The sequence below is a fragment of the Strongylocentrotus purpuratus genome, unplaced genomic scaffold (assembly GCF_000002235.5).
Source record: "Strongylocentrotus purpuratus isolate Spur 01 unplaced genomic scaffold, Spur_5.0 spur5_scaffold_5, whole genome shotgun sequence".
NCBI classification, from domain to species: Eukaryota; Metazoa; Echinodermata; class Echinoidea; order Camarodonta; family Strongylocentrotidae; genus Strongylocentrotus; species Strongylocentrotus purpuratus.
This window is the reverse complement of record NW_022145611.1, coordinates 28308829-28361873: the sequence shown is the minus strand read 5'-3', so window position 1 is coordinate 28361873 and position 53045 is coordinate 28308829. Positions and strand designations below refer to the sequence as shown.

At 36.4% G+C, this 53045-nt stretch overlaps 2 protein-coding genes and 1 long non-coding RNA gene across 4 annotated transcripts; 2 read left to right on the top strand and 1 right to left on the bottom strand.

Moving 5' to 3' along the window:
* Positions 1–401: 401 nt before the first annotated feature.
* On the bottom strand, positions 402–16318 carry LOC575435 (REST corepressor 1). Its single transcript, XM_775837.5, has 12 exons — positions 16001–16318; positions 15840–15896; positions 10317–10400; positions 9356–9570; positions 8798–8931; positions 7838–7919; positions 7045–7160; positions 6350–6551; positions 5274–5406; positions 4663–4829; positions 3890–4056; positions 402–3305 (listed from the first exon to the last, which is right to left on the bottom strand). Exons 1-12 carry the CDS (start codon positions 16137–16139, stop codon positions 3140–3142), a joined length of 1662 nt encoding a protein of 553 aa, XP_780930.3. The 5' UTR covers positions 16140–16318; the 3' UTR covers positions 402–3139.
* An 8638-nt stretch (positions 16319–24956) lies between these two features.
* LOC115929453 lies at positions 24957–45345 on the top strand. The gene is made up of 2 exons (XR_004066503.1): positions 24957–24992; positions 43609–45345. It is a non-coding gene; the product is annotated as an uncharacterized LOC115929453 (long non-coding RNA).
* Positions 26486–44701, top strand: LOC575373 (CLK4-associating serine/arginine rich protein). 2 transcript variants are annotated; one of them, XM_775777.5, is made up of 15 exons: positions 26509–26713; positions 30827–30924; positions 31935–32107; positions 32971–33055; positions 33432–33586; positions 34340–34436; positions 34832–34910; positions 35413–35495; positions 35944–36222; positions 36850–37269; positions 37972–38035; positions 39222–39282; positions 41075–41133; positions 41484–41634; positions 42782–44701. In XM_775777.5, exons 1-15 carry the CDS (start codon positions 26615–26617, stop codon positions 42871–42873), a joined length of 1995 nt encoding a protein of 664 aa, XP_780870.4. In that variant the 5' UTR covers positions 26509–26614; the 3' UTR covers positions 42874–44701. The 2 variants fall into 2 exon arrangements, with proteins under 2 accessions (XP_011666173.2, XP_780870.4); XM_011667871.2 differs by lacking the exon at positions 42782–44701 and having other exon boundaries at positions 26486–26713; positions 41484–42766.
* Positions 45346–53045: the final 7700 nt, after the last annotated feature.

Genomic DNA, 53045 nt, shown 5'->3' with positions numbered 1-53045 from the left:
ACTCGTTTCTGTGTTGATATGAAAGGGTTTACTTGTGTTAACTTAATGTTTAATTGAAGATGGACGAATGAAAATGTGTATGCAGTGTGTTCATGACGTGTGCATTTACAAGACTTGACTTTACAAGAAATTACCGCTGTATTGTGTCCTAAGAAACTTTCTTTCCACCTTCTCTGAATACTGTATTAATGAAATTATCACTTGCTGAGTTACTGAAATAGCAGATGACTTTTGAACTACATTTGCATAAGATGGAATATAAAATTCATTTCACACCCCCCCCCCCCCTCTCTCTCTCTCTCTTTCTCTCCCCCTAAACTGTTCATATCTCTTTATCTCTTTCCATCTTACTCTGCTCTTGAAATCAACCACTACTGAACATAAACACAACAAGGGAAAAGTTTTACAATAACAATAATATATATATAATTACAAAAGACTTGCAAATAGAAACTTCAATTCTTTCACATCAGATATGTAAATGAAATCTGATTTGATTACACCATTTTCATATCAATGCATCTCTCTACAAAATCAAAAGTGAATATCGAAAGGACTGCCTAGACAGCCCCATGCTTTTAAAGATATTTGTACATAGAAAATCCATGTTGTCAAAATACTGGCAAGAGGAATGTGTTTCCACTCACACTTAATGCCTTCATAGTAATGTTTACAAATCAAGACTATGACTAGTCAATAAATTACTACAGTACAGCTATTTCATGGTATAGTTATGTACTTGTCTAATCTCAAATAACATTTCTTCGTCAATGATACAAAAACTTGTTCTGTAAGAAAAGGCTGCAAAATTTACTGAGTCTAGAAAATTACCATCATGTACAGAAGTATGAAAAACAGTAAATATGCACAATTTCGGCCTCAAACCTACATATGCATTTGTAAATCATGTACAGGCAAACAGAACTGATTTATACCCCAAAATGTAGTACGGGCAGCAGAAATTCATTGCAGCAGTTCTGTACCTATACATTTTGAAAATTGTGCTTTCTAAAAAAATTCTACTGACAAGTGTGGGTGTTAGCATGTGTATGCATGCTTCATGCCTGTAGAGTGAATACAAAGGAAATTTTAAAAAAAGCACCAACTCATGCTTTAACATGTAAAGGATTGATATCTACGAAGTGAAGCTACTTAATAAATACCCTCTCCTGAATCTCCAATCTTTATGTAAAAAAATACAGAATTCCATCCTAGCAAAAAGAACCATTATCATAGATATCTTCAGTAGCTTCTGTTTGTCAATTACCACAATGTTATCAAGAATGACATCTATATGTGATGAATTCACTGTTGCCAAATTAAGTTATATAATATAAATTATATAACTTAAATTATATAATATAAATTATATAACTTAAATTATATAATATAAATTATATAACTTAATTATATAACTTTATATGTCAGAATATGGTGCGCTTAGAGACACCAGTATTAAGCGCCTAATAAATATTATGTATTATTATTATTGTAAATTAGAAATGAGATTTGTTTGTCATAAATTGAACTGTGTTAAAAGTGGAGTACACATATGTCTGCAAATCAACCTTTGCTGTCATCTTCCACTCAACCATAAATATATCCTGAATATTGAAGTCTTTTTGACAGAACTAACCTGGTAAGAACGCATAAGGCTGTATGTAACAAACAACTCTCATAATTTATATATTTACAAATATAATCAGAAACACAAAAATCACTCATATCTTTATAGACTAGTACACAATAATGGAGAAACAATTTCTCCCAACTTATCTACACTTCACCCTCTTCTCCATAAACTTCCTCTGTCCACATGTTTACATCTATTGTATCAAATCAAATTTCTTCTCATACAAAAATATCAAATGATTGTTCACAAAGTAATTATATTGAGGGAATCAGAGTTAATATTTCCTTTCAAAATCAGCAAATGAATTAGGCACCAACAAAGAACTGGTTTTTAATACATGAAACCCCTTTCCAAACAAGCACACACTACCTGTATTTTGAAACACATTTTCAACAAGGGTTTCCTCCAGTGTAATTATAAAAGGCATTCATATGAAAAGTTTCTAAAAAAGTGGTAAGTCTACAAATATGAGTTTAAAAAAGGGTCTATTCTAGACTCGGTTGATCTGCAGCTGTTCCATTATGTTCTCAAAGAAATTGTCAGTAAGGATTCAAACCTGAATCATCATCTTGTTTCAACAGCTCTAATTCACTTATATTTCAGCATTTGATAAATTAAGGTAATATAACTATATACAATCTTAGATTTACCCTAATACTTGTGACTCTATATAAGTAATCATTTATAATCATTCTCTCTTCCAAAATCACTTAATTCAAGTAGAAGTAATCAAAAATGATCCATTACATTGTCCTCATTATCTATCAACTAATTCGAAGGAAAATATTCAAAATTGAGTATAACTCAAAGTGAAAATACAAAATCCTCTCCATATAGAGGTTGAATAGTGTGTAAACATGTACTACAAAGAGTGTGATCCTAATATACATATATATATATATATATATATCACAGAATTAGAAAAAGAGCAAAGTTAATCGGACAGGGCATCATAATTTTGATAATGTGTGTTTGAGCTACACAAACAGCTCAGATAATCACCCAGTTCAAAACTGACCATTCCAAAAAAATATACATGACCTAACATGAAAAACAAAATGCATTAACTCTGAATACTATGCCTGAGATAACTTGAGCTGGGGTCTACAGAAAATAAAATTGAACAAAATGGTGAAATTGTAACTTAAGCCATAAACTTTTTCATCTTGTAATCTTTCAATACAGAAGATTCATTCCTCTGAAGTACAGAAAGTACCAAAGTGTAAAATAGCACAATTTGCATTGAAAAAAACACTACTCTACAAAAATAATCTTCATTCTTAAAGATGAAGTTCATCAACTGGTGATGGATCATAAAGAAATAAATTGAGATTGGAGCAAAGTGGCTGTAATGCAAATGATACAGCAAATAGGGAGGCTACAGCCTTTTTTGCAAAAAGAAGGGGCAAATAAATAGTATGGTAGATGAATGGAGGATATCACCTAAATTCTAGAAAATTACGGTTGCAGCCCTAAGGGGGTGTGGTCCTAGTGCATGAGGCAGATCTATTGTGGTGATGGCTCCCTCTGTGTAGCAGCTCCCAGGGTGGGAGGGTGACCCGACAGGGGGCCCATGATGGGAGGTCTGGAGCGGGCAAGGGGGCCGGAGATTGCTGTGATGCTGGGTCTCAGGGGTGGAGGCTGCTGGAGGGCACTTCGAGGGTGCAGGAATCTGTCAGAAGGAAAGAAAGGGATTTCTTGAATTATTCCACTAATAATACAACATCAAGGATATTTGATTATTGATTGCCTACAATTTTAGGAATTGTACAAAAGGGAACAAAAAATATATTACAAAATTTATGCTACAATTTAAATACTGCAAGCTGTCTTTACTGTTTATCTATGATTTCAAAGTAAATCAACTTCTAATATTTGACCTAAATATACATGCAACAACTCAGTAATTTTCAATAGCTATACAATTTAACTGAATGCTAGGTATCATTATGCACACTATTTATTTATGCTTTTAAATCATATTGATGTGCACAGGTGGTTTATGATGAAACAGTTTTGCATGATAATGCAATGCAGTAAGCAAATAGTGAGTAGCTACCAGCACATTCCCTACATGAATAATGAAGTATAGAATCAACATAATTCAATCTAGTTGTGGTAGAAAACATTGATTATCTGTACATAAATGGCCCCACCCCCACTTGCAATACATCATACTAAGTATATAATCCACAATCGTGAAAGTCTTTGTTAGTTTGTGGGGGAAGGGGAAGGGGAAGGGGAAGAGAAATTTACCTTGGTTGTGTTTGCAGAGGTGGGGGCTTCTGTGACGCGGGTGCTTGAGCTACAACGGGGGCCGGTGCTGCCGTGGGTCTATGCAGAGGGGGTGGGGCACTGGAGATGACGGGTACAGCCAGGGGGGCAACGACTGATGGCTGAGTGATAGCGCTACTTACAGGCGACTGCAAAGGATATATCAGGGATTAAAACAGATGAAGAAAGTTAAAAGCAAACATTGATTTGTGATACATAGCTACAGTGAGTAGACACTACCTAGAAGACTCTATGATGAAGAGAATTTTGGTGTCACAAAGTTACAGAGAGTTCTTGGGCATTTCCAAGTTTTCCCTACGTCTCAACTTCTCCTTTAATTTTGTATTTAAGACTACAATAAATAAAAAAAATAAAACAAACAAATGAATACTGAAATAAATTAGATAAACTGGAGATAACTACATATTTTTTCACTCAATTCATCAGCAGTCAATTTTATATACATGTCTATGAACTTTCTCCACAAGTACCATTACATTTAAATTGCACAAATGCTCTAGTATTAATAATTCATCCTTCATCACCTTCCTTGAAATTCAACCAAATGAAAGTCCTACATAATGGCATTTGCGTGATAAATACCAATACATCCAAGGAATAATGCAAGAACAGACTACTGCTAATCAACAAAGCCTACACATTTGGTCTTGGTGTGCAGAAAATCAATTCCTTATGAAATCTCTACCTTAAAAGTTCCTAACATCTTTAACCTTGTCATCCTAAGAATGCCCTACCTCAGTGGTATCTCCTCGAGCTTTCCTCTCTGCGTCATACTCCTCCAGGACCTTGTCAAGGTTAAACCGTCTTCTGAAGGTCACCATGAAGGCACGACACTGTGCAGCATTCTTGTTCCCAATCACGTCGGCTACCGCCTCAAAGTCCTGGCCATACTTCCTAATGGCTGTACCAAGGAACACAAGAAGCAATCACAGTTAGTGATGTATTGTATTTACTAGATTATCATCAAGGCTAGTGGCATTAGGGCGGTCACTGCTAAAGACAATGCATGGCACTAACAGCTGTATCAAGTAACACACACTGCTTTTCCAGTTAACAATTGGTACAGATAGATTATATGTTTACAAGATTACAAAGGCTGCCTGCAATAAGACAGTTAATGAAATTACATGGCAATAGTTGCAGGAAGGTAAAGATTATACAACATAAAATCAAAGCTCTGATTTACAATTTTTCTGAGTGGACAGAAAATCTGGCAAAGAAAGGGAGGTATAACAGATATCTAATGTTTTCCTTCTACCCTTGGCATTTGAGTTGAATAAAAGCAGATGGTCATCAAACTCCATTACATGTGTAGATAAAAACAACAGGACATATCTTTGTTTACCTTGTACAGCTAGCAGTTGTTCATCATTGGTCCAGCTTGATTTGTTACGCTGGGCAGGTTCAGGGGGACGGAGGGTATCAATGTCTATCATCTTCTCCTTCTGCTGACCTACCATTTGTTTGTTGCCCTGGAGCTATTATTGGATTAAACAAAGAAAAAGTATGTTATGTCAAATACTGAGATTTACAAAAAGTATCATTAACTGAACTCCTTTACAGTTTCCTTTTTTTTATATGGTAAGAGAAGCGGGATTGAACATACATTTTCAGAGCTCCAGAAAGTCACATTTTTTAGGATGGTTGGGAATCTTGACAAACGCTTTCTCATATAATTGGGTTTGATTCATTTTATAGATGAAATGAAGATCATATTTGTTGCAGATAAATGCATAGATTTGCAAAACAAGAACTACGTGAAAACTGGTGTTGACAGATGCAGAGATCATGAATTAAGCAGCAGGGAATCTTGCAACAGACTTAAAAGAACCAAAAATAATTTTGGTCAATATCACCAAGCTTACGCGGCAAAGATAATATTATCAATGCTTTAATGTTTGTCCCTCTGATGAGATGCATTAAAATATGACATTTTGAGACATCACATTCATGTTTTGATATTTCACTACACACAAATAACATTTAGATTGTTGTTCAATAGGTGTCAGTCATTTATATATAAGACAGCTAGACTTGACAGTTTTGCATAGCTCCTCATTACCATTACCTACAAAATATCAATAGAAGAACACATATAAAAAATTTGCATGGCAGAAAGCATGTCTGCCAATAATAATATTTACTATGCATCATGATAATCTGTCTTGGATGAATAATCATAAAAAGGAAATTACTGATGCAAAACGTGGTTAATTAGTGAGACACGGAACAAATTTGAAAACAGGAAATGAAAGTGTGTAGTTGAGGTTGTTGTTCTGGTTAGCACACAATGCTACATGTATATCCTCATAAATGTAACCAGTTTTATGGCTTCCTGTCTGCACGAGCATACTTTCCTTTCTCCCTTTCTCTCTCTCTCTCTCTCTCTCTCTCTCTCTCTCTCTCTCTCTCTCTCTCTACCTGGCGTTTTAGATTAACAATGTCTGCATCCAGGCCCTTGAAGATGGCATCGGCCTGTGTGGTTGCCATGGCAAGGAGGTCATCACGATCCACGTACATCCCTCGTGGAGGCTTCTTCTTCATCCTCATGGGGTGATGGCGATGGTGGGTCTGGATCTCGTTTCTCACCGGGCCCACGTGGGTCCGCATCACGCCTGTGCGTCTGCAAGTAATGAATATGTATAGATTGTACAAGGTGAAGGGAAAACTGATAAAATAAAGAGTAGCACACAATTCTCGCATCCTGAGTTAGATCATTGTGATTGAATCTAGTACAAAGTATGAGAATGATTCTCTGCAATGTAGAACACTGAAAGAAAAGTGAGACTATGAAAAATAAAGGAATTGAAAATTCATGAACACTGTACAGTTACTGATTCTTGTGTCATAATATGTTATAAGGTAATTTTCATTAAAAACGAAATTCTGCTCCACTTTGTGTGATCTACAAGATATACAAGCATCATTAGAAATATATCTATATCATAATGCTAAACACAAGTTTAGTTTGTAATAATTAGGGCTATATTTTTTTTTAAATATGGCACATGAGATCTTGAAGTACTTAAAACAAAGTAAGCCTGAATGTGGAACGAAAGGCTCATGATATTTTGTATGCAGTATTGATTTACAAAAATTAATGAAAGTCTACATACCTCCAGTAGCTGTAGCAGGCATTACATAACTGTCCTTTAGGTGTAGTATGCAGCTGAGTGACTGAACTAGCACAGTTACCACACACACTCTTACTTGAAGTCCCTCCTGCTGCATCCTAAAACCGAAATGAGAAAGAACATTCATTGCATGAGCCATTATCTTGAATATTTAATCTAGAATTGATTAGTTGACTAAAGGATAGACTTTTAGCACTGCAACATCTTCAATTTACATATAGTTGCAGATCTTCCCTCATTGTGATTGATCGACTTGCAACTGTTTATTACACAAGGCCCTGTCCTGAACACCCAGTCGCCCATAATCCGTAGAGACGCACATCCATAGATTACACAGATCTTTTGAGTTTAGATAGATCTAAAGAAGACCAATTTCCAAAACTGACTTGAATAAATTATTCAAATAAACACTATTGATACTTTCGATACATGTCGACAGGGAAAAAACCTGGAAATGAGCGATATATTATAACTATTTTTGTTAAGGCACAGGAGAAAACTACACTTCGCAGGCATTCCCTTTCAGTCCTGTTCCATATTACAAACATCTGACTTTATGGTGAACTAAAATTAGAGTCCACTCGTACAAGAAGTAAAGAGATCCAATTTTGTGCATGAAGGGAAGACAACCTTTGTCAACAAAGCCCTGGTCAACGAAATTGCCTGAAGGCAAGGTTCAATCAAACACAACCCATGTTAGAGAGTGACTCTGTGAAACAGCTACCTACAGTCCTACCCTCTAGAGCTACATCTCATGTATTACATGGATGCTTACCTTGACAGCTTCAGCAGGTTTATCAGTCTCCATACTCTCTGCTGGTTCCGCTTCTTTAGGAGGCTCTTCGTCTCCTCCTCCACTGCAGAGAGATAAGACAAAACTTACAAATATAACAAAGGTCTAGGGATGAACATAGCAACACAGATTCCAAAGTAATCATTCCATGGTAAATCAATGACGATGCATAGACCCTCACTACTGATCTTTACTTTTCCTACCATGTGAGAAATCCCTTCCTCCGTCTATCATTGTAGACAACTCTTTCAAGAGCAAAGTCATAAAGGAACATGAGTCTGGAAGCTAACACAAGGTCTACACAACGTACTTGACTTTCAAAACATGCTGGTATTGAACATAAGTGCTCCATGATACTCCTGCACTCACAAACGTAGAACACAAGTTTACCAAGACTTAAAGATAAAGACCAGTTCTGGTCATGCGATTGCATTGTGATAGAAATGTTATGGAATCGATCAGAAAAGGTTGATCATCTAGCATACAAGTATTGGTGTGTACTGCAAGGTTCTGGAATCATCAAAATGAAAAGAAATTTGGCCCAGTCTTGGTAAAGTTACAAGCACCATACACAGAAAGATGTATATGGGACTACGCACACGTGCGCGACACGTGCGTTATATCTATCACATCCCAATAGTTAAACTAATTTACCAAATATATCAATTACTAGGGAGTTTCCCGACAAAATTTTTATCATCATGTATTAGTCAAAGCATATTCTTTCACATGATTGGTAATAAGAGCTTCCATTTCACTTTTTGAGAGGGGGGCGTTTCCAAAACTGGTCTTTACCTTTAACCTACTCTATTAGCAGTCTCAATGACATTCTACACCTAATAAAAAACATGGATGATTACTTTGCTATCCACCATAAAAATCCTTTTAAAAGCTGGTAAAGAAAGGGTTCTCATATGATGTAGTGTCTTTCTGCTAACTTACGTTCCTCCTTCTTTCAGAGTAGTGGGGGCTGCTGAAGATTTGCCAATCTTCTTGTCCATGAGACTGGTGCGTGTTCGTGTCTTCTTCCATTGGTAATAATACCTGACCAGGCTGCTAATGGACTTGTCAGGCAGCTAAATGAGGAAAAATGCATCACCATTAATTACATGTACCATGAGAATTATACTATTTTAGGACAAAAAATACAGGCAATGCCAAACTAGGATTAGTCTATTTAATAAAAATGATAGCATGTATACATCATTTACATGTTTGTCAGTAAAGGCCGAGGGAGAGGAGGGAAATTCAAATAAATCAATCATATATTATGAATTTAAAAAGTAGTGAGAATTTTTTTTACTAGAAAATATCTGATGCTTATCATTCAGAAAATCTGACACATTATCGATGACAGCATTTATATGGTGCAATACTTGTGTTTTTTAAACAAAGCAGGTTATTGCAAAATCAAATAGTTCAACCACTTGTCTTTCTTTACCAAAATTGTGAATAAATAAACTTCTGAACAAGCTCTATGTTAAGAGGACTAACACTCACCATTTGCCTGATACGATGGAAACTCTTGCCATGGAAGCTGAAAGCCTGCTCAAAGAGGACCCTGTCTTCCACTGTCCATTCATCAGGGAACGGTGTGAAGTTGGGCAGGTCTGCTAGAGACTTCTCAACACTGTGCTTGTGCCAGAAGAGCATGCCTAATGCCTGTTCGGTATTGTAGCCAAACTTCTCCTTAGCCACGCTGATGTACTCATCCACTGTACCAGACAAAGGGAGATGGTTCAATGAGGATTGATACATGTACATGTACATGTAGGCTGGTTGGTTAGAGTTTGTTGAAGAACAGATTGAATGTAAAGGTTAAATGGCAAAGTAGGGGATAGCACCTTCACAAACCTTTTTTTGAACACCTTCTGTTGCTGGACTACTTACTACTTATTTCCTGTGAAATTGTTCCAATTAATTAATATTCTTTCAATAAAATTGCGTTTCTACAAGTCTTTTAACCACCTGGTCATTTCTTTCTATCCATCTACAACTCTGAACTCTTCACACAGCAATAACTAATTTCATTAGGACCTCATTTATTTCATTCCCTCTAAGATAAACAAGTTTATCTCTCAAGCGCTCTCCTTAAAAGCTTACATAGCAAAGTGGTGCCAGTTACTTTGAAGGGATGGAGTTTTAAAATAGTTCAAGAATGTGGCACCTTAAAAAATATGTGTATACTAGTTCAGTAAAGTCTCATTGAGTCAAAGGATGATGAAGCCAATTTTCAGAATATCAGAACATTTGGTCAAAACTTTACAAAACAATTAAGTAATCTACATGTACATCTGTAATTCTGTATTATAAACTGCTAATCTATGAATTCTAATCAAAAGCATGAACTATGTCTAAACACTTCCATAAACAAATCAAGACGTACATGTAAGCCTGATGTACATTTGCATAATACTATGGGTTTATTTATGGTACAAAGATGTAAACAAGAGCTACTTACATTTTGGATCTGGAATTTCCGGGCTCGGCGTCCACACAAGCAGAGCCTCTGGCCTGCTGTCTCCACGGCGACCGACAGGAACATCTAAGGCAACAATTTTGAAATACATGAAAAATTGAAGATAAATTTTTCTCTCTTATTTTTTCTTTTTTGCATATTAAATATACCAAGACCTGAATAGTATTCTGTTGATGCTCAAAGTCAAAGATAAGAAATTGGTGAGAAATTTCTGATCAAGTTGGGGCCTGGGGCAGTAATTAAATCAGTAGCAATACACATTCATGTCAATTGTGAGCATATTTTACTCTTAAAGAGAATTTAAAATAATTAAAAGGGAACAAAATTAATCGTCACATTTGACTGCTTTTAAAAGTTTTTAAAAGATCCAAAAATGACATAAACAGGTACGGTCATTTTGTGACAATTGATATCATCAAGACATCTGTAAAAAAAACAAATGACTCAATATCCTTTTCCTGGAATTTTGTTTGTACATTGAAATATCTATCCACGTATAAATACTTTTCAAGATTTTTTTTTTCATGCAACACTAGTCACTGTGTAAATAATTTTCCTGTTAAAAAAGCTCTATTGAAATTGTCTTTTTAAAAGAGAGCAAACATTTGTTTCATTAGAGTTTTTAGCACAGCTCACTGCTCCTGGTATTCAAAATACAATAAAAGCAAAGAGCAATTGAGCCGAGGCATACCGAAAGTTATAAAATGTAGTGTATCTTAGTCTGTACACAACTAAGTCATGTTTACACTGCTCACAGCTCCAACATATATTTGTTTATCGACTTGTTTGTTGCTGAAACAAGTAAAAAATGTACCCCAAAGACACCAGATTGTTAATTACATTATCTCTTTTGAGAATCCAGAACAAATGCAATTGATTTTTAATTTGTGTTTTATAAATGTTAATTTGTTGGGTTTTTTTTTTTTTTTTTTTTTTACAAACCAAGTACATACAATGTAGATGTATGTATACCGGTAAGATGTTTGTTTACTTTCTCAACTGTTTACAAATTTTGCTTTTACGTTTTAGAAGAATCATAGATTTTTAATTTTTTATATCAATAGAGACCTTTTTACACAGCAGATCCATTTTGACCTCTGTAAGGCTTTGACCTTAAATGTGGTTTATACGGTATGAGCCACTAACTGATATCCAATTGCACTGTAATACAGTGACACACAAGTCATTGAAAATTTGATCCTGTTTAGTAATTGATACATTACGAAGCAAAAGCCAAAGGTACATGTATACAATTTTCAAACGATCTTTAAAGAAGTTCAAGTCACAACAATAATTGACAAGTATATTTTGTTAAATCATTTGGAGGTAGAATTATCTAAGGTACTACTGAAAAAAAGAGAAAAAAAAAATTGCCTCTAGCCCCCCTAGTGCACTACCACTACATGTAGCGTTAGTATTGGGCCTGCTCCTGGGAACATGCTGCCTCAATCCTGTTCTAATTTTAATAACTGTCAAAGTTTCAATAACAATTGATACAATTATGATGATTAATTTTTATCATTAATATACTTATTGTCTTTAATATTATTATCATCATGATCATAATTATTATAGTGTATTGTATTATTATTTTACAACTACTACTACTACTATACTCAGATATTATGGGCAGATGATTGCAAATAGTACATTGAACAAGTTTTCATGTAATGTTGAGAAAATTAAAAAAGTTATGATGGAAAGAATCATCAACGAATAATCATGATGGCTATTCTGTTTGATGCCTATATTTCTTGTAATCCCATTGCAAAAGTTTATTCGCAAAACAATGATTGTCTATTCTTGTATTATGGTATTAAAGCTTATCTGCCATAGTCTACAGGAGGCATTATACTGGTTATCTCATCAACTCAGCTCTCAATTAACATAAGAAAAAGAGGATCATGGGGGACCAATGGTCACCGATTAGGCATTGTTTGTTATATAGAGGGCGCAAGTAGCTACAAGTAGTGCAGTGTGCCTTTAAATTCTGGTATTAAATTCGGATTTAAAAAAAGATCCTGTGTAAATTTTGACAATTTCTTGATTTTGTTTTTATGACACATGTACAGTGTATTACTTGTTAAACAATTAGCAAAACTTGCATTTATAAAGAATCATTGCACAGTGAAAGGGGTTTGCAATCTGGATAACAATATCGCATTTATAAAGCAAGGGAAACGCTCTCGGCGGTCTCGCCTGCATAACGCAATTCAACATGATAAACCAGAACGTCAATGACATAGCGCTCATCCGCATCTCGCAACAACAAATATCTTAAATTTTATGTGGTACACTTTTGAACTGGTCAAAAAAAAAAAAAAAAAAAGGCGTGATACATAAATTGATGTATTTTTATGGACAATCATCAATAAATAAATGTTCAGACATTTGATGAGGGCCAAACCTTTGTAACTAAAGAACTAAACTGAAGTGATGATGATCTATTCCAAGGTGTTCCTTCTAATTTCTAAAAGGACATATGTAGTTATGTACATGAAGTATGATTTTGCACTAGAAATTTACTTCCTGCATTTTTTTCAGGAGTAATTTCTGAAAACTTCTGCAAAACTGTATTCAACTTCCCATAAGACGTTTGAAGAAGAAAAAAAATGCTTCCTTGAAATTTTCTCTATGGTAGTCCACTGGAGTACACATTTGTGAAACCCCACAAAGTTTCTTTAAGTGATCAGTAGGCTACCATTTCTAAATCTAGCCATAATTGTGCATAACTTGTTAACATTCGCAAAAAGCTAGATACAATTTCCATGGTTCGCAAAGCAAATGTTGATACATGAGTATATACTCAGTATGGACACACGATAATAAGAAATCATTGAAATTGAGTGGGAAGCATAATATTGCATTATTATTTTCCCCCTCCAATAACATTTACTTCTACATCCAGTCATAAATCAAATCATATGTGGTGGTGGTGGACAAACTTCTTATCCTTTTCATCAATTTGCTTATCGGTACGTGCAAAACATGTAAATGTATATGACATCAATTCCAAAACGGTATGACAAGTTTGACAACTACATGTATGACTAAACTGTTGATGGCTATAAAATCAATGTGACTTAATCAAACAAAAGGTTGAAATTTAAGCTCTTTTTATTCACAGCCCATAATATCCTTTTGTGATTATTTCTCTTACAGTCTCAAGTCTCCTCGACATAAAAACAAAAATACAAGGTTTACAGTCACACTTACTGTCAGACTATTATTACAGGGGATGAGTAGGCAGCAGGGCAGCACACCAAACAAAAAGTTAAAGAGTCCTATCATCATTTTTTTTTCTCTCTCTAATATCTCTCTTTCAATCGTTCATTTTGGGTGAGCTTGCTTTAAGCTCAGCTTGATGGGTATAGTTTATTTATTTATTAAATGCATGTTAACAATTTCACAATTCACACTTTAATATTTAACAGTACTCAGTTCACTCAGTTCACTCACCATGGAAACTTACGGTACATGTACATGTGTGTACTATGGAGTACATGTCATGCCATTCACATACATGTATTTGTTCCGCTCTCTTGTTCAGCAATTCAGACCATGTCATAAAACTATTCTACATGTATCTTTGAACCCTGAGGATGATTTTTAATACAATTATTTCCTGTCCTTCAAAAATGAAATTCTATGCTTGTCTATTACAAGTAGGCCTACACACTTCATCTGTGTCTTAAAGATAAAGACCAGTTATGGTCATGCGATTGCATTGTGAAAGAAACATTGTGGAATCGATCAGAAAAGGTTGATCATCTAGCATGGTGTGTACTGCAAGGTTCTGGAATCATCAAAATGATAAGAAATCTGGCCCAGTCTTCATAAAGTTACAAGCACTGTACACAGAAAGATGTAGTCAAACCTGCTTTAGTGACCACCTGTCTTCAAAGGCCACATTTGTTGTTTCCCTTGAAAATGGTTTCTCATTGAATCATGTACTAAAGGAACCTGTCTACAAAGACCACCTGTCTATAAGGCCCCTTTTTGTGTTTCCCGTGGGTGGTCGCTATAGACAGGTTTGACTGTATATGGAACTACGCACACGTGCGTTTTTCTCTCACATAACCGAATATATCAATTAGTAGGCGGTTTTCCCGGCAAAATTTTTATCATCATGTATTTATAGTTAAAACATATTCTTTCACATGATCGGTAATTAGGAGCTTCCATTTCATTTTTTGAAATTGGGGCGTTTCCAAAACTGGTCTTTACCTTTAAGCTTACTTTCAGCTTATCTATTATCAATACCCCCCCCCCCCCCCCCCCCCGGGACTAAACAACTATTTTTAATTTTAAAAAACAAAAACAAAACACGTAATAAAATGCTTCTAGATTAAAATCTCCTTTTATGAAAAGAGAAGAAAAATGAAGAAAAAAGGCTCAGCAAACAAAAATGTATGTTTTTAAACTGATATTACACTCATATCCATCGCCATTTGTATGACTATAGGCCTGAACTGTTATTAGCAAGTTTCTTGTAGGTTATCAATGTTAATTGATCAATTAGTAGTTTCTTGTAAGTTATCAATTGTCAATATCAGAGAGGCACCTCCCTGATCAACTTGAAATAGTATTTTCTTTAGGGATTTTTCAGAAGAAAATGAATTGGCATACATACATGTACATGTCTATTTTACACTGATTGAAAAGTGCCACTAAAAGGTCACCCCAAAAAATGACAAGATTTTTTTTTTTAACCCAACAAACCACCCAACAACAATTTAAAAAAAATACCCCCTCCCCAATATTAAAATTAAAAAAATAAAAATCCCAACAAAAAATGAAATCATTCATATAGATCTAGAGTCTACTGAAGCAATATTGAATGTAAAAAAATTGAATGTAAAAAAATTGATGCATGACTAAATCTGAAACATCTTTATTTTCACACATGTAGTTTCAATACACAAATGAGGGTTTATGTTATTGATTCCCCTCAATTAATGCCTCATTCTTTCTCCAGCCGTATATAACATTGCATGCTCTCTAGCAAGGCATTGAGGGGTGTACGACCTATTAATGAAATGTGATATTCATAAACATAGCAAAATGCTCACCTTGCAGATTTAGTTTAAATTGAAAAGAGTATACAATGTGAAATAGTACTCAAGTTTCATAAATTATAAAAATCACATGGTAAGTGAGGAAAATCAAAGGGATAGAACAGTCAAAATAATTATTTTAGACATGATCAGTTATATCTTGAGCACCCCCGGAACCTTGCGTTGTGCTCGTTTTTCAACCGGGGGTCCCCTCATATGTTACAAGTATGAATACATATTTAATTTTTTACCCCCAAAAAACAATTTTAACCTGCTATAAAAGAAATTTTGTCCCAGCTATCGTTATCAAACTTTCAATTACATCCAGATGTGATGAAAAAGGTAAATTAAACAAATAAAACAGTTTGCTATTAGTTTGAGTCATTTGTCACTTCACACAGTTCTATCCACATTAAATCCAAGACCGCTCATAAAAAAGTAAACTTACCAGGTTGGAGTTCGGGAACAGTAGCTTGATATTCAGAACCAACACGCATTCCGGGCTCTGTAAGGAGAACATGTAGAAAAATTGTCAAAGTATGCAATCATCTTTAACAATGTGGAAACAAATTCTGAAAAAATGAAATAAAGTTACTTTATGATACGTACCATTATCATCTTCTCCAGAGCTACTCGTCCCGCTTTCCTCCGACGGGTGACCATTTGAGTTGGCACCCCCGGAATTTGATCCATTCGAACGATGATTATGTTCAGAGTTAGAATTGCTGTTCTTGTCTACTACCCCCATTTTGGTCGGGAAATCCGTTCAAAATGTCCCACTGGTAATGTTTCTTCTAATACCTTGAAATTTGGCGATTTTTTAAAGAGTAAACTTAATGCTCGGGAACGCCGATTACCACAACAGTGAACGGTGTTTCTCTTCAGCGCTTTGTCTGTGCACGTACGTAGTACGCGCGCGTATACACAAATACATTAGATGCAGTTTGAATGCAATATGTACACACGGCGCGGCCCAAGTCGCTGCACAATTTGCAATGTGTATAAATGAGGGTTCCCTGTAGATGTGTATTCTTTTGTGTAGATGCGATATATAACGTGTTGACGTCCATACATGGCCGGGTGCACACACTCATTGGCACCCCTCACCATGTTACACACCATACACAAAACAAGCATAACAACTAAAATATAAATTTACAGTACTATTACGATATACTAAAACATATGCACACTTTTCCCTTGAATTATATATCCCCGCAACAAACTCTTTGTACATTCACTGAGATACGATTGCCTCATCATGGTAAATAAAGAGGGAGACCTATTTAATAATTTTTATGTGAAAACAGCGGGGTAAACACGTCCCCTTATCTCTATTTTTCAGAAATGGAGTTTGGGACAGATATTAGACTGAAACCTATAGCCAAGCATATTTCTGGAATTTCTAGTTGTTTTATTGATATATCATCAGATAATCTTATCATGGATAACAAACACTTGACACATTGCAATCGCTTGAAAAAGAGTCCGAGAACAACTTCTGAAATACGCTTTAAAAATTATGTATGATTTACTCGAGATGGGCACCCCCGGTTTTTCGTTTGTCCACGAGCAGCCAAGATCGAGCATGGTCAAGGAAACAATAACCATATCGGTTCGTGAGGGCTATTTATAGGGGTCACAGGAATGCAAAGCGTGACCTCCATTTTAATCCCGGATTTATAATATCCGTACAGCTACGGAGAAACATACAAATACATTCGATATAGATATAGTCCTGTCGAGAATTATCAGGGTCTGGAAAGAGTAAAAATAAAGCCTATTAAATGATCGAGTTCTGTTAGATGCGCGATTGTCCGACTGATAGAGAAAACAAGGCAAAGAGAATATTTTACTCAAACAATAACGCGATCGAGGAATTATGGTATACAGCCTATATCAAATTAAAAAATCCCGGGTATTAGGCTTTCTGGTATTTCAGGCTAATACTATAGAATTAGTTCATTAATAACATTTTCATTTTGACTAAGTTTCGTTTATTTGAAAACTGATGTCAAGTTATATAATTATATAAATCATTTTTAATCCAACAAAATAAATAAAGATTGATTATGTACACGGTCTGGTTTTTGGTTTGGGTTTGTTTTTGTCACCCCCCCCCTCCCCCCCCCCCCCTCTAGTAGGCTTCTTTTTTTTTTTTTTTTTTTAAATCACCCTCTCAAACAACAATATAATACTTTATTACTGTTTTGGTGGCAGCACCAATAAAGCCTTTGGCTTTCCTAGCTGTCTCCACATTCATATATATTTTTGTTGTTGTATTGTATTGTAAATGTTTCTCTTTAACTTGTACGCTATGTTTTGTATTTTATATGTTTGTTACGATGTTTTTATGATGAATGAAATAAAGTTCAATTCAATTTTAAAAAATTCAATATACACAAAGTTAAAATGCCGAAAGGAAAGCACTTCAAAATGTTTATAATCAAGTGCCTTGCGGACAGCAATTAGCAGGGCCTACAAAGAAAAAACGGATATGAGCGGAATCTGTCGAAAATTTACTGAAGAAATATTTTCATTTTCTTTATGTAGAAAATCGAAAATAATAATATTTGAAATGCGAGCTGGCAAATCCAATTATGTGTTACTATCAAAGCGGGGTCTGTAGGCCTATGTAATTTTCTCATAAATATAAGGAAGAGAAATAAATTCATAGACACTAGAACTTTATAACCCTATTCAGCCTCTCTTGGCAATAGCTCTTCTACTGTATACTTCTGTCATAGTCTACTTTGGAAGGAAATCGAAAGGGACGGGTTCAGAAGGAGACGCACTAACTATAATGGGGCGCACCGGGGGCGCAGCACCACACATACACAAACATGTACACTGGGATAAAGAAGAACTTGTATGGAATCCATCGAAAGAAACAAATGAGTGGAAGTTAGAGATAAAAGTCCCATTTACATTTTTTCATAATTATGTGATGTCATAATGATTGATATTAATGCATTTGTTCACGTATTCTCCAAATACCTTTTGCTCAGTATAACAGATACTTGTAACCCACATATTTTGCCTGATAACGATATGTCTTTGCGAGAAGGTACGACGGTTTCGCCATAAAATAAGGAGGTTAACTTACATTTTGTTATGGTTTTTATGAACTTCCATAGACATATTCCATTGCCTGGATTGGTCTCTGTCCGTACGTCTTGGTGATGAGCGCGCCCGCTATAACACTCAAGCCTAAAGGTAAAACAGCGTATCAGGACGGTTAATTATATAGCCTACCCCCCCCCCCCCCCCTCTAAAAAAAAAGGCTCTAGAAGAAGATTCCATGGCGTTTTGGGGGTTATGCATGGCATCTATACTATAACTCTTGCAAGAAAACCAAGAAAGGGTGGCGAGATGCCATGCATTTTAATCGTACAAGGGGGTTATTTTCGGGGGGGGGGGGGGGTTAGTCCCGCTGGTAATTGGCCGGGGGCGATTGTCCGGCAGTAGGTAATTGACATATAGAACCGGTTAGTACATTTATAATCAACTTGACATTCACGCAATAATTTTTCTAATTTTAGTCTAGAAAAAAGCTTTCTTTGTGTGACAGGTGTTTCAGGGTTTTTCCTTAATTAGGCCAACAACAAAAAATCATTTGGTTGTCCTCGACCGCCCGCTCGTAAGTTTTTTTTTTTTTATATATATATATATTTTTATTATTCATTTTTTTTTTTTTTTTTTTTAATTCAATTTTTTGGGGGGAGCAATCTAAACTGCCAAACATTCCATTTTATGCATTTGCAAGGATCAAAATGCGTCCCGTTGCCAGTTTTGTCTTTTCAGTACGCAATTAGGTATTTATTAAACTTGCCATTTTTATTTTTCTATGTCAAAATGCCGTTCATTCAAATCAGGTTCTGAGCATTCTTAAACTCATTTTAAAGCCCATCTGTACTAGTTTACAGGAGGGATTAGACCACCCTGCAAGGTCACTGGACAGGTGGTTATCTCGTCAAATCAGCTCTCAGTTAATATAAGATAAAGAGGATCATGGGGGACCAATGGTCACCGATTAGGCATTGTTTGCTGCATAGAGGGCTCAAGTAGCTATAAGTAGTACAATGGAGATTTCAAAGCCCAAAATACTTTCTGTGTTGGTCTTGATATTCATTGTACATGAAACTAGTCTTTTACCATATTAAAATGTTTTATAGACTTTGTTTGTTTAAATGCTTGACAATCCCAATGATTCTTTTTTTTTTTTTTTTTTTTTTTTTTTTTTGGAAAAAAAAAAAAATCCGCCCGCCCGCCCCTACTCCAGAAAAGCAATCGAGGACAACCAAACAATTTTTTGGGGGGGCCTTACGGTTGTGCAGGAAGAAAAAAAGTTAATGGCCTCGCACGAGCAGAGCCACGGAGCGACTCGTTTACTATTCTTACAATATTTGGCAAATAACTAGACGATTTAGTTTTTTTTAATCGAGATTCATCAAAAAAATCAAAATGACCAAGGAATGAGAGAATTTCAAAATTACATCCTAGTTAATTCAACCAGACCATACACACTACTTGACATCTAAAAAAAAGAAGTATAGGAAACAATATGTAAGCGTAAACAGTTACAGCAACTTTTTGCAAGAAGGAAGGTAATTTTATAACACAACTTTATTGAGCAAATCGTGTATATATACAAGTTATTAAAATTATATCACCCATGCAGCATTTGAAATATTTCATCATCCATTGAATATGTTTATGTCTTCAAAAAACCCTTTGCTTGAACATTCTATAAACACTTTATGAAAGAAAACACAAGTAAGAATATAAATTTACATACCCATAACTCAAATGTTAAATCTCTACCTAGTATTCAAAATGCCAAATTAACCATTTTTAACCTGCTAGATCCAACCTTTCGGGTGTTGGAATCAGCATGTTCAAAGTGTTAATATACCATTATAAAATAAGAGTCACCACCTCGGCCCTTTTAAATGATGATTTAACATATTAGTTTTTAGAGTGAAGCTTTATAATTATGTCATTATACTTTCGTTTTGCATAGAGAAACTGTGTATTTGGAATAATACCATGCGTGTGATAGAGATCAATAAAGATAACACATTTTGTATTAATTTGCCACACATCGCCCTCTTGTGTGCTGTGGGTGGCAAATAAACCACGATTAAAGAGCAATCCAACCTTGATAGCAACTTGCTCTGGATGAAAGATCTTACAGATTGATGACAATTTGAACAAATCTAGATGTATAATATGACTACAGGTAGATGAATATAAAACTGTCAAATTGGTGAGCTGGTACATCACAGAGGGAAAAGGAAAAGCTCTTCCCATTGCTCCTAACGACAAAATCTCTAAGTTAGCAATTCTGGAGAAATGTTTTAATGTAAGCTGTCTGAATTTTGTTTCAATTTGAGAACATAACAAATTAACAACAGACTATTGATAATTTAATTTAATTACTCATTATTCCTAAGTATCATTTGAGGTACTCACACTTGTACAAGCATTGCTTTTTTAGAGGACCCCTCTGTTTCCAGCATGTATTTCTACATTTGTTTTAAATGCTTATAATTGATTTGTAATGTTTTGTTGGAAACATGAATAAATTGAAACTTGAAACTTGAACTTGAAACAATTTTGATTACAGCCTTGAGGAAAAATGATAGTTCATCAAACAGTACCACAATCATATTGCCCACAATTTTCTTCTTAATAAGTGTTGTTACTTGTCAGAATTACTAAAAGCACACTTATATCAATGGGGGAGGGGGATATAGATTATAAATTACGGTAGCAATTGAATTATAATATTTTTATATACACTGTATACAAGTTTGAACAATGACATGTTAAATTGAAATAAATAGATTGTACAATAATTGGTATCTTTGAAATTGAATAAATTAGTGAGTAAGCTATATGTACAATTGTATATTACTCTTGGTACAAATATACACATATTTATGTAAACAATGACAAATAAACTTTGAGACATTTTACATTTAATGGGGAACAATCACACACACACACAACTAAAAATATTGTATGATACGCAGACATGAAATCTATACAATTCTTTAAGATAGTTCATAGACTAAATAGCAAATGAGGAATTGATTATTTCAAAGGCCAGCACAAAATTTAACTTGGAGAGAACTTCTGTGCACAAGCGAATGTGTACATATCCATGCACTGACTACCGGTAAACCAGTCAATCCAAGAGTCACTTCTTATCTTCATTCAAACTCCCGATTTAGAGTGCATATAAACTTGTATTATCTCCTTACACAATATTTAAAGCTGATATTGTGAATATAGCATACCAACATGGAGCCCAACACATACAGAGCAAACACGTATATAGTGTTTGGTTCCCCTTAAAAATTACAAGTAAAGGTAATATATGTCTACTAGTAGTAATACAACCCTAGTTTTATACATGTACAAAATGTAGTTCCTGTGTTTGTGAATGTCTATTGAGGGGGAAATACGTATCACCAAAGTGGTAACAAACTAACAACAATAATAAATTCATTCTTCTGTGTGCCAGTTTGGAACAACCTGTTCTGCTGCTGCACATGTTGAATTGAAGAGAAGTCCATTTCTCTGTCTTTCTTCATTTTCAGAAGTATCATCTGTTTCCAATGATGCAGCAACCTGATCACCAGCTGAATGCCTGTGATGCTGTAGGATGGTCTGCAGAGTTGGGACTAAGCGAGAGTCTTCAAGATCATCTGCAAAGGCACTTGACTGACTGGACTGTGAGCTCATCTGAGACAACTCCCACAAAGCAAAATCTTCAATGTCATCAAATCTATCGGGCACAGGCCTTGGTGTGGCGGAAGGGCTATCAGCAAATATATCTTCATCAGACATCTCAAAGTTTTCAGAGGATTCATTATGTGATTCCACTGCATCCTGTGGACTTGCACCACTACTTACAGCTTGGTGTTGGGCATCATTAATACCTGTAACATCATGTGGTACTGATGAATGTAAGGGTGTGCTTGAAGATAAGGAACTGCACTGGGTGGCCTGAGAATCTTCCTCTTCACTGGAAGAAGTGAACTTCCAAGAACTATCATCACACCAGATATCGTGGTAACTTACACCGCCATTTATATCCCATTGTGACCGAGGGGTATTTCGCTGATGGATGGATGATTCGCTTTGACGATCATCACATAGCGAACTAGAGCACACAGCGCATTGTGAATTTGAATCCAAATTAAGACTGACAGAGCTATCTTTGGTAGATGTTGGGTCATCATAGAGGTGACTATTTGTCCCAAGCTCAAAATCTGGTAGATCTTCAAAGCAATACAAATCTGGAACAGAATAAATCTCACCGGGACCTGCCATTGCTGCAGAGGATAGTTTAGTGTTCACAGCTCTCGTCCTCGGCAGTGATGTGCTGTTCTAGTATCCTCACGAGTAGGAACAGCGTAATGTGCTGAAAATAGATTAAAATTTAAAAGTTTTATATTACTTGTTGGAATACCATAATATTTGGGTACAAACTACAACATCCCTCCCACCCACAAATAGGCCTAAATAGTTTAGTCTAGACCTTCTATATTTAGCCTTATTTATATTATTAGGGATAGATCTAGATTCTTGTCATCTCTCTCAATTTTATTGTTTAAAATTAACGTGCTATAAAATGCTTTTTCTTCCTTCTTCAATTGGGTCTAGACCTATGCCTCTTTACTAGCCTATGAATAGGATCAGAAATCCCAGGTCAGGGTCAAAGGGATGGGGATGCCTAGTCTGGGGCGCTGCCGGGCCTCACATCACATGACATTCACACATTCATTGATTTATTAGTTTTGGACACAAATTTCCCTTTCGTGTCATCTGTGGTAGATCTAGAATAACTTTAAGAAGATCTGATCTTACCGTCTAGGCTTTAAATTATCTCTTATTTTGTAATTAAAAGTGCAGAACTCACCTGGATGAATGTTTTGGGGACAACTCTCAGCTGTAAAATATGATGATTTTCTGTGATTTTAAGCCGGAATCGTGATAAAAAGTCAAGTAGATCAGGGAGTGCGTTGAGGAATCTTTAATTTATGTGTGACGTGCGGCCTTTGCGCGCGTGCGACTCGCTCGACGTGCACGCGCGCATATCGCATAATGTGCTTATGTACGTAATGCATATATATATCCTATATATCCCATGCAGAGCGCCAGAGCTAGCTGCCAATTTTTAGGAAATCAAGGGTTCCGCGAGGGTCGTGTTATTTCGGAAAGAAGAGGAAGAAGAAATACTCCACCTTCATCAAGTTACAAATAAAAATCTACCATAGAAGCAGCACATGAGTTTAAAGGCTTACTGCCGGGGGGGGGGGGGGGAGGCTGCTGTCCCTCGCCAAATTTTCCATCAAAAAGTGCAGAAACTGAAATCCCGCCCCCTCCCCCCCCCCCCCCCCCCACTAGCCCCCGATCCGTGATCGCAGGGATACCATGCGTGTTCCCAGAATGTCCGGTAAAGGGGTAAAAAGTCCGGCTAGTACGGTACACAAAAATCCGGCCCGTATTGCCTTTACACACCGAACTTAGGGGGTGTTCGGAGGGAACATAATTATGCGTACCCTAAATAACACTGAGTGGGGGGGGGGGGGGCGGGACTGAAATAGGAAAAGAAAGGGAAACAAATAAGAAAAGAAGAACGAAGAAAGAATAAGAATGATACCTTCGGATCATAATTGTTCCATTTTGTTTTATCTTCGCAAAACCAATCGTACATAAGGCCTTGTTTTAAACTCATTAAATTGGGTCTATTCACTTAAGCGAAATTCATGCCTTCTGAAAAAGTAGACAAGATAACAACAGCATCCACAAAAAGGGGGGGGGGTGTTCTCATGATTCTTGTACGGTATGCTTTAGAAAACAATGATTATGATATAACAGGCGGAATTGCATGAAGGGGGAATTTTTTTTTTTAGCATGGGGCAATAAAATTGTGGGTCGAGTTTCTCGTTTTACTCATAATACTGGCTTTTTGTTTTATGGGGTATCAAGATTGGATCTTCTTCAAGTTGTATCTATTATACGGTAGTGCCCCCTCTCTCCCTCTCTATCTATCTTTCTTTCTCTCTCTCTCTCTCTCTCTCTCTCACTGACTCTCACTACCCCCATCATTCAGTTCTGTCAAGTAAATATTATAAACTAAAAATGAATAAAAAAAAGATAAAGCAGTAGCTGGGAATCAACCACATTTTCTTTACATTTCGAAGTGATGGCTCATCCATATGACCACTTTGCCTCACCGCTATTATTTCGCTCCTACATGTTAACACTTTCTGATATCAATGACATTACCAAAACATGGCTGATTTACTGATTTTACGCCTTTGGAATAGCCTACTTGATGATTATCATAGTCTTTTGTTGTCTTTGCCCTTCTGCTATACTGCTTTTAATTATTATACTAGTATTATCGGCGATCGATGCTCATTACCTAATTTGTTATTGTGTGCATGGGCCTAGTACTCAAGTACTAGTTGTAGCCTACATGAGCATCCCCTCCGAATAATTGAAAATTAAAAAACAGAGAGAGCGAGAGAGAGAGAGAGAGAGAGAGAGAGAGAGAGGAGAGAGATAGAGAGAGAGAGAGGTAAGGAGATTCTCTTGACTATCTCAAATCCATAACTATTATCAACAATAAGGGCTGCGGTTGACAGGTTATTTGTTGAAGAGCAGTTTTGATGAAGTACAAATCCAGTATAAACATAGTACATAGGGACGGATCCAGGGGGGGGGGGCACAGGGGGCACAAACAAACAAAAATAATAAGTGCTCACTACCTCCCCCCCCCCCCCCCCCCCACCGAGCGAATTTGCGGCCGACGGCTTTTTTCAAATTTTCGGGATCCTGAAAAAAAAAGAAAAAATAACGGTGCTCTAAATATATATATATGTCCTCTTACCGCTAATAGGACATATATATAACTTTTGTTTGGTCCCCCTAAATCGCAACGACTCAGCCAGCCGCTGAATAAGTGGCGGGGGGGGGGGGGTCATAGGGCACATTTTTTTTTTTTGATCCCGAAAATTTGAAAATCGCGTCGGCCGCAAATTCGCTCGGTGGGGGGGGGGGGGTAGTGAGCACTTATTATTTTTGTTTGGCCGGGGGGCATGTGCCTCCTGTGCCCCCCCCCCGGATCCGTCCCTAGACTAAAACTTGATTTTGATTCAACAGCGGCTTCCAACATACAACAATATACAATAATAACAGATCAAAAATAAGTCAGCTTAAACAGGATAACCCACGAAAGCTCGAGAGCTTATTTCGAGAGCTTATTTCCTATGTACTATGTTTATTCTGGATCCACCCCTGATTGTCTCATACATTATAAACACAGACATATTTTTTCTTCCATTTAGTATCCAAACTAATATAGTACATATTCAACCAAGCCTGTAAAAATTGTGGTACAATTCTGCAAGTTGGGAGAAAGATTAGATTTTTCAACATAAAAAAGGAAAAGGTGACGGTAATACTTCATATTAATATGTTCGGATGCAATATTATGAAAAGGAACAATTTTTACAGCCTAAACACATCTTCTATGCAAATCAATTAGTTCAATATAAATAAGCAATTTGAATAAAGATCTTCTTATATAAACAAAAAATATAAGGTGAAAGTGCTGCTTCATAACACCAATTTGTCATATTTACATAGAATGACATGGTGCATTTTTTTCAACTCCTAGATTATATTATTATAATATTACATGAGGGTCTTGTATCAGTGGAGTTCTGTAAATATATACCGTTATTTAAAAAAAAAAAAATTAACAATACAAGCAAACAACGATAATAGATTAGTGTCAGGATCGATGAGCTAGAAAGTGAGTGGGTGAGCAGGAATTAAAAAATAATTAAAACAGATACTAAAAAAATAATTTAAAAAGTTATATATAAACAATCAGCTCCCCTGCCTTCAGGGGTAAAATTTTTCCATTTTTTATAGTGTTTTGGCAATTTGTCCTTTTATATTCAACTTTTTTTGATTTCTCTACAGCTTGCTAGTTGGAGAATAATGATATGGAAGAAGAGTTTAGCGCCATCTACGACTATATTTGGGAAAGTAAGTAGAGATATGACAAGATTTTATGATGGCGGCGACAAGCTGAGCTTTTGATTGTCTTTGTAAAAAAAAGTTGTCTTAAATCGCTTGTCAGATGATTATTGAGAGTTATTTCGGCTCCCTTGAAGCTCCATAGAATTCAACATGTGGCACGAAGCAAGAAGACAAGAACGGTTAATCCGTGGAATGATGGTAGATTACAAGAAAAGGGCAGAGAGGCGTCGAGAATATTATGAAAAGATCGTAAGTAGTCGTGTACGATGGAGCAATCTCGATGAGATTGCCATCCCTAGGCTCTGCACAGGGTGGACTCCACCGCCCTCCGCCCCGTTTGCTTAGGGGCTAGGCTGCATCGTCCATCGCCATCGCATCAGGGGGGGGGGGGGGGGATGGGAGAGGGGGCGGTAGGGGTGGGATGAACTTTATTTTGTGTATCGTATACTAGATCTAGTTCTAATCTCAAATTTAATAAAATTCACAACAGGTCAGTAGATCTAGACTAGACTAGATCTAGTCTAGTGCACGAAAAAACTTGGAGCGATGTGCAGTTTGTGCACTAAGTTAGGTCTAGTCTAGACCTAGTAGACCCTAGACCTCTACTAACTGTTAGTACTGATTTTACGCGCTCTCATTGAGTGATTTCAAGTTCGGTGCGTTCGGTGTTGGTGTTGGTGTTGAGAGCTTGGAAAGGCTGCTAAACCGAGCTCCAACACCGACGGTCAATTTAGAAGGACGATACCGATCACACGTGCGCGCGTGTTATCGATAGCTCAACACCAGCATCAACGCTGAGTGACGTCCTACTTTACAGGCGAAAAGTCTTGCGATAAAAGCATAATCCATTCAGAAATTCCAATAAATAACACCATGTTGAATATCAAATGTAAAGTCATATTAAAAAATCAATAGATAAAATATCATTTCTCTTGAAATACATAATAGCTCCCAGGATTTACAGCCGTTTTGACTGTACAATTGAATTTTACCTTGGCATGATCATGAGATTCGTTCCAGATGTCCGCATAGTTACCTGCGGTATACTGCAACACCAACACCGAACTTGAAATCATGAATTTCCCAATCCCGAGGGGCTGGTGTTGGTGAATGGGAAAATAACACGTTGTAGCGGACACGCATTCGCCACCTTGGCTTGACACGGAATATTTGTCAGGATGCCCCGTGTCGGCCAGGCGCTCTCCGTCCGTTTGGACAAAATATATGCCCGTAGCTTAATGGCTGGAGTTATTAACTGCTCACACGTATCTCAACAATCATTCGTCCATCGACTACAATCGGTCACCTAAACGTCTCGTTCACAGCATCAATCAATTGAGCATCCTTCGAACAATCAATTTCCCTTGTCAACACTTGTCACAGGTTCTCGTCCCTTGGTTTCACTGCTCCAAGAAATCAAACCAATCATGATGTGTAGGTTGAAAGTCTTTATTGCGATCCATTCAACAATCGGGTAAACTCAGTACAAGTACAGTGCAAACTATGTGAAACTTAGCTTAGAGGCTTAGGCCAGGCCAACTATCAGGCCAACTATCAGGCCAACTATCAGGCCAACTATCAGGCCAGCCTCGGTGAGGCTGGCCTGTATCGGATACAGTGCAGTGGAAAGCCCTAGATGCACAACCCTGGTCATGCTAATAATTTCCCAATACATAAACGTGTAAAAGAACAATTATGTCCTCGTTAGTAAAACAATACTTCAACACAATATTTCTGCTAATCCCATAAAATCTTCACATATAATCTTCAGTATAACCCCTTATTCCTGATTAGATCACTACTATACAAGTAATATCCCCAAAAGAAACATGATAATTGCACCAACATGATCAAAATATGTAATTTATGCTCATTTTCCTTCAGTTTGATAATTGCTAAATCAACGATGCACCATATTGCTATAGCGCATGCTCGTACAACAGAAAATGCTTAACCTTCGTCCAATACTAAAACACTGATTTGTTACACGATTCCCTTCCCTCCCAAGCTTGGTCCCCAAGCTAACTTATCTATAACTTATGCAACAACAACAAAACAAATCAAAACTAAAATCCAAGTCTTTTCTGACAGTTCAAAATGGCTCTTTTCCAAAAGTGTTCAACTGTTCAAAAGTTAGTTCGTTTCCTTTCCTTCTAGATCTAGGCATCCCTGGGCTCATTGTTCTTTCTCTCCATTGTCGTTCCGCACTTCCGTCAACTCGACCAGCTGCAACACCGTCAATGCTACCTCCCGTCGTCCCCAAGCTCCGTTAGCTCGACCAGCTGTGACGCAGTCAGTCTTACTGCCCGTTGTCCCCAAGCTCCTTCAGCTCGACCAGCTGTGACGCGGCAGTCTCACTGCACGTCGCCCCCAAGCTTTATCAGCTCGACCAGCTGTGACGCCGTACGACCTACTGCCCTTCGTCGTCCCCCAGCTCCGTCAGCTCTACCAGCTTGTGACGCCGTCAGGCCTTCTGCCCGTCGTCCCCCAGCTCCGTCAGCTCTACCAGCTTGTGACATCGTCAGACCTACTGCCCGTCGTCCCCCAGCTCAACCAGCTGTGACGCCGTCAGCCTTACTGCCTGTCGTCCCCCAGCTCCGTCAGCTCTACCAGCTTGTGACGCCTGTCAGACTTACTGCCCATGGTCCCCCAACTCCGTTAGTGCTACTGTCGTCGTCCCCCAGCTCCGTCAGCTCGACCACTCCACACCATCAGCTATCCCACTTCTGACACCATGTGTAGCGGACACGCATTCGCCACCTTGGCTTGACACGGAATATTTGTCAGGATGCCCCGTGTCGGCCAGGCGCTCTCCGTCCGTTTGGACAAAATATATGCCCGTAGCTTAATGGCTGGAGTTATTAACTGCTCACACGTATCTCAACAATCATTCGTCCATCGACTACAATCGGTCACCTAAACGTCTCGTTCACAGCATCAATCAATTGAGCATCCTTCGAACAATCAATTTCCCTTGTCAACACTTGTCACAGGTTCTCGTCCCTTGGTTTCACTGCTCCAAGAAATCAAACCAATCATGATGTGTAGGTTGAAAGTCTTTATTGCGATCCATTCAACAATCGGGTAAACTCAGTACAAGTACAGTGCAAACTATGTGAAACTTAGCTTAGAGGCTTAGGCCAGGCCAACTATCAGGCCAACTATCAGGCCAACTATCAGGCCAACTATCAGGCCAGCCTCGGTGAGGCTGGCCTGTATCGGATACAGTGCAGTGGAAAGCCCTAGATGCACAACCCTGGTCATGCTAATAATTTCCCAATACATAAACGTGTAAAAGAACAATTATGTCCTCGTTAGTAAAACAATACTTCAACACAATATTTCTGCTAATCCCATAAAATCTTCACATATAATCTTCAGTATAACCCCTTATTCCTGATTAGATCACTACTATACAAGTAATATCCCCAAAAGAAACATGATAATTGCACCAACATGATCAAAATATGTAATTTATGCTCATTTTCCTTCAGTTTGATAATTGCTAAATCAACGATGCACCATATTGCTATAGCGCATGCTCGTACAACAGAAAATGCTTAACCTTCGTCCAATACTAAAACACTGATTTGTTACAACGTAAATCGTCAACACCGACCGTGATACTCTGTTCAGCAGACGACTTTCAACACCAGCCCTCAACACAGACTAGCGGAAATACGTCATATTTCCTGAGGTCAATCCCAACACCAGCCTGATTTCAAGTTCGGTGTTGTAGCTGGTGTTGGTGTTCTCTCAACACCAACACCAGCTGTCAACACCGAACTTGAAATCACTCATTGGCCGATCTGCTCGTGTGGCTTCAAATTTAAGTGAGAGAGGGCCTACTTTACTTAAGCGCAACTTGTAGAACTTTGTGAGAGTTTTACGACAACACAATAAAAACTGTTTTCACATTGCCAATTTGATACTTGCAAAACACTATGAATATGATGATAGTAATGAGTGTAAAAAAAGTCGCGTGTGCAGGGAGTTTGTTAAAATCAGCCAACTCCGTGCATGTGCCTTAGATACAACGAAATCCAGGACTCTCATTTCGTTCAAACATTATTTTCACTTGTTTCTTAATCATATTGTTATTGTTTCAAAAGAGAAACAATCCTGAAAAATATAATCATCTGTTTAATATTGATGTACATACCTTCATTGGTCCCCTTGATTTCCTGTAATGTAGAAGATCCCTCTGTCTTTATATAGGTTTATTCATAATACAACCACTACTACACTAGGGATAACTTGTAACATGTTAATATTCTCTAAGCATCTCAATAGGCTATTGACACTAGGCATATGCATCACATAATTTTGTCTTATATGTCCTTTTTCCTTACTTTATTTTAGAAACTAGACCCTACTCAATTTCTACGAATTCATGCCAGAGCTTCCAAGATTAATCTTGATCCAGCAGTAGCTGCAGCAGCTGAGAGTCCCCTTACCATGTATGTACAACCAAAGGTTAAAGTGACTCAGTAACATTGTTGAAGGTTGATGAAAAAATTGCTTAATTTTTGTACAAAATTTTACTTATTATATACCTTCTACTGTACTAACCCTCTGACATGCAAAAATTCCTGAAAAAATTCTCAAACCACAAAGATATCTATGGTTTTCTTTGAAGGCGTCACTGTGCGATGCCCTCTAACAGTGATTAACAGTAAATTCTCCCAACCATTTTTTAATTTTCCCAACCATTTTTCCATGAAAAAAACACATAAAACAGGCTATTAAAAATCTTTCAACACTTAAAAGTCTGTAATGGTATGTAGAGCCAATTTATTGCTTTGTGACGCTTTACATTCACCGAAAATGTAATTTGTAATAATATAGGTGGGAGAATTAAGGAATCGATCAGATCAGTTTTTCCCAATTTGTATCATTAATAATGGTCCGTTTTCACTCAAATTTTCAGATTATCTTTAATTGTACATCTAGTATTGAAGGGACTACCTTAGCACCACTTTCTCTCATCTGAACAATGTTACCAATTCCCTAAACTGTTACTCAAACACTTTGGGTCATTTTGTGGTAGATGCAAATAAATGTGAGCCTTTTACAAGGCACTTTCTAGTCATTGTTTTCTGCTATATGTGTACATGTGATGTATGCACCCTTTGGCACATGTGTATCATTGATCCCCATAATAATTCAGAATAGACAATGATATCAAATCAGTAAATGAGCCTATTGGCATGTCTGAGACAGGACAAAATGAACTTACAGGGATGCCAGTTTTCAGGCAATAGCCTAAATTCAAGCCTTTGCAAGTTATTTTCAAACCATAGTTTAGGCTTTTTTTGTGTTCAAAACAGCTCATTCTAGGTGATTTTCAGGCCCTCTGATAAATTCTAACTTAATACCTGTTGGGTTTTAGCTTAGAGCTGCATGTCTTAATTCCAGTGAATGTCAACTAAGAATGACACTCAACCCTTTTATGTTTCCTCACATCCAGGATGCCATGGCAGGGTGATTCGAGTCACATGATTGATCGCTTTGATGTGCGAGCTCACTTGGATCACATCCCCCAGCGACCACCATCACTCCCCACACTGGATGAGATCAGAGAAGAACAGAAATGCAACTATGAGCGGTATCGCACTCTCGTTCACAATGACCATGCTGAGAGTATGTCTCTATTATTACTTGGGGGTGTTTCACAAAGATCCTAAGTTGAACTTATCTCTAAGTTGGTCTTAAAAATTATGGAGAGCCATTAGTAGCCTTAAAAAAATATATGTTCAAAAGCGAAAATTAAGTATTTTAGACTTTTTATAAATTCCACATCAAGAACATGGAATCTCCATGATATTAGAAAATTTGAATGATTTGAATCAACATTTTTAAAAATAACTTTTACAAAATATTTTCATAGATGCTTACGGCTTTCCATAATTGTTAAGACCAACTTAGAGATAAGTTCAACTTAGGATCTTTGTGAAACACTCCCTGGTGTTGATCAGTTCTCACCATCATAGCAGGGACAGAGAGTTTATTCTATTTCTTTCATTTGGATGTTGTAACTTTTTTAGGGGGAGGGGGAGATGATGGTCAATTTTCATAGGAGATGGTGAGCAATGATGAAAGAGAGTTGATTTGAAATATAGTTTTGATTGTACTGAGATTGAGTGAATTGGTGAACAACACATTTTTGTTGGTGGCAGTAGTACATGTAGTAGTCCGAAAACACACTTAATTATTAAGTTTATTTAGGCATTAACTAAAATCATATCAAACTGGTGGCCACAAAAAGCACATTGAATTTTCAGGATTTTTCAAGTGTGATCACGGAATTATCTTTAATTTAAAGATTGATTTAAAGAAAGGTTTTGTGGAAATCTCAAGTCGGTATGAAAATGTAAGTACAATGATAGAAGTATTCCAATCTTACATTAGAGATAATAGTAAAAAAAAAAAACATGAGCATTGTCAATTTCTGAATGTTCTCACAGCATTATGATGTAACATGATAAATCTTCTCTATTCTGCAGTTTCCGAGGAGCAATGTCTTCATCAAATTCATGTGGAGGAAATGTTTCCGGATATTCAGAAAAGACCAGGGGATGAGAAAGAAAAGTGAGTTTTATCCATGCAGTTACAATATGATATATATTATGATTTGATTTGTTTCATTATCATAATATAGTGCATCATGCTTTTCTTTTATAGAACATGAGTTGAAAGTTGTCAGCATGAAATTTTATTACAGGTCTCTTTTTGTTGTATTTACCTAGTAAAGCACATAGAGTGACTTTCCTGTTTATTATGTACTTAATTACTTACTAAATAAGTTTATACATAATGATTAATGTTGGGTAGGAGTTTCTGAAGTGGAAGTTGAGAATATATCCATACTACCGATTTAAAAAAAAAAAAGCAATGACACACAAATGTATTTTAAATTACATCAATGATCATACAAATTACCTATTATCTGTCATTTACGATGAAGGTTATCTGCCATGAGAGCTGCCATAGGTTTTACTTATGATGTGAGTGAAAACTCAAGTCTATCCGTGGAAGGCAAAAGTGCTGCAAAGGAGGAAGAGGAGGAAGACATTGACAGTGACAGTGACTCTGATGTCAGCTTCTCAGAGATTGATCTAGGTAACATTTCTGTAACGTTTAGCTTCAATTCACAGAAGGAAGTTAGAAAACATGCGTTCAACCTCCACGATGCCCTAAAATATGTGTATACGGTACATGTATAAGCAAGTATATTTTTGCTTGCCCATTGGATATGAGGAGATGCATGTACTAGGCTTATGGAAGTTTAAATTTATGATAATGATAAATCTCTTTTGGTTTGAGCCATTGTCTAATACTTTTGGATAGTTGATTATGTGAATTGCTCAAAGAGCAATGTCAGCACATGCATCATTGATTTTTGCACCTCAAAGTGGGTGGAGTTCTACTCTACAGGTTGAAAACTTTGTTGTTCTTTATGTTTTCCTATTTGTGCATACTGTCTATATTTTGTCCTTGAAATGATAGTTTTTACATGTGTTAACAGAAATGACATTAAATTACATGTGTCCACCACTGAATGTTTGGATAACTATCAATGCATATATAGTCTTTAGTACATGTAACAAATATATGTAGGAGGTTTGCAGCAATTTTGAGCACATATAGTTGCTCTTATTGTTGAAAGTGCTTGTTAGTTAGCTGTATGTGTGCATAAGTACAATGAAGTTATATGACCATTTTTGTGTGCAGTTTACAATCATGTATGCCATTCTTGTGTTTCACCTACGATTCATGCCATTAATCTTGCAATATGAATATTTTGGATAACTTGTGTTTTGATGCCAAGATATATTGATTTCTCATCGTTCACCTTGTCTCTTCATAATGCAGATGTTGTCATTGATGTAGAAGAGTTGACAAAGGAAAGCAAGACTCAACTCAATGTGGTTGGAGAAAAGTATGGTATGGCTCCAGAGGCATTCATAAAGTGAGCATCATTTGTTTTTTTCCCCCTCTCCATTGACTAGAGTTCATACTTTAGACATGCCTCAGTTGACTTAGAAAGACAAAAGAGGGTTTTTTTTTTTAATTTGACATTTACTTTATAGACTTTGTTATAGATAAGTGATAGTTAAATTTAGTGAATCAGATGGAAAAGAAATTGATTTCATGAGAACATGTTTTCTATTGTTTCTTTGTTTACTTTCAGAATTGAAGAGAATTTGTTTTTAAAAAATAGAAATGAAATTAACACTTTGCACTCAATACACCAGTGCACTAGCTCTCTGTACATATGGTTTGAACCTACACTAATTTCTTTTCCGCTTTTTATGAGTACCAAATTAAATGTATATGTATTTCATCCTTTTTTGCTGGTTTCAGAATGCTTAATAAAGAAAAGATTGAAGCTGATGACATGAGGCAAGCCAAAGAGGATGAGGAAGAAAAAGCCATGTTTTCTGTAAGTTTCAATGTATCCAAATTTTGATTTGATCTTGTCATATTTCTCTGTAGCTGGTTGATTATTGTTTTCACTCATTACAGATAAAAGTGAAACAATATAATTGTGTATGCAATACCATCATCAAAATGTTACGTATTCAGAGCCTTTTCAATTCAAGATATGACGGTTTTAGGCTGTAATTATAAGAGCAGGACAAATTTTGCTCAGATCTGTATATAGTATTTGTAAATTATTCCTTTGAAGTTGAGAAAAAATTATGAGATTCAATTTTTTTAAATGCAACAATATTTACACAATGAAATTATGATATGTGGTTTAAAATATATTAACATTGTTTTGCTGCCAACTTGAAACGTTCCTATTATGCAATGAAGTAATTTTTCTCATTACATGTATCGTCAGACCGAAGTTCAGAGGTTTTGGTCTTACAAAATGTGCAGTTACCTTTGAGTGAATCATATCAGCATTGTTTTATTATTTCTCTCCTGCATTGTCACAGGGAAGGAAATCTCGCAGAGAGAGAAGAGCTATCATTGAGAGAAAGCTTCGGGAAAGGAAGACTGCTGGAAATAGTCCACCAAGGTAACTTGGCTTGAATATCAGAGCAGAATATTGCCTGGTTTGGGGCTGTATAGTATATCCTTGTGAAATAAAGACTTGAGATATTCCAGACTGTCCAACTAGAGCCTCTGATATAAATATTCTTGCAATTGTTATGATAGGAAAGTAAAATTGAGCTGTGTACTTATCAGCAATAAAAGTGATATAAGCCCACCCATGTACATTATACACATAATAGGATTAAATTTGATACTAGCCCCTCTGACATCTATTACATGTCATTTGTTAAGAAAGGAAAATAAAATTCAAGTTAAGTGTATTATAAAATTAGAATAATATTTGGTTGTGATGTAAATGACCTTAAACTTGTCAAGAAATAAAAGAAAATTTAACTTTGTGTAGATAACCATGACAGCAGTGAGCTATATTTGTGATCATTCTAAACACCCATGTGTTTATTTCTCATCAGCTATGCTGCACGTGGTAGTCCGACCTACGACCCTTATCCAGGTAGGAGCTCTTCCAGGTCATCCTCCAGTAGCCGTGACAACTCCCCAGAGCAACCGGGCAAGGTCACCTTCATCACCAGCTTCGGAGGCGAAGAAGACGACAACGACAGCAGCAATAGCAAAGCAAACAAAGACAAGAAGTCAACGTCTGCTCCGTCATCCTCTTCTTCTTCAAAAAACCGTCCAGGCTTCTCCTCTTCATCACTCACTCGTAGCACTGACTCACACTCCAAGTCATGGTCGGTCTCATTCCATTTGAACTTCTTCTTGGCAAAAGAGAGATTGAGAGATTTAAACAAAAAGATATAATCTGATAGAACAAAAGCAAAATTATATATCCCCCCCAAAAAAAAAATAATAAAAAAAAAATAATTTTAAAAAAAAATAAAAAAATACAAGAAGAAAGCACTCCTGATGTATTGAATACCACTTGATTTTTCTTTTGAAGTATGATGTCGTTCAAAATGAGGATTGATTTTGGTGTCTTTACTCAAGGCAGTATGGTATTTTCAATTTTGGTTCCTGGGGTAAAATTATTTTACAGGTTTATAAGTTACAGACAAGGATATATGCCTGTTGTGTATGTGTATTTAATGAATTACGTAATGTGATATATGTGATTTTGTATTGACGTTTCAGAGAGAGAGAGAAGGTAAGTATTGCTAAGGAGCATCACATACTTGATAATTCTTTGCTTTTTAAAATTGGTTATATACTTTCATTGCTAGTACCGAAAAATAATGACAAAAGCCCTTTACTTGGTTATTACACTGTTGTATCTGTGTGTACATGTTTACCTATACAATAGAAGCTGATGTCAAACTGTAAGAGCGAAACCTGTCACAGTAATTTTTGCCTTCTTTCAGGCACAAGGATTCACGAAGGTCTTCCACACGATCCCGATCTCGCTCACGATCCCGATCAAGAGACAGAGGCAGCTCCTACAGGTATGACGACCACCGGCACAGAGGGAGATCTCCTTCCGATTCAAATGCCTCCTCCAGATACAGACGAGGGGCACGCTCTAGAAGTGACTCCAGGTCTCGCTCCAGATCACGTGACCGAAATTGGAGGTCGCGGTCTGGTTCTAGGGATAGGCGGCATTCTTACAGTTATCAGCGAAGCCCACGCTCGCGCTCAAGGTCAACTTCACGCAGCGGCCATCAGCCCTATCATCGTAGATCAAGGTCAAGATCCAGGTCAAGATCCAGGTCAAGATCAAGGTCAAGAAGCAAATCTCCCCCTCCACAACGCTATGCTATGATGTCTACTCTGAGCTCTTTAAGGTAAGATAGAGTCCAAGTTAAGTTAAGGGTTATTTATGACTTCTGGAAATTTCATTTGAGGGAAACCGGCTTAAATTGCTGTAACTCTGATTTATTAACTGTGCCATAGAGGAGTTGATCATGTGAACAGGTCTAAAAAAGCACAAGTCGTGTTTACACAAACTAAACTGTGTCGTGAAAATGGTCAGGACGACTAGCATGTTTTCTTAATTTCTCCCTTGTCTTTGACTCTGTACAATTTAACGTCATATCGTTACCAGAACCCATGATCTTGAATGATTTATTATTTCTTCTACATATATTTCAGTGATTGGTTATATTTATCACTACAGATGGATGTTGCCAAGTCCAAGCTATTTTGTCTAATACGCTACCAACCATATCTAAGTTTACAGTATTTCTCATGACTGCATCAAGCTAGAACTTGAATCTGACAAAACATCAAATAGCATACATGTATTTTTTAATTTCAATTGATGTACATTATTCTATGATATATTTCAGTAATGCCTGGTAACGTATGGCACATACCTTGGACATGCTCTCTTACAAGTGACTAAATTTTTTCCATTGCAATTATACATATTTATGTTATAACTATATAAAAATTTATGCTACAAGAATACTCAAGAAGAAAAAGTGTGTATATTCATTTTTATGACATCTCGCATCATTTTTCTTCCCTTTTTTCTTTCTTTGCAGGCAAGAAAGTGAAGAGAAAAGTATTGCTAAAGCAAAAGCAAAAGCAGCTTCTACCCCCAACAAAGTCAGTATATATAGCTAACAAATATCCCCCATCATATATATTGACAAAAGTGCTCTGAGGCAATACTTAATGAAGAGACTTATATGAGAGTTTGGCTTAAAATTAAGATTTTATTTGCCATCTTAAATACCTTTTCTGAGATTCTTGCTTGAGAACCATTTTAAAATATAATATTGGGAAAATAAGGTATGATAAATTCAGAGTTCTTAAGATCTTCTGTCTTTCCTCAGTGTTAAAGATTGACTGCATGATCTACAAGTACAATTTAAAAGATACAAAATGTGCAGTCAATCTCAAAACGGCAAAATAATCATCTCTCCGTAAAGAATTCTTCGGTAAAGCATCCCTATATTCAATGCATATAAACCTGGATGAATTTTACTTTCCCATTCTGGCATTCACAAGCCATATTAAAAAAGAAATGTGTCATAACTTTGTATTTATATCAACCGATTATTTCAATACTGAGTATGATTTTACATGGAAAGTAAGGAAAGACTTTCACATTTGATATCTTTGATATCTTTAGACGATTGGAACGCAGTTGTCAAATGCATTCAACTTTCGTTTTTATTTTGCTGAACAGTGAATCACCAACATGGGGCTAGAATAGCTCAGTTGATAGGGCATGGGGGGGGGGGGGGTGTTACCCCCGAAGGTCGCAAGTTCAAATCCTGCTTCAGCCTTATTTTCTTCATATAAATGTAACTAATTGATGCCAAGGTGGTAGGTTTTATTATTATTATGTATTATTAGTAGTAGTATTAATTTTCTAAATTTTGTTTTATGTTTTGTATTACAAACATTGCAGAAACACCCTACGCTGATACTAATTTAATGGAATTTAAAATGTAAATCATGACAACAGAGAGAATGTAAATTTATTTTGGTATCAGATAAGCATATAATGTTGACCAATATTGAACAAAAGAAATTGTAGCATCCATACAATGTCTGGACCAATCTTCAGCAATAATTGATATTTCATTGTTTCTAAGGAGAGGATTTATAAGGGGTGCATATATGATATAGAAGTAGAAGAATATATGATAGAGAAGAAAACTATTTCAGCACAAGATCTTTTAGCCATAGTCTTGACCAGCTAGCATATGAAGAAACATTTTAGGGGTTACCTAAGTTTTGAAATGGAATATGTTGTATTAACCAATGTTGCTGCATTCCACAGCCCAAACTGACTCAGCGTGAGAAACTGAAACTGAAAATGCAGAAGGCCCTAAACAAACAACGTAAGTAATTAGAACGTCTAAGTTTTGCCAATCACCTCCAGATCTACCTGTATACCCAGAAACAAGCTACACACTGGTTTGTATGAATGCAGGAATGGACTCAATCTTGTTATTAGCATGGTCTTTTGATATGTTCCCCACCTCATTTGTGTAAGGGTGTATACTTGTGGATGTAAGATGTAATTGTGGTATACCTAACTCTGCCATCCCCTGACTGTCTATGTGTGAGGATGTGTTTGTGTGTCTATCTCTTCCCTCTCCCTTTATATTTTCCTCCTCCTTTCCTCCATCTTTTCCGCCTCCTTCCCTCCATCTCTTCTTTTACTGGCTCAAATCTTTTACTGAATCAAAATGCCTGGTTTTCTTTATCAGCTCATCTCGTTATGCAATATCTTCTATCTCTGTGCCAGTCTCTCTATTCTGTTGCTATATGCCTAGTTTTTTTGTTGTTGGTCTGGTTCCTTCCATCTCTCCAACTTTCATCTTCTTTCATGTCATTGGGTATTGCTAATGAATATATCAAGTACATTGATTGGTTATGGCCCATTATCGTAGAATAGAATTATCAACTAACGTTATCCTTCATACTTCATGCTTTTATTCACTTTATAAGAATGTCCATGTCTCTTAAAATAGGCCAATAAAAATGTTAACCTTAAACAAAAACCTCTGTTGTAAAACCTTGTAACCATGCAGAATGCTATAACCTTGCATGGTGTGAAGTTGTGTAATATTTTTATTGTTAAGTATGATCCTGCTTGGGCAATTTTGAAAATAAATCGAATCCGATCTGATTCAGTGGCAAGGGCCGCATAACAGAGCACAAATCATGTAGTTATTATTTTGTTTATATAATCAGATTCTGTATTTATTTCATAGCACGTCTCTGAATTTTGCAAGGTAGTTAGTGGGCAACATTGAGCAAATGACATCCATCTTGCCATATGTGATACTTTGTGTAGTGCTATGCAAGTCCCTTTTTTCTTCTGTTGAATTCCATAATGAAGTTTACAGTATAACCTGTACTAATGTACAAAAAAAGTCACGATAAAATTATGCTGTTGCCTTTCTCCCCCATTTTTCTGTCTCGGTTCTTTTCCCTTTCTCTCATTTCTTTCATTTTACACTGTTTGTTTCTCTCTATCTGTATCAATTGCACTTCCTTAGATTTCTTTTTCTCAATCCAACTGTTTCTATTTTATATGCCTCGACTCACCAGCAGATATTCAGGACAAAATATTGAATGCATGATTTCATAATTTTGCAAATGTAATGTCAGATCTGAGGAGATTCCATGTACAATGCATCAGTTTGCTTTCACCAGACTTGATGGATGTGTGACAAAAATTTGCAAACTGGGAAATTACCCAGAACTTGCTTCCAGAGTTCGCAAAGCATTCGGTCATGGTTTGGGTGGGGAATCAATGTTAATGAATTTTCCTGCAGGACAGTTCTTCTAAAATTGTGCCTCGTTATGTAAGATCTGTCAATCACAATAGTGAAGCACACTATCTGTGACTAATAACTTCTATTAGTTAAATTCTAAATGACATCAGATTCCCTAGAAAAGCTGTTAGTGAATGTCTTTGAGACATTTGCTTTTGACCTTGGAATTTTTTTAGAATTAAGTTCCTGTCCTGGCACAACGGGCAGTCGAAAGTTTCTCTCCATCAGGCTGTATGCACTTGAATCACAGGGCTATGATCTTCTCCTCTGACTCTGCTTTTATTACTTCTCAATATCAATACCATATTTTCTTAATAATATTACCTCTTAATCTTCTTTCTTACAGATAAAGCGGATAAGGTCAAAGAGTACAACAAGAAAAATACAAAGATTTTGGAACAAGAGGTAAACCTTTTCTCTTCTTGATTAAATGATTGAATAGGGAGAGTGTTTTTGCACAACAAAACCTGGAAGACACCCAAAGACACCTTGAAGGTACCTCAAAGGCACTTGCAAGACATCTTGTAGACATATTCCAGACGTCTTAAAGGCTCTGTACAGACACCGTAAATACACTTCAAAAACACCTTTGGTATTTACAAGTTGGAAAACACTAAACCTGATGAATGTTTCAAATTTCAATTTTGGTGATGCAATCCTGTTTGACCCAGTTTCTGTATAATGAATTGAATGATGATGATACATGTATTCTTCACGTATCCTAATGATGGATCATTGCTCTATCCACTCTGCAGGATCGAGACCATGTACTCAAAGAGCAAGCCAGGAAGATGCGCATGAGGGAGAGGGAGAAGAAAGAAAAGGACCGAGAGGAGTATGGTTGGAGGCGCTCTAAATCTCGTTCACGATCAAGGAGTCGTTCCTATTCCCCACCACCAAGACGCAGTAGGGCCATTTGTCTTTTTTCTTTTTCAAACTGTTCAAAGTTGGACACCAGGACATGGGCCTCACTTGCAAAGAAAAATTTGAGAGTAGAAAGTGCTGTATTACACTTTGGAAAGAAAGAGAGAGGGGGAAAAAAACCTGGGAAAAGAGTAGAGTAGGCATGTTAAGATTTCCATGGATTGGACAAAATACTTGCATGAAAACATTTGGGTGCAGAAGTGCAGTACAGTGCATCTGTGTGTACTTAAGAGAAAGCAAACATATACAAATAAAACACATGGAAAATACTGAATCAGGCTTTTTACCATTGCCATGGATTGGACAAAGGCTTGCAAGAAAGATAGGGAGTCCTAGTGGAGTACTGTCTGCATCTCCATTTGAAAAGGGATAGGAAGTCCATTGTAAAACATTGTGCACTTTGAAGGTTGGGGTTAGCTTGGCAAATTCTCATTTAAAAAGAATTATTTCTGCCAATTGCTGGAGTCAGGGATATCTAAAAGAAAAACAAAAAGTATCCACCAGTATGATATAATACAGTGACTCATTGCTCTTCTAAACATTGATTGGGTAAAAAGAAAATGACAGAGACACTGTTATATAGATAACTCTGCCTCACGCAATGTGTGCATGTCAAGTGTGATGGCACTTCATATATTTTTCTTTCCTGGACCCTACAGGTTGTACTAGCATGAGGTCATTAAAGCACTTGGCTAGTTACATGTTGACGCAACTGCTTTCAGTTGATATCAAAAACAGCATTTTCACTTCACAAATTTCAAAACTCTTTATGAACTCATCCTAGTGTATGTTGGAGGGAAGAGAATCTTTGGCGGTTATTTTTAGTTCATCTTGTTATAATCAACAGGATTCAGCAATACATGTATGTTGGTGGTAATGTTACTGTCCTCAGAGCAGAAGTCTTTTTTTTACTGGTGTACCTTTTATTCACATGAAGATTGAACGATCATTCAATCTTCATACTACATTTACTTCATTTCCATGTCAATTTGAAAAATTACTGATATGTGTCAAATTTCTCTCCATTACAGACTATTGTATGCCAGTGCCATATTCCTGCATATGTGCCCCCCAAATAACTTAATTCTAAACTTTGTTTTGTTTTATCTTTGCTCCCCTCTCTTTGTAGGTTATCATCATTCCCCTCCTTCTAGGTCAAAGTATCGCAAGTCGAGAAGCAGATCAAGATCCAGATCTCCTCCGTCTCAGTATAGGTATTAGTATGGTCAGCATGGTTCAGCAGAAGTACATCGAGAAGAGGAGGACTGGAGGCAAGAAGGGTTTTTAGAAGCATAGAGAGGGAATAAACAATGGAACGAGGGGAAGGAGGGGGGGGGGGGGTGAGAAAGATGAAGGGAGGGAAGAAGGGGAGAGAGAGAGAGAGAAAGAAAGAAAGGGAGGGGTTGCAGGGTAGATAAAAAATTAGAGGTGAGATACATTTAAGAGAGAGATATACTAAAGATAAGACTAATAAAAAGTGAAAAGAGGGAAAGAGTGAATAAGCAAGAGAGAGAGAGAGAGAGAGAGAGAGGGGGAGGGGTTGCAGGGTAGATACAAAAATAAGAGGCGAAATACATTTATGAATAAGAGAGATATATATACTAAATATATGACTAATAAGTGAAAAGAGGGAAAGAGTGAATAAGCAAAAGAGAGAGAGAGAGGAAAATAGAGATGCATTTAAGAGAAGCTCACAGACACTTTCAAGACTCTTGTTATTTCAAGGTGTCACATATTTCTGTAGATTACTCTAGTCTATTTTACCTCATGATTAGTGATGTCTTGGAATGTCTGTGACTATGTGAAGAAAAGGTTAGTAGGTAGAAAGAAGTCACAGGTAAAGTATCGGGTAAGCTTGTGAAATCACTGTTACAATGCCATGTAGCTGTATCTCGTGATTGAAGATGATTTGCAATGTCGCTAGGTGTAGATAGGTGAAGGTCCAAGTCCATTGAGAGAGAGAGAGAAGAACATGAGGGAATGGTCGGTGGAAGTAAAATTGTGATGGACAAATTATTGAATGCATGTACGGTGTAAATGTACAAGTAATATGGAAATGTAAATACATATTGACATTAACTTGGCAGGTCATCATTACTAAGTTTTCACAATACAGGCAAAAGAAATATCTAGGTTTGACCATATTATGTCTTCTGGTACAGTGTACATTTTCCCTTCTTCCAAGTACCTGTATCTCGTGTACCTTCCCTAAAAATGGCTATATACCTGTATTAGAATCCATCTTTATCAATAGATTATGAGGATTTTTGTTTTACTTGATGAAATACACATTATTGAAGACGTCCTCAATGATTATTCTGTATACATAATATGAGTCGGGTTTACTTCTTGGTGCATGTACATTTAGATGTTAAAATCTTAGAATATTGTGTTTTTATGTTCATTGAAACACCAGTTGTTTACATTGGTTACTTAAAGGAATATATTATGACATATAGTAATCTCTGTTGATGTGCAGACAATGTAATAGCTGATCGCAGCTGATCTGATTTGAATACCAAATTGAGGATGCCGAATAATTTGGTGGAATACATGAATTGAATAGCAAAATTGAGGATGCATAATCATTTGACAGAATACATGAAACTGGCAGTTGCATTATCTAGGCTTCTGCTTGCATCTTCACTTACATTTTGAATGTGAAGATGCAAATAAAGGCCTTAAAAATAAGCATTTACACACCTTTTGTTCATGCTTTGCATGCTACCAAATATTGTAATGGTTGTCATATTTTCCTTGGTATTGCTGCACAGAAACTTTCAAGTCTTCTGCTTTTTTGTATTAACTTGACCAACTCCAAATTTGAGTGTACAGTTCCTTGTTGGTGCGCTGTGTCTACATTTGACCCTCGGGTTGTAGATCATTACACACAAGACTAACTTGATTATTTATACATTATGCTGTCTGCCTCGTCCATGGGGTGTAACTGGAATTTTGCAATCTTGTGGATTTTGTTAGAATTTCCTGAAGATTTTAGAATTCTGGTTCATGAAACTTGAAACTGAAATATACAAGCTATTCAAGGAAAGATTTTGGGAAGAATGTGTAATTATTTACAATAAATCAGATATATGCTGTAGATGACACACTATGATAATCATTTAAATTTTTAATTGATTATTTATTGCCTGCATGGTCATTGGACTGTGCTAACAAGTTTAGTATGCAATTCCACATAATGTTGACGCTTATTAGTAAGTTTATTGAGAGGTTTTGAATTTATGTCTACTATCAAAGTTATGATATATGATCCCGGTAGTTGAGTAAATTGTTTATAAATTGCAAACAATGAATTGCTATATTAAAAAGGAATAGCATATGTATATAATATTAAAACATTTCATTTTGACCAATAAACAAATATGTTATGAACAATGGTATATCCAGGGAAATGCATAATACATGTAGGTCTAAGGGTTTCAAATTCTATTTTTATATTATTATCATTTTTTTTTTACAACCCACTCTGACCATTTTTGTTGCAAGGCCACGTGTAACAGTCGTATTTTTACGTTATTTTTTGTTTTTTGTTGGGGGGGGGGGGGTGGGGTATGTACTTAATATGAAATCAATATCAAATGATGATTTGCATTATATTGTTTCATTTCCTATACAGAACAGTATAACAAGCATTGGAAAATTGCTTGAAATAAAATATGAAAAGAAAAAAAATTAGGGAGTCCTTTGCATTTTTATTCTGATATCATACGATTGGCTAGTTTGGGAAGAAGAAATATTTAGTGAAATATAAGAGATGTGTAATGTTATGTATGAATGGATGTGCACTGTAGGAGGTGAATGAAGTGAAGTGCTTTCTGAATGTTGTTTGTCTTTATACATGTCTCTCTTGATACAGGAACAATTGACACTTGTCCTATACATGTATTAACAACAAATGAAGTTTGTCGTGAAACTATTGATGTGACGAAAAGAGGTCTGTCTGTATACATGGTGTTGTGTTAATTTTATGATTCGTCCGAAAGTGGTCATGAGAGAGCCGATTATTTGACAAGTGTAAAATGTCTGGATTGCTGAAATTCCTTGGTTTGATTCTTGTCATTTCTGTTCATTTTTTACTCTGAATTTGAAGCACGGATACAGAAGTCCATGTTTTGAAGACAAACCGGATTATAACAAAAATGTGTTTCCTCTTCATTTTGATGATTGTAGTTGTGGAAATTATATTTTTCTAGAATGCAAACCTTTCTTTTTAAAAGTAGGCCTACGTGTATTCTCAGTTTCACCGTGAATCTTCTCTTGATGAATACGCTTGTATCAATTCAATGTTTAGAACACATCGGTCTTTATTTTTTCTCGTGCTAAATATATTAAGAAAAGAAAGTGATATACAGGTCTACATGTGCATTATTCTGCGGATGCCACATGCCGACAATCCTCCTTTTCTCTCTTCCTGTTGTCCAATTTATTTTAGTCCATCCTAGCTAGTCCACGTTATATATATATTATATCTATCTCTCTTCCCCTTATTATTTACTCTAAATTTCTTTGTCTTTGTCTTTTTCAACATGTCATTCAATCTCCACCTTCTTTTGTTCTCTATCGTTTTATTATTGGCAAACACACTTATTAGGTCCCGTTTCCAAAGTCCTCCCATTTCTTCTAATCATCTCTTTCTCCCTATCATTATCCCCTGTCCGTTTTGCTTTCAACCTTTTATTTTCTCACAAATGTTCCTGTCCTGCCATTCTCAATCATTCCATCTCATTCCGTCATTCAAGCTGTACATTATACAGATCTTTTGTATGATCTTCATGTAGTGTATATAAATGTCGCCATTTTTCACATCATTATTTCACATCGACATTTCATACGAAATCCGCCCGTTATTAGGCGTATAATATTGACGTCAAAATGAGAAACGATGCCACAGATTGTGTAATCAAAAAAACATTTATACCACAACATTTCATTTCAGTGATGATTACATCATGGTTCATATCATTTCATATACGAATAAAAAGACATGCATATACACTTATCACGGGTTCATATCTAGCAAAACAATATTCAAATAAAACAAGAGCAACTAACAGCAAGTTAAATATCCACATTGAAAGAAAAAAAATCGCACTGCAAACGAGCAATAATTCGTGGGTTAATTCTTTGATCAAAATGAGCTAAGTTAACAAAAATCTGATAAACAATGTAACAGATTTTCTTCACTCCGTTCATTGTATAGTCCATAAATGCATAACTAAGAATATGATCACTAATGTATCTTCTTCAGGATAATATGCTGTTACAAAGGAATGTCGAATACATGCAGAATAATGAGATAATTTCAGGTAGAGCTTTCCGCATTTTCCTGACTTACAAACAAATCATTTGCTCCTAAAACAGAGGAACAACATGACCACGTGCATTTGTACTAAAATCTGAAAGTCTAATATCTACGATGGTCTCATAAACTTGCTAATGAAGGGAATCGTGTTCTCACATATGTAAATACATCGATACAATAAATAATAAGCACTGATCGTTGACAGGATTTAACTCTTTAAATAACACACAATAATTCAGCAATTGTGTCACACTTAATCTGCAAGCCGATGATGATAGTTACGTTCAACCTGTTCGTAGTAGATTGGTTTGCCAAAGAAATACTCTTCTTCTGTGCACAATGATCAATTCAAGGTAATAACCGTATATTAAGTCTATGATTGACTGCATAACTATATTTTCAATATGCTAATTGGAACTATTCTATGCGTTTTGTGTATATTATTTATATTCTATATCTATATAATTTCAAATAAATATAGCAAGTAATTACACCTTGCGAACTGGGGAATTACTCCTTCAATATAATACACATGTGGCAAGAAATGTTTAAGCTGCTGTTCTGAGTGGCTGCGGTGACCATAAATGTTTCACTCGGCCGAAGTAATAATCTACACCATCGTACAAAACAATTAGATGTCTTTGGCATAATCTCACGTATTGTTATATTTACATAATACACACAAATATACATGTTTCAAACTGACTACAACTACTAAAATATCGAGTACAGATCTGAAATGATACACATCATACACTGCATTTATCGTTTTTTGTTACACACCATGGAAGACATAAACACACGATAAGGCACGGCAATATAAAATAAGACACATATTTCAAGGCCCCGTCTTATAGAGATTTGCCATTGATCCAAATCAATCGCGAGTTTGCAGTCCCCTATCTCTTATGTGAATAATTAAGATTCACATCAACTCTTTATAAAACGGGGCCGAGGATAATATATTTCATTGTTTGTGTCCTCCCACCCCCCTCCCATATTTTGCATTACTTACGAGAATGTTTGTTTTACTTATTTATTCTTCTATAGTTCTTTGATACTTTCATTTGTGTCTCCTATATACACTCATTAACAATTTGATTGTATAATTCACGTTTATTTTTACATTGACATCTATTTCTAATTGTCATGTATATCTTCATTTATATCTGGATACTTCTCGACTAGGTAGTCACTATTTGTTGGGGATTTTTCTATATAGGGGTTATTATCCTCATGTTATCGTCCCAGTGGCCCGGTCGATGTTGGGGATAATTGCCCGAAGTTGGTATGTCAGAGAGTAATTGTCCAAGAACGGTTTTTGTCACGCTCTTTATGGGAGGCAGGACGGATCATACATGAACGTATTCAAGTTGCAACGACGAAAAAACATGATAGTTAAATCCACATCAATAATGATAAAGAAAAAAACGCTAGAAAATCAAAGGTTACACGTTAATTGACTATGACAACAGTAATAATACTGTAATAGTTGTGATCTTGTAATCATATAATAATTATAATTATAATAATAATAATACTCAGTTTTTATAAAGCGCGTATTACAATTATATCAGAACAGGATAAATGTACTGTTTTTAATCACCAAAGTAGACTTATAAGCTTTGGAAAGAGTATTTAATTGGAGATTAATCAAAATCCATGTTTACGTCAAACATAATTACTTGACATTTTATCTAATTAATGTTACAAACAGGCGTAATGATTTACAAAGGTTTCAAGAGAGGAGGTAATTTTTACATGAAAACAAATGCTTAATTTCAACATAATAATACCAGCGTATATTGTTTCAAAACGATTAATAATAATAATAATAATCCGGTTTTTTATATAGCGCTCAATACCACTTTCTGTTCATAAATATCTTCATACAAATATCTTAATTGATTATCACCAAGAAATAGGTCAGTAGCTTCATCTCCTGGAAGTTACTTGCTAAGAAATTAAAGTGTATTGTTGAAATTTTGGATGATCGTGAACCAGCAGATTTATACTTGTACATTACTTCTACTAATATCTCAATCGCATAATGTACATACTAAGAATATATAGAGCGTTTAAATTACTAACGCTGCTTTGCCAAGGATGTGTGGACGGGGGCCTTTAAGGATCGGAATTGAAATCGACTTTAAATAGTCGCCTATAAATGTCATGATTAGGGTCACAGTTATTATGACAAATGATATATGTACACCGTATACCATGGCCACACACAACACCACTACATCACATAAGCAATCAACACAAACTTGGTTTAAGCGTTCCACAACATGTACAAAGTCACACGTAGGCCTATATTAAAACGTTTATATCACTTCAAATTAACGCGCTGTCCCAACCACACAGCATGGTTTTTCCAAAAAATTAGTATGATTATGAAATACAGTAAGAAAAAAAATAGAAGCTAGATAGATAAGGGAGAGTGAGGGAGAGTGAGAGAGACAGAGAGAGACAGACAGAGAGAGAGAGAGAGAGAGAGAGAGAGAGAGAGAGAATGGGGGGGGGGGGGGGGTAGGTGTATCATGCACAGTGTAAGCATTAAAGTTAAAAAAACATAAACATAAGTGGTCGAGGTGGGGTACTTGTGGTGCAATTATATATGAAAGTCTCGTTTCCAAGCAAGGCGGAACTTTTGTGAATCTTTTTCATTTCAGCATGTTCATATAGTCTTAACCTGTGTGGATATTTTTGGTAACATTCACGGAAGGAAGGCATTTCAACAACCAGCCAGATAAGGGCACCAAGAAATACAGGAAGAGGAATATGAGAAAAAAATTGAAGAGTAGTGATAAGTAGTTGGCTTATAGGATAAAAAAAGCTAGAAGGAATTAATGGAAGATGGGGAGAGAGAGATGTGAGAATATTATTTTGGAATAATCAATAGACTGGATACGGAATACAATAAGAAAAGGAAAAAAGAAACAAGATAACCGACGAACTTTAAAGGTAGTGAATCCTTTTTGCAGCCAACATCAAATTCTGTAGAACTTTGCAGGAGTTATGAATATGTCACGTATGTCCTATATAAATGCGAACGTTAGCAGTGTCCTATAGTGTTCAAATTATGCAAGGAAACCCGTTTTCTCTCAATAACTTCACTGTCAGACACTATTGAGTGAGTGAGTGACTTCTTTTTTTGTTTGGTAAAAACATACATAAAATGAGCTGAAATGGGTACATGAACATTATTTTGTCTACATTAATAACCCACTTCTTGTAATGGACAAAATTAAAACTGATTGAATCTTTGCGGAGCACAAAACGCACAACCGTTTGGTAGAAGGGTCTGAAAATCAGGATATTTAATGAAACGACTGCAATCCCTAAATTCGATTCGACAAAAAAAGGACACTTTTCAAGTCCTTTCGTTTTGAGGGAAATTCTAAATTAGTATTATCTTTCAAGTGCCGTTGGAATTTTACCTTTTCTTTTTGGGGCCTGCAAATGGGACATAATCACTTTAAGGGATAGCAAACGAAAAGCCAAAGAGAGGGGGAGGGGTTCGGTAAGTGGATAAGAACGAGAGCGACGGTGAGAGAAAGAAGGAAGGAAAATGTGTAAGAGAGGGAAGTGGAGGAAGAAAGATAGAGAGGGGAGAGAAAGATGAAGAGGATAGAGCAGGTAGAGGAAGAGAGGAAGAGAAGAAGAAGAAGAATAGGAGAGTGGATAGGAAAAAAGATTTACAAGGTATAATCATTAACCCTACCAGTACCAGTGACGCATCACCCCGCACATCACTCGGTAGTGCGTATTAACTGTCATCAAGGCATATCGAATGGCGACCACCGCCAGTTAAGGTTGCATCTTTAAGTGGTGGTCTAGATTTACAAAGTGACTTCAGCGCCTCACGTGGATAATAGCAAGGAAGTAATGCGAGCAGATGGTCTATCAAACTGCACCAGATGATCAAGAGCAATATATAGGCACTATTAACTATATACGTGCTCAATCGCAGATAACTGGTATGTCGTATAGCAAGATGTACGACTGGTTCCTGCCCGTGTCTGGTGTGGTCGATTTGGCAAGCTAATAGGGAGAGGGGGTGTGGTATCACGGGGTAAACAAACTTCTATCAACAAGACATTTCCCTTTTCTGTATAAACAAATTTTAAAGTCAGTTGTTATGGTGGGGCGGGGTGGTAGCCGAATAGGCAAAACAAATTATAGTAAGAAAATAATTTTGAATTCGTTATGAACATGTAGATGGCGTACCGTATTAGGGGCAAGAGAACAAAGAGACGCCATAAGAAGATGCTGGTATGTGGGTCTACGTGATGCATCTAACAGCGTGATGCTGACTATACAATAAGACTGTGGGGGAGGAGACAAGATTGGAGGAAGGGTAATAATGTCAGAAGATAGAGAAGGTGATTGTAGGGGGGGGGGGCATGAAAGACACCCCATCGGTATTGACTAATGTTCTCTAGTATAGTCACAGTATGTGTTAATGAAAACGCAAACCTTGCCTATATTGAGAAATATAATTTTCTTATCCATCACTTAAATAGCTCACATGAGGCAAATGATTTGTATTCATTTGTTTTCATTAATCTTGTGGAACCCATGCAAGTACAGCACTCTGTAGTTAACTCAGGTATGACAGTCTCTACCCTCAAACCGAACTGATGTCATATATCAAATTACGTACTGAATGTATAGGAAACAAAGGTGTTATATGTCACAGTCTCAGCATAATTATACACGTGGCATGGAAACAATGGAAAGAATACAAAAAGAAATTACAATGTCAAGGCTTGCCACGTAGAGATGATTATACATTTGACGAAGAAAACAATCCGAATTCAACCTGTCTTTACAAAGCTCAATATGTGCTTTTCTCTTTGATATGAGATATGTGTAAAGCGTATTGGGAAGAGGTAGACAGCATCAACTCGTAATGGTTCTTCAAGTGACTAACAAACTGGTGTGGGGCTGGGATGTGTTGACAATTAAAAGCTATAGTTTCCACATCACTGACGAGCAGATTTAACAGAAGAACGGAATAACGCAAAGTTTACAAACAGATAAAAACATATAAAGTAGAATTAACAAGTATTTAGGAAACGAAATAGTCACAACATTGGAAACAACATGAACAAAGCGAGCACGAGTAATGAGGTGGGGGGGGGGGGGGTGAATATGATACATTCGAACAACCACAATATACTATGAAAGAAAACAAACATTTCAAAGTTGCCCTACTATCTACTTATGAGAAGGGCATAAGGAGATGGAGGGAGGAAAAGAGAGAGACAGAGAGACAGAGAGAGAGAGAGTGAAATACTCCAAATAAACATGATAAGTACCGAGAGTATGAATTTAAGAGAGTACATCAACATGAAATTAAACTACTAATATGAAGTGTAGCCGAATAAGAAAACATTTAGAATCGAAAGCAAAAGTGGGTGTTGGACCATTATCATTAGTCATTTGGATTTGAAAAACAAACCTTTAATCTTTAGTGCAACATGGAGAATAGTATTTTGAAACGTGAGCTTGGGAGGGTCAATGATTACATGATCCCTGACATTAAACTTCCAAAGCGTGTAATATTGACGAATAATGTTTCTATTGTTTTGAGAAATTTAGCATTGTCCTTAAAAACGCGTGAGTATACAGAGATGCCAACTTTTGGAAATCAGAAATAGGGAGGATTTGTAATCGACACCAATTAATGTGCGCGTAGCGCACATCTCGAGCGCGTAGCGCCCGACACATGCGGCCGGGGTCCAGGGCCCGCCTTAGGGCCCTGGAAGCTCTGGGGTTCTAGATGCTCTCTGGTGCAATCTGAGCCTTATTTTGGAGCATTTTACATGTGTATTTAGTTAAATAATTCCCCCTTTTTTTTTAAATAACATAAAAATTGTACAAAATGCATGATGAATTACTTTCAGACTTCCGATTACACAGGTACTTGATACTGTATTCGGTCTTATACTTCCGAGACCATTTCCTGGTCTTATTTTGCTGATTTTCCGCCATTTGGATTCTGTGGCAATATCCACGCATTGGTTACGGCGATCCATATGCTGAAACAATCTTTCGCTAC

Bases quoted from the DNA above. Each gene is read 5' to 3' on its own strand.
- LOC575373 (XM_011667871.2), top strand. From the start codon at position 26,615: ATGTGGCACGAAGCAAGAAGACAAGAACGGTTAATCCGTGGAATGATG. The intron at 33,056-33,431 runs GTGAGTTTTATC...TTTACGATGAAG, and splicing joins CCAGGGGATGAGAAAGAAAA to GTTATCTGCCATGAGAGCTG. The intron at 37,270-37,971 runs GTAAGATAGAGT...CTTTCTTTGCAG, and splicing joins TCTACTCTGAGCTCTTTAAG to GCAAGAAAGTGAAGAGAAAA.
- LOC575435 (XM_775837.5), bottom strand. From the start codon at position 16,139: ATGGGGGTAGTAGACAAGAACAGCAATTCTAACTCTGAACATAATCAT. The intron at 15,897-16,000 runs GTACGTATCATA...TTCTCCTTACAG, and splicing joins CTCTGGAGAAGATGATAATG to AGCCCGGAATGCGTGTTGGT. The intron at 3,306-3,889 runs GTAAATTTCTCT...TCCTTCTGACAG, and splicing joins CCTCTGCAAACACAACCAAG to ATTCCTGCACCCTCGAAGTG.